At 42.5% G+C, this 70471-nt stretch overlaps 3 protein-coding genes, 1 long non-coding RNA gene and 1 pseudogene across 7 annotated transcripts; 3 read left to right on the plus strand and 2 right to left on the minus strand.

The window, feature by feature from the left end:
- The first annotated feature begins 1469 nt into the window (after positions 1 to 1469).
- On the plus strand, positions 1470 to 2887 carry GJA8 (gap junction protein alpha 8). The gene has a single exon (XM_051626393.1). It carries the CDS (start codon positions 1470 to 1472, stop codon positions 2667 to 2669), a length of 1200 nt encoding a protein of 399 aa, XP_051482353.1. The 3' UTR covers positions 2670 to 2887.
- An 8532-nt stretch (positions 2888 to 11419) lies between these two features.
- On the plus strand, positions 11420 to 29309 carry GPR89B (G protein-coupled receptor 89B). 4 transcript variants are annotated; one of them, XM_051634677.1, is made up of 14 exons: positions 11420 to 11529; positions 13536 to 13595; positions 14459 to 14562; positions 16036 to 16142; positions 17025 to 17126; positions 20166 to 20286; positions 20523 to 20603; positions 23845 to 23954; positions 25258 to 25346; positions 25740 to 25832; positions 26147 to 26242; positions 26791 to 26880; positions 27511 to 27576; positions 27738 to 29309. In XM_051634677.1, exons 1-14 carry the CDS (start codon positions 11488 to 11490, stop codon positions 27942 to 27944), a joined length of 1368 nt encoding a protein of 455 aa, XP_051490637.1. In that variant the 5' UTR covers positions 11420 to 11487; the 3' UTR covers positions 27945 to 29309. The 4 variants fall into 4 exon arrangements, with proteins under 4 accessions (XP_051490637.1, XP_051490647.1, XP_051490656.1 ...); XM_051634696.1 differs by having other exon boundaries at positions 11501 to 11529; positions 14459 to 14479; XM_051634687.1 differs by lacking the exon at positions 25740 to 25832.
- Positions 29310 to 36350: 7041 nt separating this feature from the next.
- On the minus strand, positions 36351 to 38174 carry LOC127382171 (cAMP-dependent protein kinase type II-alpha regulatory subunit-like; annotated as a pseudogene).
- PDZK1 (PDZ domain containing 1) lies at positions 36884 to 51764 on the minus strand. Its single transcript, XM_051607981.1, has 9 exons — positions 51685 to 51764; positions 46426 to 46637; positions 45864 to 46116; positions 44769 to 44905; positions 42108 to 42303; positions 41674 to 41870; positions 40981 to 41175; positions 40247 to 40546; positions 36884 to 39263 (listed from the first exon to the last, which is right to left on the minus strand). The coding sequence occupies exons 2-9, from the start codon at positions 46633 to 46635 to the stop codon at positions 39186 to 39188; spliced, it is 1566 nt and encodes a 521-aa protein (XP_051463941.1). The 5' UTR covers positions 46636 to 46637; positions 51685 to 51764; the 3' UTR covers positions 36884 to 39185.
- Positions 51765 to 57641: 5877 nt separating this feature from the next.
- On the plus strand, positions 57642 to 60577 carry LOC127387900 (uncharacterized). Its single transcript, XR_007890238.1, has 2 exons — positions 57642 to 57795; positions 59806 to 60577. It is a non-coding gene; the product is annotated as an uncharacterized LOC127387900 (long non-coding RNA).
- Positions 60578 to 70471: the final 9894 nt, after the last annotated feature.

Below are 70471 nucleotides of genomic sequence, written 5' to 3' on the forward strand. Positions count from 1 at the left end.
GAAGAATGACATCTGAAAGATTTTTTTTGGTTGAGAATTTGTGAAATTCCCCAGAGTCATAGAACTCCCAATATTTTGTGTGTTTGTCTATGAACAGGTACACACAGTAGCTGAAACAGACTGGTATGCCTTGGTGTGTCACAACATATGGAATCACAAATACATCCCAGGGGTATCTGAAGGAGGGAACTTTAGATACTCAGATTTCTGTGCTGTTGACTGTATCTTCTTTTTCACAGCACTTGTGTATGTGTGTCTGCATTTAGGAAACCATAGATGGAGGTAGTATCTAAAAGATGAACTTCTAGGTCCTTGTTATTTTATGAATAATGTTCCCTGTTTCACGTGTCATGGTCTGCAAGTTGGTCTTCTTGATCACTGTAATATTCTGCATTCCTCAGAGATTTCAGGCTGCTGTGATGTGTTAAACCAGCCCATCCCAAACAAGTTTCCTCCTTATTTCCCTCATTGATAGATTTTTCTTTGCCTAAAATTATATAGTGAAAAGTTTAGGATACTCAGAATGAAGTCCTGGGCTAGGAACAATTTCTTATCACATTAAAAAAAATTACAGATGTAATGTTTGACTTGCATGACTTGAAAATGAACTACTTTCTTAGCTTTCCAATAACATACTCTAAGTGGCTTCCAGCTCTGTTAGCCTGAGATAGCACCACTGACATTTTAGAGGGAGAAAACAGTATTTTAGGTCCCAGTTAGAGACCCGTCTGTTTCTCTTCAGTTTGATCAATGTGGCAATTTACTTCAGAAGAGGATACAAAGAATAACCCAAGTAACAGTGAATAATTATATTGTATATAATGCATATTATACAGCAAAACTAGCATCTATGGTCGTTATTAAACTTATACAGTATTACTAACATAGTAATGATGTTGTTATTACTATTCTTACATAACAGAGTGATTTCTAATGTAGAATCAACATGTGCAACCTACAGAGAATTCATGTTTGTGTAGGTGCAAGATGGGCACCAATTTGAGGTCTGTTTGACCTGTTTGTCGTTCTGCTGCAGAAGAGCTTGGCTGCTTGAAAGCTTCCCTCTCTTTTCTAACCTCTGCAGCTGCATGCTGATAAATCTCTTCCACTGTACTGCTGGTTAGAGTTTGTACGTGTACAAAATCTAAGCAGGCTCACACAATGGAGCCTACAAGGCACCACAGAGGATTCTTACCTGGAAAATATGCTCCCCTGCTCAAAACTAATTGTCCATTTAGAGTCAGGGAAGAAAAAATTTAGCAAGCAGTTTGCTCTGGCTTCCCAGCCCTTCTGCTTCAAGTAAATCATTGTGATCAGGTAAAAAAGAAAACTTCTTTCTGTTCTCAGTGTGTGTTAGGGAAATACTAGTTGAAAGCAACAAAAGACATCAGTGGGAAAACCTGAAATCTTATAAATTTAGCATAATTTGTGGTATTCTCTTTCTTTTTTCTTTCCTTAGACAGTAAGAAATGGGTGACTGGAGTTTCTTGGGGAACATTTTAGAGCAGGTGAATGAGCAGTCCACTGTCATCGGGAGAGTTTGGCTCACAGTGCTCTTCATTTTCCGCATCCTGATCCTGGGAACAGCTGCCGAGCTAGTGTGGGGAGACGAACAGTCAGACTTTGTGTGCAACACCCAGCAACCTGGTTGCGAGAACGTCTGCTATGATGAGGCCTTCCCCATCTCCCACATCCGGCTCTGGGTCCTCCAGATCATTTTTGTATCTACACCTTCGCTAATGTACTTCGGGCATGCAGTGCACCACGTCCGCATGGAGGAGAAGCGACGGGAGAGAGAGGAAGCTGAGAGGCGTCAGCAAGCGGAGGTGGATGAAGAGAAGCTGCCCCTGACTCCAAATCAGAACAAAGGCAACAACCCTGATGGGACCAAGAAGTTTCGCCTGGAGGGCACCCTCCTGAGAACCTACATCTTCCACATCATTTTCAAAACCCTCTTTGAGGTGGGATTCATAGTAGGTCAATATTTCCTGTATGGCTTCCGAATTCTTCCCCTTTACCGCTGTGGGCGGTGGCCCTGTCCCAATCTTGTGGACTGTTTTGTCTCCAGGCCCACAGAAAAGACCATCTTTATTATGTTTATGCTGGTGGTGGCCTGTGTGTCCCTGTTCCTCAACCTGGCTGAGATCAGTCACTTGATCCTGAAAAGGATCCGGAGGGCTCTGAAAAGACCAGCAGAGGAACAGCTGGGAGAGGTCCCAGAGAAGCCCCTGCATGCCATCACAGTCCCCTCCATCCCAAAGGCCAAAGGCTACAAGCTGCTGGAAGAAGAGAAGCCGGTGTCCCACTATTTCCCTCTCACGGAAGTAGGGGTTGAGCCCAGTCCCCTTCCATCAGCCTTCAATGAGTTTGAGGAGAAGATTGGGATGGGGCCATTGGAAGATCTCTCCAGGGCATTCGATGAGAGATTACCATCGTATGCACAAGCAAAGGAACCAGAAGATGAGAAGGTAAGAGCAGAAGAGGAGGAGGAACAAGAAGATGAGCAGAGGGGACGTCATGGAGAGTCAGGGGTGAAGAAAGTAGAGGAGGTGGTGAGCGATGAAGTGGAAGGGCCTTCAGCACCTGCTGAACTTGCCACTGATATGAGACCCCTCAGCAGGCTAAGTAAAGCCAGCAGCCGGGCTAGGTCAGATGATTTGACTGTATGAAGGTGAAGAATACAGGGAGCACACGAAAAAGAAAAAGTTGAAGAGAAAAGGAGAGATAGAGAAAGAATCTAAAGCTATTTTTAAGCAAAGTGATAAAATGGCCATTTGAATATTATTTCCTCTTGAGATTCTCAACTGGAAAGGTACTATCATGGTAACTGTGCCTTATTTGCCCTGTATGTCCATTTGATAAGGAACATTTTCCCTGTTTCCACATGCCAGCTTACTCCTTATGGTAATATCTACACTGTACAAATAACTGATGTCTTTCAAATCCTAACGTGGCAGTGAAAACCCAATTGTCACCACTGTGATCGTATTTACTGGAAGCTTTGTGTTCCACCTTTCTCTAGGAAAGCGGGGAGGATCTGTCCTTTCAGCCAGCAAGGACGAAGACTGATCAACAACTGTATCTAATATTTCTTTTTCTTTTTCCACCTGTGGCATGCTGAGCAGATCTCCCCTTCACTGTTGGCATGGAATTGCAGTTATTGCAAATTCACAAAGTGAATGCTGTGCTTAGCATCACCCTACTAAAATAGCAAGCACTATTTCCCCTCTCTATTCAGAACATAAAGGCCAAAATGTCCCAGATTTCCTGTGAATGCAAATCAGAGTTAGGTAAAAAAATATTTTCCCTTTGTCAAAAATATTTCTGCTCTTCAAGTGACATTGACAGTGGGCATGGCTAACAGTAGCTCTTTCCTAAGATTTAGCAGATACCCACAGATGGATTATTTGTTCCCAAGAGGGTCATCCAGCCCGAAACCTATTTCAGAGCCCTGGAAAGAATAAATTCAAGTGATATTTTTTACTTGTAGTCTTGTGACTTAAAGATCTGAAACTCAATTTAGCAAAGCAAGTGTGGGAAGTCTTCTGTGAAAGGAGGAAACAGCTACAGACCCTAGGGCATGAAACCAAATATAAGCCTTCCACGGCATGATTCTGACATGTGCCCAGTTCCTGGAGCTCCCAGACTTACAGGTGCTCAGCAAATCTGGGGTAGAGAGTCCTGAAGGTACCTGTGAATCTAAACCAGGCATCTGGGTAACTATGTGACTACTTAAACTTTGAAATACAAAAGTGTTTGTTTAGGTTTTGAAAAGTCTGATATGATAATAGTCTTCTGATATTTTGTTTTTAATTTGACAGATGGAGCCCATCCAATGGTCTACTTCTCTATTAAATGCCAAAGTCTCAAGTAAAACAAGGCCTTTCAAAAGGTGACTTAGACCTTTTGTGCCAACAGGTCTGTACAGAGCTCTCAGAACTTCAGCAAAATCTTTTTTTGTTCCAAAAGGCAGAACAGCATGTGCTTGCAAATGTTTCAATGTCTGTGGATTTCTAATTTTAGGACTACAACAGCACCTTTTGGCTAGGCTAGTGCAGCAATGTGTTCAAAAGCTTCAGGTTAACAGCTATGTCCCTCCAAAACTGAGCCTCATGCCAGAAAAGTGCAGGTATGCATTCTCATCTGCTCTGCTCTGCAAACCTCAGACCCTGCCAGCTCAGCAAATTCTTCCTGCTGGGCAGCGGCCCATCCCATTGTTCCCAGGACAGGCTCTAATCCAGGTCAGGAAAAAAAGGTCTTTGGCATAATGCATAAAATTCATCCTGCCATTAGCTAGAAAAGACCTCCTGTGTTCTCCCATTGTAGCAGGGCTGACTCCAAGCCCATTGAAGTCAAATGGGTAACCAAGAGAGCTCTGGGTAGGCTTGGGCTCACACCTCCAGTCCTGCTGCCCTGTGTCCCAGCCCAGGCAGCCACCAGTACAGTCAGTTCTGTCACTTGCTGCTCTAACCTGTTTGGTTGAGTTCCTGTGCCTTGTTAGGCAGCTGCCCTAAACAAGCACAATGGTGGCTGGACTTCACTGCTGAGTGAAGTAAGCTGTACATATGTAGAAAGTTTGTAGGGTGTATTTGGGTTCTTCAGCAGCAAAGGGGTGCCACTCCTTTTCTTTTCTTTTCTTTTTTTTTTTTTTTTTTTTTTACACTAGTAATCCTTTTGCTCCTCTTAGGCCTGTGTATTTTCCCAAGGTTTGCAGCCTGAGGTCAAAATCTTTGCTCCCCAGAAAAAGGCTGTTAAGTTGTCCTTCCTTATGAAGGAAGACTGGAAGGCACCTCCTCAGTTCTGGGAAGGAATATGACACAGCAACATATGTGAAGGAACATGCAGAGAGAGAATCTGGAAGCTACCATTTATCCACTCTCTTAATACAGGAACAGGAGAACCGTTAACACCAATGAAAAGCAACTGAAGAAAGAGAGTGTTTTCCAGCAGGAAGAGTCCACAGTGCCCAATTAAAAATACCAGAATTCAAGCAAGGGCGAAGATTTAGATGACCAGCAAAATCAGCACACTTATACTAGACAAGATCTATTACTTTTTCCTTTCTGCACAGAAAGATAATAGAGAGTTTTAATGGTTCTTAGCATAAACCAGCCCACTTGTTGAAGAGGGGTGAAAACACACTTTCCTGTAGGTAAAAAACCGAAACTCTGCAATGGTTCAGTATGAGGTATCTTCTGCCTTCTTCAGAGCATCTGACACTTCCAGATATCAATGTACTGGACTCGATGACTCAATCTCACCCCTGTTTATTTCTAATTACATGACAAGACCTTTTAAATACCAGGTATTTTAATAACCATCCCTATTCCTGACCTCTGATACGCATACCTTCATTAGATCACTGGCCTACTTGAAGATGAGTACTTATTCATCAGAGGTATGTTGTTCACCATATGGCTGTCAGGCAGTCCAGTCTTTAATCATCAGGTGTTGAGTATGTCACACTTTTCCCCTGGAGTGCCTCAGCTAAATGCACTGCATGCAATGTATTCAATGGACACTGTAGCTCTTCCACAGCTGCTGCAGGAAAGCTCCTTTCTTCCTCCAGGTCATGACAGCACAATGAAACAAGTCAATGTTTTCCTCCTGCATCCAGTCAACTGCTTGTTGGGGTTTTTTTTCAAGCCAGTTTTCAAGGACCCTGCCAGGCTGAAAGTGAATCTGTAGCCACCAACTGTGAGCCACAGCATCAAGACAGAGCTTCACAGCAAACTGGGCAGGGAATTAACAGTCCGTTCTTCTGGCATTCAGCCTCATCTCTGCAATGAAATCACTGTGGGACTGTCATCAAACCATTCTTCCCTCTTGTACAGTTTGGAATACTTTTATACCTCACAAAGATTATGTGAGGCTCAATATATTGTGTTATTAATAGAGTGGGAGGTCCTTGGATGGAAGGCTCTACAGATGAGCAAAGGATTATTGCAATTTCTGGATGTGATAGCATATAAATGTGTTTTATTCCCTCTCAATGAGACAAATTTAATAACTTATTCAAGAATTTCCCAATGAAGTTGCAGAACAGCCTCAGAGCTGTGAGTTTACTGTATAATTCTACTTGAAAAATAATTAAGCAAAGCATAGATACATATTTAAAGAACAGAGAAAAGTATCTTCTTGGGAAGGGGGAAGTCACTGGACAATTAGAGCCATGGCTGGATCATTTAAAGGTGTGTGTACCCCCTTGGCTCCCTGTGCAAATTAATTACTAATGGATCACTTGGCTCTCTGCAAGGAGCATAAGATGCAAGTGTCAAAATCACCAAAGGAGGTAAAAGTATAAGAGAAAGATAGTGTCTTAGTTTACAATAGCATGTGGGAGTTGGTGTTCTCTAGTGTCTAGAGCAGTGGACCTAGGATAATAATCTTAGATTTATTTCCAGCTCTGCTTCTGACTTGCTGTGATAATCACTTTACCTCTCAGTGCCTGTTTTCTCCACCTGTAAAATGGGTGTAAGAATTTCTACCTACCTCACAGGGATGTTGTGAGGCTTCCTTAATTCTGTTTGTAAAGAAAGTAGGAATGATCTGATGAAAAGCACTGCTGAAATGCATGGTATCCTTGTTATTTCCTGGCAGAACTGCTAACTTAGTTAATATATGGCTCCTTGATAAGAAGGGTGGTAGTTTGAAAATGTGAATGCTGCATTGCACTGACAACATCAACACAGATGTGGATTTGCCATGAGTTAAAAACACTCCATTGATCCCTCACCCCATTCTCCCACCTTAACCTTGGCCCGGCCATATGAAGCAGTGGTGACAGTGTGGTTACATGCACCCCTCTTCTCCATCCATTCTGGGCCAGCATTTATGCTTAATTAAGAGAGTTCCTTCAGGGGGTGCTGGTTGGTGGAGCTCTAACAATTTTAAGGTCTTTGCAAGGCATGTGGGAGAGGGTTGTTTAATGCACAATATTGCTGAACACTCAATGCAAACTGCAAGTAAATTTTCCAGAGTCTTCCCGGAAAAGTTTACAATTGCTTGTGGCACACATGAAAAAAAAGCCACCCTTCATGAATGCAAACCCACAAATTATCATGTTATACTGATTCTTTCCTCTAAGTGAGATAGATGCCAACAATCTCTTAGAGCTGAAACACGAGGTACAGGTTCCTCCTTCTGTAGGAGGGGAGAGATTTGGGGGGGATCTTTGCTCTCTAGGACTGTGTGGGCACGAAATCTACTTACTGAGGGAGGAAAGTCCAGTCTCTCCTGCCATTCAGTAATTCACTGACTGTGCAGTTCTACATTTAAAGAACAGCTGTGTCACACAATGCTGAAAAAAGTGGCAGTTTGCTGTTTTGTATAGAACACAGCTTTTCGGGGTGACAACTGAAGGTAATCCTAGCCTAGGCATTGTTTTGTTTAGTAAAGACAGGAACATCCATGAGAACTAGACTAAAGCCTTCCTATAAGCCCAAGGCTATTGCAATAAAACAGTACATGGTCCCAGGCTTCCTGAGGGCCAGGGTTGGGTAAGCGTACCAAAATCAGGTGACTTGTCTAAGCACAGGAATAATTGTTTTGTTTTGTTTTTTTTTCCCCAATAGAACAACACTACAATTTCTTAGGCTCTGTGTGTGCTATACTTTTTAATAGGGCTCAGGAAAGGCTTTTTGCCAACAACAAATGTGCTTAGACAGTTAGAGTTGTAACCATGGCAAATAAATGTGTGTTGACTTGCCAAGACGTAGCCTGGCACACAATCCTTTCCTTGCAACTAGCTTGGCATGCACCTATTTCAGAAGAACACGCACGACTCACGTTTGTGCCAACAATTAAAGTTTTTCTCTCAGCAGTGTGATATACAAAGAGACACTGAAGATGTGTTCAGCCTAGAGAGGAGAGGGCCTTAGAGAGTATGGGGAGCCCTAATGGGGAGTTACAGGGAAGATGGAGACAGACTCTCAACAGAGGTGCACAGCAAAAGATCAAAGATCACAGGGAGCAGCAAGGAAAACTTGGACTAAAAAATTCTGATAAGGACAAACATTGTTCAAATGGAGAGCGGTTCAGCCCAGAGACATGGTGGGATCTTCATCTTTGGGGAAGGAAGCCTGACTGGGAAAAACATTGAGCACCCTGGTGTGATGCTGCATTGAGCTGAAGGTTGGACCAGCTAGTCCCTTCCAGCCTGAACTATCTATCTCATGGGAGGCTGAAAGCTCAGTGCAGCCAGTGGGTGGTGGAACAAGAGGTGCAGGGCACTTTCTGCCTCCCTGGGGTGTTCTGGTAGAGCTTGCTTAGACTGCCCCAGCAGGCAACACCAACTAACTGGGCACTCCAGCAGAGGCTGATGCACAAATACAGTCAGCTGATGTTTGGTAGCTGGAATCACAGAAAAGCTGCTAGAGGGCAGAACCATGTGTTGTGTGACTGGTTTGGAAAGAACATTACAAATAAAATTAAAAAGAAAGAAAGAAAGAAAAAAGAATATGCTTGCCAACTGAGAAAATAATGGACATATAAGGGGCTTAGGTCTTTCCAGCTCCCTTTAATTTGAGCGTCAAACGCGCCTTTAAATCCATCTGAAAGTGCAGAGAGCTGCATTTTAATTTTCTGTCAACAAAAAAATGGTGTATTTTAAAGCTTGCTGATCTGGGATGAAGCAGAACTGAATAGAAATGGTGATTACAGAGCTACTAACAGAACATTTGGAAAAAAAACGACAAAGACTGTTGTCCTTTGCCTTGCTAGATCCAGCCTGGCACAGTAAAAGCAAAACAAGCCATTTATTGCTTTCCAAGGAGGAAAGGCTATATTGCCTGGAAAAATCATGGAGTAGCCTACCAAAAAACTTTTCATCAACACAGCAAGGAATTTATGATGAAACATTAAACAGAAATGTTGGTTCCTATGGTGTTTCTCTGAAGCCCAGGGAACAGTTGGATTGAAAGACGATGGGGCTTTTGAAACCCAGTTACAAATGAGCATACCAAAAAATCCTGGGTTACAGGCAGCTGCAGGGCAGAGGCCGTGCAGGAGGGCAGCAGGGAGTCCCAGGGACTGGCACAGCACCCCTGCTGAGGAGCAGCTGCAGGCAGAGGCTGAAGAGAAGGAATCTGTAAGTGCATTTGGCGAGTATGTCCTTGTAAAGATAAGGCAAGACAACCTGCAACAAAAGTGAAACCCAGCCTGTTACCCAATCTGATATTTTTGGATTTTAAGAAGGTCAGCAACTTTAAAATCATTTAACTGAACTTTTATGTACTGGTTCCTCTGTTTATCTGGTAGAATTTAAAAAAAAAACAGAACTGGCATGGGCAAAGCTTGATCTTCTGCCTAAGAATTACTGGGACAAAAATGTTCAGCTAAGTTTCTCAATACATCTCTGTTAGTTCAAAGAAAAGTCAGAGAAGTCTATAAAGGAATTAATCTATTGCCAGTGAATATCATCCTCCCGAATTCACCACAAATAAATTAAAAGTAAATTCAGAATCAGAATGTTGTTGGATTACCCCCAGCTTCAGAGCTCCTATTTATGAAAACCTCTGGAGAGAATAGAAAAGAAAATGGATGGCCAGCTGCCAGCTAAGCCTATCTGTCATGAATATGCCCTGCAGCACCTTCTGGAAACCAAAGCTATGTCTAAATACAATTTTGGCCAACAAACTGATTTAATTCAATATGCTCCGCCTTCCTGCGTTACTTGAAAGACTGGAATTCAGTTCTCTCTAAGGACTGAACATGAAATAGCTACATTCACACTTCAATGTGTGGAAGAATAAAATAAGGAACTGAGTGGAAACCTGCCAATGTACTGACCAGCCCTTCTTCCTCGTGCACTGCCTCTGCTCTGTGGTCACCTTCGTCTATCTTCAGTTTAATGAGATGATCAGCCTCCCACAACCGAGAAGCTGTCCTTGTAGCCGCGGAGTGTTGTGCACCTTTCTTCCCGCACACGCACATCAGTGGCTATCTAAGAAGGAACAACACAGAATAAATTTCCCGTTTTCTTTTTACACTTTTTGTCTTCCCTCAAGGAGAAGTGATTTTATTTTATTTTTTTTTTTCCAGCAGGAATCATCTTCTTCCCTGTGCGTTTCTCCCAGGGCTCAGGGATCAGTAATTTACAGCTAAGTAGAAGCATGTTTCAAACCTATTTATAAACACATGCAAAGAAGAGAGTTTAAAGGCTTGCGACCAAACTCTGCCTTGTTGTTTAACCTTGTTTGGAAGTGAGTGGAGTTGCGAAGGTGTAAATAAGAGAAGAATTTGGCTTTGCATAATTTATTTTTAAAGGATTTCCTGTTAACTTCTGTCTTTAAAAAACAACCAGCAACTAACCTTGCCTCACAACCTACCAATACAGAACAAAACACCCACAAATCCCTCCAAACTCAGGAATCACATAACTTTAGGAAAGATCAGTTTCTAAGCAGCAGATAACAGAAAGGAGGAACAGGGAAGCCCTGATCTCAGCTCTGCATTAACTGGCAGTGACATCAGAAGCTGTAAAAAAAACCCGAAAAAGGCCTCAGATCAGACACAATAATTTGCTCCTTTAATTAATTTCCTGATGAAAGCTGAACTTTTTTTTCCTCTCTTTGCAATGCTGTAGACAAAGAGTCAAATATCAAGACAACTGACAGCGAGGCAGAAAGCCAAACAGAGACTGTGGGACTAAGCCGGTGACTCGGCACAACCACATGTAGATTTGTTTTTCTAGTGAAGTGAGTTGCAATGAATAAAAGTTCCTGATTTTCAATCAGCAGGGGCTCCATGCTTTGTTAAAGCTCCCAACTCAACCCACTCGATTTTTTCCCCCGTATGATTTGTTATTCCAAGCAGAGAGCTTTGAGTGCCAAAGGTTAGGTGTGTTTTTCAGAGGAAAAAAAGATAGACACAGTGAAGTTCAGGCTGGGACATGAGTGTGACATGAAGGATTGGATGTCACACCGACAGGCATCAGGAAATTCCCTGTTCGAACTCCTACTTCCCTTCCGGCCCCATTGTTTGCCGCATTGTAATTGCAAGGATGAGTGGCACCCCCAGCCTAGTTCCTGGCACAGGGAGAGGATGGAAGGGGAGATCCATCTCCCCTCGGATGCGGAGATGGGTCCGGAGCAGTGTGGGGTGCCCTTCTCCCCCGCCTCAAACCCCGCAGAGCGGTCACAGCGCCGGCGAAACGCCAGAGCGGTGTCCGCACCTCCCGCCTTCCACAGCAGCCGGGAAGAGCCGCCAGGCTTCCTGGCGGGACCCGGGACCCGGGACCCATCCCCGCTCCCACTCCCCGCGCAGCGGGAACGGACGCCCCCACCGGCGCGCGCTGCCCAGCGGGAGGGGCGGGGCTACCCCCAAGACCCCGCCTCTCCGGGGGGGCGGAGCTTCCCGGCCGGCCCCGCCCCCGCGGCGGGAGGGCGGAGCGCGGCGCCCAGGAAGGCGCCCGGGCGCCTGCGCAGGGGAGCGGCCGGTGGCGGCGCCGGGTCGGGCGCGGGGCGAGAGGCGCCGGAGGGGGCCGCCATGAGCTTCCTGATCGACTCCAGCATCATGGTCACCTCCCAGGTAGCCCCGCTGCTGCGTGGCGCCGGTTCCCCCGCCCGGGGAGGGCGGAGGTTGGGGGGGGGGGGGGGGGTTGGGAGGAGGCGGGTCTCGCCGCGGCCTGGCCCGCTCGCCTCCCCGCTCGCCAACCGTCACCGGGAGCGGCCGTTGGGCGCGCGCGCCCCTGCCGGCGGGGGGGGCCCTTCCCGCGGCGCCCGGGCGCGCTCCTTCGGGAGGGTGGGCGTGCAGCCTCCCCCGCCCCTCGCCCGCCGGCTGAGCGGCTGTTGCAGCAGCGGATGAGGTGTAGGCGTCCTTGGGCTGCTTCCTGACGTGTCACCATCGTCTTCAAATGTATCAAGTTAGATATTTAAATTGCTGCATGTAATTGTCAAACGCTCAAGAATTTTCAGACTTAACGTGTCACAGTCACCTGTCGTGTCTTGGTGTGTGGACTCTGAAGAAAGTGTCTTGGTGTTTTTGTACGGTCCCTAACACAAGGGGAATCTAATCTTAATATATTAACTTTCTATGTTACTATTGTGCTTGATTATCTCCCTATCCCTTTCTTTATTTGCATTTTTCTTTTCAAAGTGTTTGTCTCTACCTTTTTCCTCCTTTACACTATTAAACGTGGAATTACTCTGTGTAAATATCACTTGCTTATCATACTTTGACTTATGACTTATAGATAGGAGGCTTGTGGAATATCTTACCTTTTTCTTTTTGCTATCAATTACTTCAAAGTCTGAAGTCCTCCTCAAACAAGTTTTGCCAGCTGTTAACAATCACCAGACCTCATTTGTATTTCAGTTCTTCTTTCAAGACAAATATGTCTGATCTTCCTAGCCCAGCTTTCCAGGTGTTCTTTGTCTGTAAATCATGTTTAAATGACAATTCTGGGATCTAGTTGCTCCTGATGCCCAGTGGAATAATCCACAATGATTAATGTATTTTTGTCTTTGAAAGTTTTTTGTCTTCACAGGGGCCCAGAATGCTCTGGCCTTTTCCATGTGTTCTTGAGAAGAAGTGCTGGCTTTGTCCCATGCTTTCTGACATACACTGATTTTACTCTTTACTTTGGTCAAAACTACCTTTATAAAAAAACTTTTAGTATCTTCTGAAGCCTCTTTTTGCTGGGGTTCTTTTAGATCCTTACACTTATTTGCAGTGTTCTGAGGAACAGATGATGCTACCCATGGAAGGCCTGACAACCCTGTCTCTTTTTTCAGGCTAACAATATGTAATTATAGTTTTGACCACATTGCTCAATTTGTATTTATTTCATTTAACTGATCTGCAGAATAGCTGTGATATTAAGTCCATCATCTCAGGTGTGTGTTGAAACTTAACTGAGTTTTGTGAAGTGCTCTGAGAGCCATGGAAATGAAAAGCATTATTGGCTTGTCCTGCCTTACCTACCTTTTCTCTGTGGCTTTCTGCAACTCTATATTGTGGTCTGAGTCATTTGTCACTGCCTTTTCCCTGCTTTAGACATGCTTTTAACACCTTTCTCCCACATGTCTCGGTGTGTAATCAAATCTAGTATTAGGACCTCTCCAGAAAAATGAAATGCACCTCTAGTTGTAAAGAAACGAGATATTTTAATAAAATTTGCTTATCCCTAGAAGTTGTGTACATTGTCGATGTCAAGGTGTTTACTTTGTCTCTGTTACTGTGTTTCCTGTAAAAACTATAAGCTTTAATTCTCTAGCTCAGAAGAGTGAAACAAGAAACTAAGTGTCAAGGATTCTGGCATGCCAGGAACTGAGGAATTCTGAAAACTTAGGAATACAGAAATGGGCTGACTTGACTGGATCTTCCGTAAGGTCATAGCCTTCTGTGTTTGCTACATGTGAATATTCAGAATATTCTCTCTCTGGTACCATAGCAAGTTTTATTCTTCAGTGGATCTTGGGTACCTTCGCCCAGTTATTTTCCTTTGATTTCTTTCATCTCCAGTCAGAAATTAAGTAACTTTATATTCTGCAAGCTGCTGGATACAAGCATTAAGTGGTTCATCTCTTTTGCAGGTGCTGTTCTTTGGATTTGGGTGGCTGTTCTTCATGCGCAAGCTCTTCAAGGATTATGAGGTGAGGAGGAGCCTTTCATTACAATTCTATATCTTAAATATTACTTCCAATTACAGAAATATTTTTGAAACTGCATTTGGCCTTTTTTCTCTCTTTAAGCCCTCTTATTTTTAATTGTCTCTACAGTTACTTTATTTTTAATTTCTTTTTGTGCTTCTTCTTGAAAGAATCCTAGTTACCTGAGGAAATGGGTTCTTCTGAGGCCAGTGAAAGTTTCTGTATTGGTTACTGTTAAATGAGGAAAAAAAATTGAAGGATGTGCAGGGAAAATAGGAAACTGTTTTGTCTTATGCTTAAGTAAGACTGCCTTATGTAATTGCAAAGTTTTGGTGACAAAATAAAATTCAGTGATTAACTTTAAACTCAGTGAGTTGTGTTCATTGTGGCTCAGTTGTTGGTGAGGATCAGATGGAATAAAACTGTTGCATTCTCTTATCCCTAGAGGAGCATGAGAGAATATCACCTAGGTCAGAGATGCCTTAAGTGTAAGCCAAATCCAGACCCATCTGGATCTGATGTGGATCTTACTTATAAATCTAAAGTTAAGAACAAAGAGCTCTTTTAGCAAGGGTCTATCACTAGTCAGGTTAACATAGGGCACTGCATGCTTGACATCCCTTCTGTGTAAGGTGTTCCTGTTAAATGTGTCAATGGCTGCAATCAGTGTAATTCTGAGCAATGTATGAGTTGCTCTCTGCTTTCTAACAGGCAGTTGGTTTCTTCCTACTTAGATAAAGGGAAGCAAGAAACCCAGTTGTGTGCCACTGTACCTTGTGATTAGTTTTTTTTTACAACAGGGATAGCAGGATGCTGTTCTAGGAATGGAAATGCCTGATGTCTCTGGCTTGTTTTCTCCATTGCAGGTGCGACAGTATGTGGTCCAGGTGATCTTTTCTGTTACATTTGCCTTCTCTTGTACCATGTTTGAACTCATCATCTTTGAGATTCTGGGAGTGCTGAACAGCAGGTGGGTTTAAGAGCTCACTGAAGGACTAGTCTGCCTTGTGTTCAGCAGCTTCAGTCCAAATTCTAAATCAGTGGGGTAGTCTTGACTTAGGGGAAATTGCATGAGCAAATTATCAACAGCTCAACAAAGGTGTTTGAGCAGCAGGATTTTTTTGAAACAACATGAGACTAGAAGCCCTAAGCTTCTGATTTTCCATGCAATTGCTGTTAGTGTGGTCTTGGTCCTTAGGGCAAGGCGTTAGTCTTTGACTTTTTCCTTTTGAGAATTTACAAGAAACTGTTTCTTTAATAGGAGAGTTGTGAAGTTTCAGATCATGCTGAAGAGCACTTCTCAGGTGTTAAGAACTATAGAAACTATAAGCACTAGTTTTTCTGTGGTGATCAGAACAGTGAATAAGATGTGAAGCTAATTGTGGAGTGAAATCTACTTCTGTAACAATATGGTATTTGTGAATCAAAGGCACATCCTCCCTAGACGTAGGGTGAGGACTTCTACTTAAAGGGAATGTTAAAAACTGTCTCCTTCAGAAGTCAGTAGGAAAGAGAAGCTAGAACAGTAACATGTAGAGTCTAGCTAGGTTTCCTATTTATTCTCTCTCATCATACTAGTAAAAGAGAGCAGTCAAAGGAGTTGAAAGGCAGGAAGTACAAAACTGATGAAAGGTAGTGTTAGTTCGGACTATGTTATTAATCTGCAGAGCTTGCAGCTGGAGACATCACTGAGGAGAATGCTTTTATAAGCTTCAGTAAAGGGCTGGACATCTATATAGATGAAAATGTTTGCCTTTGAATTAGCTAAGAAAAAGTGACAAGGATCCTCATAATTTCTCCTTCCCTGAGGCATAAAGAGAATACAAGTTAATATTGGGAAAACAGGACATGTATTTTTCCATTCAAGCTGAGTGAAAAGTCAGCTCAGCCAGGATGAATCTCATCTGCATTTGACTAATATCTTTTGGTCAGAGGAGTATTGATCATTTTGGTATACGTGTATATTTTTAAATTCTTGCTTTGCAATGTCTTTCATATGAGACAACTCACTTTGAAACTTGTGGAATTATTATGAACATTAAATATTTTTCATCTTTTTAATTTGAATTAGCCTTTTTTTTTTGGCTCAGCCATTCATTACAAAATTAATTATTGCTTATGCTTAGTTTTGATTTACTGCTCAACTAGATGTACAGTAAATGAAATGAATCTTGCTGCAACTGGAATTAGTCACCAAAGAAAATACAGTTTTTCTGGATAGTTGTTAATTTTGAAATACACGTTCATGAGCTCTGCATTAAAATCCAAAACAAACAACCCCAACTCCAACACAAACAACAATAAAATCCAGAATATTCTATATGCTGGGCAGGTATTATCCAATGTTTGATGTTGTGGAAAGGGTTGCATTGGCATGTGATTGTCTTTGAAAAATTTGTTGTAATATGATAGCACACTAATCAGTATTTTGGCTTTATTTTAGCTCTCGATATTTTCACTGGAAGCTGAACCTGTGTGTTATTTTGCTGATCCTAGTCTTCATGGTACCCTTCTACATTGGTTACTTTGTTGTGAGCAATATCAGATTATGTGAGTACTTTGTTTATGGAACTGGGGCTTGTAACATGAGACTATGTGTACAAATGAGAAATAACTTTTCTGAGAGAGAGATGAGTTGGTCACTGTACCCATAGTTCCATAGTTCTGAACCCATAGTTCCCTCCTTCCTCCAACTACCTTCTGACGAGGTAACTTCAATTTGGAACTTAATTCTTTACCATGAACTGTTTATCGGGCAGTTAGGAGATACTTTACATGACCCCAACAAATGTAGCTTTTCCTTATGGGTTTCAACAAAGTTGAACACTTTAAAGTAATATAACTGGAATTCGTTCCTTTAGAATTTTACACTTGCAGCCAAACCCTGTAACCCTTGGCAGGGCTATGTGGTTCTGCTAGGGGATAGGAGAAATGAGGCAGAGAAGCTCAATGAATTACTTCTGCTTTCTTTGCTTACTGTTGTCTGGATGAGGCCTCTTCCATGTGCTAATGGACATTTACCCTTGAGCTATTGGTATTAATCATTCTTTTGCATTAAGCTTAAGCATGTAGGTTGTGAGTATTACATGTGTAGTGTTGGCATGAAGATGGAGTTTCCAACTTCCCTGTTCAGGGTCACACAAGAAAGGCACAGCTAAGTGATCCCCTGTTGACAGTGCAGCCTTCTTCATGCATCTGTGGGGAAGAGCCGGAGTGGTGTGTTGTTGCATTAGCTTTTGGACAGTGGTGTCTCAAATAGCTGGTTCTGCAGAAAAGGAAGGGGAGCATACTCCTAGCTGTAGCTCTGTCAGTTGACACCTGTTTTGCCCACCTGTGCTCAAAGCAGCCTTTGGACTGATGTAGCAATTTTGCAAGCTTGAAAAAGCCCTAGAGGAAGGCCTTTAAAATACTATTATTTTTTCTCTCCATTAGTACACAGACAGAAACTGCTTTTTGCATGTGTTCTGTGGTTGACATTCATGTATTTCTTCTGGAAGCTGGGGGATCCATTTCCTATCCTCAGCCCCAAACATGGTGAGTTTCATGTTCTTGCTCATTCATTCTCTCCTGAAAATAGGCTGTTATATCTCACTTTTATCTTGGAGCCATTATTATACTATTTCAGCTCTATAGCTGGGACTGTAGAAAGTAGTTAGTGCAATTGAGGGTCTGTTCTTTGAAATCTGCAATTTGAAGTGCATGGATATACACTGAATTATTTGCATTAGTTTTCTTCCAATACCACAGGAAAACTTTAGGGAAGTGAATGTATCCTAACTGAACCTAAGGACACAGTATACGTTTTGAGAGCTTTCCTTCATCTCCACAAAACATTGATCACAATTTTTATTCACTTGTTTCTTTTCATGTGGAGACTAAAACTAATTTATATAAGAAGAGAATTGACAAATAATCCTTCATCTGACTTTTTGCAGACAGATTGTTGTTTCTGGTGGCTAAAATGAGATTGGTTTAATATAGACAGCTGTCCAGTTGACAAAAGATGGCAAGGTGCCTAACCACCAGAGCTATATCAGCTGTAGTCAGCAACATGTTGGGCAGTGCATGCTAGTGCTGGTACAGCTTCATACACTGCCTGAGCCTGCAGACAGTGCAGTTGCATGGTACTAGAGTGTGAGTTGGTAAGTTTTGCTGGACACTAAAGCTGTTTATGTGCAAAATTAGCTTGGGTATCTCTGCGTTACAGTCACGGAACCAAGTTCAAAGATACTGTGTGCACTTGAGTTAGGGTCTGACAGAACTCGTTAAGATGTACGCAACTACTGAATCCTTTGGGCACCTAACTGTGTTGTATAATACTAAGAACAGGACTGCTTGTCACCTGGGTTTCCTGTGTAACTTACGTTGCCGTTGCCTGCTGTGCTGAAAAATTGTTTGTATGTTGTTCTCAACAGGTGAAGTTCAGTCAGTTTCACTCTAATTGGTGACTATGTCTGCCTACATAGACAGCTGTCAGCTAAATCTTTCTGTTCTTTAGGAGGCTACTTAACTCTGCACTGATTCTTAAGAGAAAAATTGATGGACACCTACTACTGTAGGGTCTCTTCACCTTTTAATCTGTGATCCTAAAACTTTCCTGAGAGGAAGTCTGTGTGTTTGCAACTGTGTCATTTGCCACTGAAACAGAATAGCTAATATATAGTGCAGATCCCTCTGCCCAGTGTTTCATTGCCAAGATAAATGTTTATCTGCTTTGAGGTGCAGAAGGTGCTTGAGCTGGCAGAGTATAGCCTGGAGTTCTAGGTAACCTTCTTCGGATCACTGAGAAGGTTCTGTGAAGCTGCGTAACAACTGCAGATTTCCAGAACCTGTAGTGGAATGCTTTCTATTTTTAGCTTCTATTTTACAGGAATACCTTCACTTCACAGTTGGACAGTGCCTTATCCTACCAGGTGTAGACACAGGGTTAGAGAAAAGGATTCTAGTTTGTGTTTTTTTTTTTCCCTGCCATCCTGCATGTACGGACAAGGCTGCTGCAGGCCTTTATCACATGGTGGTGGCTCAGTTCAGACAGGTGGGGTGCTCTTGTGGAGGGAGACGTGACAGAAGGCCATGCTTAATGGGCCCCTCACGCTGCAGTACCTTACCTGTAGTGTCTTTTTTAGTGTGCCCTACCCTGCTCACCTGCATGCACGAAGTTGTGCTGACTACAGGGGCCCTTTCAAGTACCTGCACTGACATTGAATGCCAGGGGGAGCCTTGCCTGTGGATGGTAGTGGCAGTGTGCTGCCCCTGCGAAATGTACCATGAATCAAGGGCTCAAAGTCAGGAGCCCTGTTTGGTCTGCAACTTGTTTTAATAGTCCTGAGTTTGGGAACTCATAGTAGAAGGAAGGTTATGCTTTACTCAGTTATGTACTAATATTTTAATAAAACTATCATAGTTGATAAGACATTCATTTTATCTGACCTGATCACAAGAGTAGGGTTTCTGTGAGTGTTATGGGGAAGCATTGCTTTAACCAGTGGCATGTCATTTTGAAGGCACCCCTGTTTTAACTGCTGCTGTCTGAAAGTGTGTGGGGCAAAAGGCCAGTGTATTGTAGCACATTCTGTAGCTTGTGTAAATCTCTGTGCAGCTGCACATGACTGAGTGTCTCGGTCTCCCTTTGTGAAGTCTTTTTGCCATGTTTTCATCATTTATTCCCCTTCTCTGAAGCATGAAATGTGACTTGGCGCTTGGCCATCTCAGCTTTGCAATCATGTAAGCTCCAAATGTGCTGTGTGTGGCAGCTGCTTTATAACTAGCTCCCTAAATAAGTGAGTGATGTTTGGTAGCACATAGCACTGTATCCTGAGAAGACAGGTTGAGGTCTGTGTTTAATGACCGAGAAGAATAAATACAACTTCAGTGTGGGTGTTGGTTACAGCACAGGCTTGACATTCATGCCGTATTGCATGAAGACATGTTTTAGAGTCCACTTGGTGCTCATGTGGAGTGCCTTAGTGATGGGTGATCTCAACAGATCTCATGTGTGTCCACAAGATGAATACTGAACAGCCAGGAGCAGCATAAGCTTCCCATGCTGTCCTACTAACACAAATTATATCTGATCTGGAGCGGTCACTTCTAATTATAATTGTCAGGATAGAGGTTCCTCTCTGTGGTTCAGACATTTTGGGACAGTTTGCTAGGACTAACTTGTTTGGCAACTCTAAAACTGGTTATTACAGAAGTGGCTTTGTGGAAGATGCCTCCTTTGTATTGTCTGGTGGATTGTCTGTGTTCCCACCTCAGCAAGGTGCGATCACTAATGTTTTATTAATTTGGAACCAAAATACTGACTGTTACTCCTCTCCAGATCTGTCTTAAGCTTCTTCATAGCTAGAGCTTCCCATCCTTGTTTCTAAGCATGGTAATGTGCTTTCTGAGGGACATTTTCTACCTCTTTTCATAGTCCATGTCTGTACTTAATATTACCTCTGGTCATAGGAGCGGGAAGGCAGTCAGAATTGTTAAGCAGCTCTGTATAAGCATTATGTTGTGAAGGCACCAGGTGTGGAGCAGGGCTAAGACAGCAAGATTACTAATGCTGTGTTTCTCCTCTCTCAGGAATCCTGTCTATAGAACAGCTCATCAGCCGTGTGGGTGTGATTGGGGTGACACTCATGGCTTTGCTTTCAGGATTTGGGGCTGTCAACTGTCCATACACTTACATGTCCTACTTTCTCAGGTAAATGCAGCCTTGTGAAATATTTTGTCCACTTTTTGGAGATGATTCTTCTGCTTTTTCTGTGGCATTGATTCCAGTTTTTTAATATTTTTTTTTTTAATCTAGCTATTGCTGTGTTTACATGCTAGAACCATTTCCATTGCTGAAGCATATTCTCCTTATACAGGTTTATCTCTTTGTTATTTTGTCCCTCTGAAATGGGATAGCAGGCGTAATTGGGTGTCTTTGTTTTGCAGGAATGTGACAGATGCAGATATTCTAGCTTTGGAGCGAAGACTCCTTCAGACAATGGACATGATTGTTAGCAAGAAAAAAAGGTGAGTAGGCAGTAGTAGTGTGAATTTATTTTTCAGGTATTTTCAATCAGTCTGGTATAAGATGGCTCTTGAAATTACCACAATTATTAGTCCCGTCAGGGCTATATGTTCTAGTGAAACAGGTGGCCGAATTGGGTTGAGGTATGTAGATGTTTCATTCTGTCCTGATACACAGTTTTGTCTTTTTCCCAGACATGTGTACTACACAGTACCCTTTCTTACTGCAGTGGTACGGATTAGGCTTCAAAGACAAATAATAACTCTCTGATGGCACCTTGACTAGTCTGTAAGATAGTCACCTTTCTTTCCTGATGAGTAAGTGACCCTTAAGTCACTGCAGCTGGTTCTTACTGGTGGCTTTAGTACAGAAATTAGTTCATGCATTGAACTCTCTTCTGCTCTGCAAATGTGGTGTTTCCTGGTCAAAGCCGAAGCAGGCTAGTGAGCTGGTGTGGCCACAGCTATATATTTGCAAATGTCAAGGTTTACATTAGTTAAGTTTTGCAGAATTGCAAAACATTGTTGATATGAGCACAGTGTAGTGCACAAGCATGCTGTCAGAGCTCTGCTTTTGTTGGCTTAGCTTATTCCATGTACCCCAAGTGAAAAAGCTACTTTTGGAACCAGTGTAATTTTATTTACACTTAAAATATTTTTGTCTGCTGTTACATATTGCATGCCATACCAGTTGTGCAGAATAAGTACAATTACCATAGTCACTTCAAAGGTTTGACTGTCTTAATTCTCACAGCAGTGCCCCAAACTACTTTTAGGGCACTAATGTTTTAATGGAACCTTTTTATGTATGACAGGAGCTTTTAGGTAGTCTAACCTTGCTGAATTAATCACCAGTGTGCATATCTGCTGATTGGTATTAGCATATCAAAATCTAGTAAAAGCATAACTTTTTTATTCCCCTTTGAAAATGTTAAGTGGTCAATGAGTGTTAACTCAGTATTTGTGGTCATGTGTGAGATGGTAAGTAGTGGGAGAATTTAGTTACTAATTCATAATTGATTTAATAGATTAGGAGCATACTAAAATATTGGCTTAGTCATTAAAAGGTACTGTGTGGTGCTGCTTCTGACTCTGCTCTTTTGTTTCGTACAGTGTTTTTGGACCTCTGGTTCAGGGAGAGTGGTGGTGGGCTAAAAGCAAGGATATCTAAGACTTGTAACTGACTAGCACTTTCTTGTATTCCTATGGCCAGGAGATCTTCTCAATAGAGAATCTTTCTAACCATTTTGAATTGCTATGTAAAATGTGTTAACTGCTTGGGTATTATAGTGAAGTTCATGTATTTGTGTTCAAAACAAAACAAACCCTAAAACTCTGTAGTCTCAGAAATGTGCAATAAGTAGGAGAAGCTCCAGTTCTGTAGACTTCTTTTGCTTTTTGCTTTGACGTGGAGCAGTGGCTTGCCCATAATTGGGCTATTTGCTAATGTAAAGTAGAGCTTTAAAAGTTAATTTTCTTTCAGTCCAAGTACAATCCAAATAATTTAGCAGAACAAGTGGGAATAGCAGTATTTTACAGTGTGAATGTTGTAATTCTATAAAATCTCAGTTACTTGATGGCCACCTTTTCAGTACTTCTGGTAAGTCAGAACTTCTCAATGCACGCAAGGATTATAAGGCAATGGAACATAAAGCTTTTTTTTTTTTTCTTTGCTGGTCTTGAGGTTTCTTCTCATACCAACCTTTACTCATACTGGCTTACTTGCCTGTGGGAGATAGTTGTTGAAAGTGGTTTTCCGTGACAGTTTTTGCACAGGAATTACTGTTTTCTCCTGCCTGAATGTAATCAAGTAAAGCCTTATGGAAACTTCTCTAAGGTTGGCAGGTTCTTTATACTCATCCTTGCAGCTATGACATAGCTAAGCCTCAGGTTTGAGATGCCTAGATTCTGTGACACCATTTCATGTTAGATTCAAGTCAGTTTATCTGCAGTAGATACATAACATATCTACACAAGCAAAGTGTGTGGTTTTTGCCTGTGGATCCTTTCTGTGAGGTCTTCAGAACTCGTAACTACTGTCTGGGTACAGAGACCCCTGTCACCTCTCGAAATTTTGTATACTTAGAGCCTTGCACTTCACCTTGACATGGTTGCGTTTTTGCTGCAATGCTGTGGGTCATTTGGGATGGAACGTGTGAAGCTGGTAACAGGAAGGAAGTGAGGATTAAAAATTGAATTCTTATATTTGGTAGCTATTAGGATGAATTGAATCCTTCTAAGATCTCTGTTATTTGTAGTCTGTGGCCATATGTGCTTTTATGTCTGTTGTGTGGGGTGCCCCAAGGTTATTTCTTTTTCTGGATATGAAGGAGTGATTTTTTTTTTTTTTCTTTTATTACACTGCTTATCAACAACCTTGAAGAGGGCTCAGTGCCAAATGTAGCAATACTGGCTGCAACTACAAGAAAGGACCTAAACACTGTTGAATCATGGATTGCCTTCACAATCCTATGAATAGTTTTCAGCTTAGGAGTGGATAACTGGCTCACAAAATTCAATGGGGAGAAATGTGAGGGAATGAGGCCAGAAGCCAGCACTGCTCATGGGGATTATGCTGCGGTGCACACGAGAGTGTGAGGGACAATATGCAGCTGCTGCTGTAGTGTTGAAATTAGCTTCAGGAGTCACGTTCAGGTCGCCTGAAGCTTCCAGTGGTTCAGTCCAATAAAAGATTTATGTGTTTCTGCTTAATAACAGCTTGTCATGCAGCTCAGTAGTGAGTGACAGCATATCAGAGAGTGCTGCTGCATACCATCCAGTTCTCACAATTTTGTAAAGGAGGTGGATGTGCAGTGATAAAGAAGTGTTCAAGGGGAGAGGAGAGCATGAGAAGTCTTCCAGTTCCTGAACTTGAGATAGCACAGTCATGTGTTTGAGGGAAGGAAAGTGACTAATCATATGACTGAGAAATCTATTTGAATTTTTATTTTTAATTGGGTTTAAATCCCTGTAAGAATTGAAGCAGGATCCAGAATAGAAATCTTGGGAAGTGTCTCATTGAATCTTGCTTGATTACATCTGGGCTCTACTCCAGAGCCAATCAAGATAATGTTATGAAGCAAGATTGGTGCTTAGGGGGGATAAAAAAAAGGAGGCATCTGTTTGCTGTGAATTTAGTTCAACAGTGTCTTCTAAGGAACTGCTTCTTGGTTTTTTTTTTTTTAAATTTTGATGTTTTATAAAATACTTTATTCCTAAGGACTTGTATTTTCTGTTCTTTCAGGATAGCAGTGGCTCATAGAACAATGTTCCAGAGAGGAGAAGTGCACAACAAACCCACTGGCTTCTGGGGAATGATAAAAAGCGTTACGACATCTGCTCCAGGCAGTGAAAGTATCCTTCATCTGCATGTTGGCACTTACCTTGGGCGATGGGTCCAGCTTTTTTCTGTTTTGATAGAAAGCGTGTTGGTTGGCCCAGTTACAAAGCATTTGTATTTCAACACATTTCAGCAGTCTGAGTGAAAGGCTTAATGTCACCTGGGAAGTTTGCTCTCTAGCACTCTGCTGTCTGACCTTTTGCCCTGGGATTGAATACGTAATTTTATTGTGACGTAGTTGGGAGTTGTATGCTGCTGCCCTGCACTATGAATGTGTTGTTGCATCTCCATTGTTGAGGTGTACAGTACGGCACAGGAGAGATATGCACTCTTACGGTGTCACATTGCAGATGTCTACCCCATCCCATCAGAGATGTGGGAGGCAACTTTCTATTCTGATGTATCCTCTGCTCATATGACTGACCTGCATGTCTGTTTTTCTCATAACTTGAAATACACTCTTCCAGGATGGAGAAACTTGTGATGTACTTGAGCAAAACAACAGGGTAGGCTGAGGTGCTGAAACAATATCCCTAACCCATAGCTGGCTTTCTGGCCGCATTGGAAAGCTATGAGAAAAAGAAAGGCACGAAGCAACTTGTTGACCAATTACATTGTTCTCATGATATAGCCTGACCACTGGTGCTACAGCAATGTGATCAAAAAGTGGATAAGAGCAGCTGAAGGGAAGTTTTTCTGTCCACATGAAAGGTGTAGAAGGAATCTGTTGGGAATTACAACGGCCTGTATTTCTCTAACTTACTGTTGGCTAACAACAATTTCTGCCAGACCACCTAAAGTTTGCAATTTGTATATTTAACGCTGAGGGCAATTCTTCCTCTCCTTTCCCACTAGCTGTTAAAATAAGAATTTGGCTATTTGACTAGACTGTTCATAGTAATCTCTAATCTATTGGAGAAGTCAGCAGTTTTGTATATGTAGATGATATGAGTGACATATAATGATGCACTTCAGTGACCAGGGACACTAATCAAAGTGGAGCAGCAGCCTTTGAGAGCTCTGTTTCTGTTCTGCAATGTGTTTGCCAGGCAGAGGATTAAAGAGCTTGTTGCATGACTACCTAAATACTGTGTACTGCCCACCTTCTTAAAATGGAGTAGTGTGCAATAGATATATCCTTGAGATTTCTTTGGCTGCAGAATTAACAAGGAACATTAAGACTGAAGCAAAAAATTGGTCTGAATCAAAAAAGTGGTCAAGCCGTGAGATGTGGCCCTCGGGTTGAAGGTGGGGAATGCTTTGTTTTTAATGTAGAATTTGTGCCCTATTCTAGCCTTGACTGTGCTGGTTTGCCAGATCTGTCCCTTATCCAGCAAGAAGTGGATGCCCTAGAAGAGCTGAGTCGGCAGCTTTTTCTGGAAACTGCTGACCTGCATGCAACAAAGGTACATAGCAAAGTAACTGCCCAGATGGGCAGTTGTTGGGACGCCACAGTAGTTTGAAAGAGAATGTATGTCACAAGAAATTGAAAGCTGTTCAGCAGGTAAATGTTGAAGTGTTGTGATGTGTGGGAGTGAGAATCTGTTTCTTTAATTTGGGGGCTAGATGGTGGTTTCCTTCCAGTTCAGATGCATAGCAGTACATGTCTCTTAAGGCCATTCGTAGACTTTGGAATGATGATTTTTTTGTGAGTTCAGAAACATTTGACTTAAAAGGGTTGTGGAAGGATAAAGGTGTGTTTGCTACTATTGCTGCTCCATTTAAATTTTGTGTTGTGGATGATTGTGGAAATTATTATTTTTTTATTCTGTTTCCTCTCCCCCTTCTTCTGTTTTCAGGAGAGAATAGAGTACTCAAAAACTTTCCAGGGAAAATACTTTAATTTTTTGGGTTATTTTTTCTCCATATATTGTGTCTGGAAAATCTTCATGGTACGTAAATGTTTTATGTGAACATAAGCAAGCGTTACACCCTGCATAGGTTATGCTGTGCCTACAGCTCAAGTAATGCCCTAGTTGCCTTAAAATCCTGCTTCTGGAAATTCTGAAATAAACTGAATCTCTGTTTTTGTATAGAGCCTCAAACAAGCAATTCTTACATGTGTGCATTTATCACCTTCGACAGTCTTTATTGCTACCTGTCCCTTTCCTTTGTTATACAAAGTAGGAGTCATACGTGTCTCATGTAAGAGTGAGGTATGCTTTTTGTTTTCTTGTTTGAATATAAATCCATTCATTTTTTGCAGGCAACCATCAATATTGTATTTGACCGTGTGGGGAAGACTGATCCAGTCACAAGAGGAATTGAGATCACTGTAAACTATCTGGGAATTCAGTTTGATGTGAGACTTTATAAATTCTTACAGTCTTTTCAGGAATTCCTGCCTTATCTAAATAATAATGCTGCTGACAGGGAGAGACTGATAGAGCTCTGAGAATGTGCCTTTGACTTCTGACTGTTTAAGGAGGAAGGGAAAATACATCATGAACTTTGCTTTCACACTGATTTTATGCTGGGATGGTAATGTAATCATTGCCAGAGAGGCAATGATTTGCTTTTTAGTTTTGGGCAAATGGAAATGTGCTAGTCACCTTTCTTAGGTTAATACATTTATCTACAGAGTAATCATGTCTGCCTGTACACATCGGTGTTCTGTCATTTACACCTTTTAAATAGATCCCTGTGAATATTTGTGATCGGTGTGAACTAAACCTGTTTTCTCTTGTTTGGAGTAAACAGTTGCTAATATGTTTGTGAAAATGTCTGTTATATAAACCTGTCTGCAATGGATATCGGTACAATTAGGACCCTGAAAAATTGGCAGCTGTACAACGTCATGTAAATGGGGTTAGCATTAGAGTTTTAACTGTATTCTTCTTGTTTATACAGGTGAAATTCTGGTCCCAGCACATTTCCTTTATTCTTGTTGGAATAATCATTGTTACCTCTATCAGAGGATTGTTAATCACACTTACAAAGGTAAGAGCCTTTTGGACCAGGAAAGCTGTTAATAGACCTTTAACTTTAGCTGGGACAAATACTGTATAAACTTTCAATACACATTTATGTTTTAAATATCTTAATATAAATACTTGCAGAGAGAGGAAGGGAGGAAAAATACATTCTGCAGTATTTCACCCGCTCACTCTCTATTGTTACTACTGTTGGGAAGATGTGGATGTTAAATGAGATGTTAAATGTAAGCAAGGGTTCAAAAAGATGCTGTAGCCAGGACTCAGTAAGGTTGATGAGATGGTGATTAAAGGAATTTAGATTGCTTAATTTGAGCTGCTGGTAGGACTGGAAAGGCATTAACTCAAGAGACATGTGATTAATTGTCTTGACCTGGCTTTTGGTACCTTAGCTTAAACTTCAAGATATATTCTTATATGACTTTTACCATGTAGTGGCACTGGCTTAGGAAGATTCATGTTTAAGGCTAAGACTGCAGGTTTCTGAAAGTAGGGTACAGGCATCACTCCAGAAAGTATGCATTCAATTGTTTTATTAAATGAAAAAGCATTGAATAGTATGTAGCTTTCATGTTGTCCTAAGGCACATTAGACTTATGTGGCTGCTTATTTCCAGTACTTTGTTTCCCCCCCCTAGTTCTTCTATGCCATTTCCAGCAGCAAGTCCTCCAATGTTATTGTTCTGCTTTTAGCACAGATAATGGTGAGTATGGAGCACTGTGTGCATGCCTGTATTCATATATGCATGCATACATTTTTGTGTGTGTATGTATGCACGTAATCTTTGTGTGCTGACCCATGTCAGCATAACCACATAACCAATTACTGTGAAACAATAACTACTTTCTTTTTATTCATTTACAGGGTATGTACTTTGTGTCATCAGTGCTCCTGATCCGGATGAGTATGCCTCTAGAGTATCGTACTATTATTACAGAAGTCCTGGGAGAGCTCCAGTTCAACTTTTATCATCGTTGGTTTGATGTGATATTCCTAGTTAGTGCACTGTCCAGTATCCTCTTTCTCTATTTAGCACACAAACAAGCCCCAGAAAAGCACATGGCCCTCTAACTAAGGACTGCAGTCACACACTGCTCTCGGCCCCTTCAACTGCACTGCTGCAACTCTTGTGGACTGCAAAGCTTGAAGAAAGCCAGGACTATCCTGTTTTCCAGCAGTGTGACTGGCTCTTTGAACTTCCACACGTCAACGTCAAGCTCTGTGGCTGATTTTGTTAAGGTGCCACAGCTTGAAGGAAAGGGAATGCACATATTGAATGTGAGAGTTTATTGCAAAGGAATGAGGGCACTCCTCGGTACCTCAGTATCTAGGGGCATCGGAATTTGCATAGTAGGCTGTTGGAGGTAAGACCTCATACTGTTAGAAGAGTATCTTCATAGAAGGCACCAAGAAAATGTGATTTTTATTTTGAAAATCGACCCATAATGGGGATTCAGAGGATGGCAATTCTGGAGTTGAATGTTTGAGTCTGTGGAATTAAATAAGCTCTTATATCATCTCATGCAAGCATCACAGTTGTTTTTTGTAAGCCCCAAAGATTTGGTTGGAAGTGAGCTAATAAGTCTCTAGAATTTGCTCGCTGGCAGAAGTGGAGAGAATTTTGTTCCATTTCTATATGGAGTGTATGCTAGCGAGTATCACTAGTGGACCTGCTGTTCTTAGGAGCTGGAGATTAGCTTTCTATAGCAGAGTCTCAACTTTTGTTTTCTTTCCCTGCATAAATGGAACGGGGTTTTTTTATTCCTCTTTACTAGAGTTCAGTGTGAAGTCAAAGACCACAACTATGTGTTGTTTACCTTATGCGGTAAAATTTTCTTTACCTTGTATGCTGTACATTTGGTGTTACCCACAACCTATGTATTTTTCTACAGTAGACCATTTTCCTTTCTTGAAAGGCATAGAAGAGTCCTGGTTTGAGCCAGGATTAAGCCACTTTTCCTTTTACTGCTTTTTTTTTTTTTCAGTAAGCTTTCTTTTAGGCAGCAGCTAAGTGTTCCGGCTTGGAATGATAACAAACCCTGGAATGTTTTTTTTAACTGCTGGAACTCCAAGGTCACATCTTTGCCAGCTCACACACTATGGGGAGATCTATGACACCCACATAGGAGGATTCCCCTCCAGGGAGGACTCCATCCATCCATCCATCCATCCATCCATCCATCCATCCATCCATCCATCCATCCATCCCCGTTGACCCCTAGGCTCGAGCTCTCCTGACCCTCATAACTGTGCTCTCTCTCGGGCAGCTCCAGGACTTTTTGGGACTGTTTGCAGCTAAGGAGAGTGCTGTGGGAGTTGCTGGGGGTGGGGGAAGCAGTAGGAGTTTTGCACATCTCCTGAACACATTTGTGTATAATTGTATATATTTTCTTTTCTCATTAGTGTTTAATTAAAGCTATGTAGTTTAGTTTTCAATCCAGTAAAGTCTCTCTCTCTTATTCTCTCTTTCCTTCCCTACCTGGGTGGGAGGGGACCGAGAGCATTGTTGTCGATCCTGAGTCAAACTGTGACAGCAATTATTGGTGCCCAACATGGGGCTCGATTTTAAGCGCAGATTATAAATTTTCACAAATTGGGAATGTTCAATATTCCATCTCTGATGGGAGGAATCCCTCAGATAGCGATGGGCAACAGTTCTGCTCAATTTCATGACAGACACTTTCTGCAATGTATATGCTGGACTTTTTGCCTAACGTGCAATTGTATGTCTGGTATGCAGCCAAGAGCATACTACTCTGTATAGCTGCTCTTGATATTGTTTTATAGTTTATTGACAGAACTGTGGCCATAATCAGCCGTATAATTACCAGCCTAGTGATCCTAGGGTTTATGGTACTGATCTTTAGGGGGCACTGTATGTGTACGGTTATGATACAGATCCTAAAGTGAATGGAAAGGTCCATATTGGTAATGCCAGTAGCAGGTTCAGTTTTACCTCTCCATTTTCTTTCTAGCTGAATCTCCCAGCTCTTGATCTGAATAACATTGTTGCAGTAGGGATGCTTCTGTTGAATGTTTATAAAGTATTGTGGATACGTAGGGTGATGTGTTGTTCCCATTCAAATCAAACTAGTTAATTCTGTGACCAGGAGCAAAGCAAAGGCAAAACGCTCCTCCCTTTTTACATGCTCCCATCTTCAGGCAATTATACAGATTGAAACTGAGGAAGCAGAGGATTCTAAATCAGTTGATGGAGCAGGTACCTCTCAAAGAGATAAAAAATCAGGCCACTCTCAAGCAGATAGAACAGCAGGCCCTCCTCAATCAGGTGACGACAATGACCTTGTCCAGCCTTTCTCTGTGAAGGAACTGTGCCTCATGAGAAAGGACTTCACCTGCACTGATGGTGAGGGAATTCTTCCTTGGCTGCTCCAATGCTTTGATAGTGGTGCTGAAACCTACAACATGGATGAGAGAGAAGCCAAGCAGTTGGGATCCTTGGCCAGAGATGCTGGTGTTGACAGAGCACTTGGTAGTAAGATGGGAACTACCACCCTGTGGGACCAACTTCTTTCAGCTGTGAGGGAGAGATACCCCCACAAGGGTGACATCGAATGGCACCGAAGCAGAACACCAACTCTTGAGAAAGCCATCACATACTTGAGAGAGATAGCTGTGCGAGAGGTGATCTATGACAAAGATGGACTCACAAATCCTGATGACATTCTGTGCGACACACAAATGTTCTGGAGGTTTGCTCAGGCTGTACCAGCAGCACATGCCCATATATTCTCCTTCATGGGATGCTTTGAAGATTACGAAAGACCAACTGTGCGTGAGGTGGCTTTCAAAGCATGACAGTATGAAGACAAAATCTCTGACTCCCATCAGTTCCACACCTCAGCCATTGAACAAATGACTGACAGAACGAATAAGATGCCAAATAGATGGGGAGGTAAACTCCAGAATTTCCCTAGAGACAATTGGTCACGTGTTGCAGCCATTAAGAAGAGATGTCCTGCTATGAGACAGCAGTGAGAGAGACAGGACCCACTGCGATGCCCACCTGTGGTCTCTCTTGAAAAATTATTTTAAAGGGGGCATGAGAATCTGTGACAAGAAACCTAGTGATACTCTCCAGATACGTGTGCAGGAGATACTAAACGGAACAAAGTCAGGAGATGGTTCTTCCAAGAAGAAGGCTGTACCAGTCATCACCCAAGATGGTGCATCGAACTCTAATGCTCAACATTAGAGGTGCCCTGCCTCCAGCCAGGGGGAGGAGAGGGACAGAAACTTCTTTAGTTTTTAGAAAAAACTTCTTCACTGTGAGAGTGACAGAGCACTTGAAGAGGCTGCTCAGAGAGGTTGTGGAATCTCCTTCACTGGAAACATTCAAAACCCGCCTGGACATGTTCCTGTGTACTCTAGGTGATCCTGCTCTGGCAGGGGGATTGGACTAGATGATCTTCAGAGGTCCCTTCCAACCCCTAAGATTCTGTGATTCTGTGACAACTGAGTTTACTGGACTGTGTGAATTCGGTGGCCTGGCACATTAGAACCACAAAGATATAAAGCCCTAGTGGACACTGATGCACAGTGCACACTAATGCCATCGAATCATAAAGAGAAGAATCTGTCCCTATTGCTGGAGTGACTGGAGGATCTCAACAACTGACTGTTGTGGAGGCCAATGTGAGCGTCACTGGTAAGGAGTGGCAAATGCACCCTGTAGCGACTGGCCCAGATGCTCCACGCATCCTTGACATAGACTATCTCAAGAGAAGATACTTCCATGACCCAAAAGGGCACTTGTGGGCCTTTGGTATAGCAGCTGTAGAGACTGAGGACCCTGAACAGCTGCATGCTTTGCCTGGCCTTTCAAATGGCCCTTCTCTAGTGGGGTTGCTGAAGGTTGAAGACCAACAGGTGCCACTTGCCACTTCAGCGGTGCATAGATGACAATATTGCACCAACAGAGACTCTGTGATTCCCATTCATAAGCTGATCTGGCAATTGGAGAGCCAGGGTGTGATCAGCAGGACTCACTCACCCTTCAACAGTCCTATCTGGCCAGTGTGGAAGCCTGATGGTGAGTGGAGGCTGACAGTGGACTATCATGGCCTGAATGAGGTGACACCATGTTGCAAGCCGGTACTGGGGGGCTACCAGCTGTCAGGATGCTTTTGCCACTCCCCCACCCCCCACGATGTGGAGGGGTTTTTGAATAAGACTGAGGGTCACACGTGGCGTTCATTTCTCACAGAGGAACAGCTGCTGTGGGACTGTATCTCAGAGTGGTAGTTAGAATGCACCCCCACCACTCTCAGAAATTGCCTCTAAAACCAAGGTTTACTCCACGAATTAATCGGTTTATTAAGGGTTAACACAAACTGAGGGATGATGTTTAGGGAAAATGCAAATGTGAATGGCTACCAGGGATATATATATATATATATATATATATATATATATATGTATACATATACAGTAAGAAAGTGTCCTTTAGGGACGTAATGCAAAAGGTCCTGTGCTTTTAAGGGAGAGGGTTAAGGACCCAAGGAAGGAGGAAGGAAGCCTGACGTCAGTCCTCCTTAAGAGGTCGCGCTGTGTGTGCGAGTATGAGGAGAGGAGTGTGTGTGGTGATGTTACCTCCGGCGGCTTGTGCCCGACGGCTCTGTTCCCAGCAGCAGCGGCGGCCGGTGGCCCCTTCTCGCCAGGCAGGACGGCAGGCCCGCAGCCCGTGGTGTCGGAGGGGCGGCCTCTCGGCAGCGGGTGCAGCGGCCGCTGGTTTCCCCTCCACTGGCAGCAACATGGGGAGGGCTACGGCCCCGACCCCAGGGCACGCTCGGCGCTGAAGCCCAGGCTGGACCCGGAGCAGGCAGGCAGGCAGGGTCCCAGCACCAGTGTCCGCAGCAGGGGGGTGTTCCACACAGAAAGTGTCCGAACGGGCCTCAGGGAGGAGGGAAGGGCCCATCTGCTGCCCTCGCCGCCTTTGATACCCCCTGACCCACCTGTCCAGTCAGTGTCGCTGTCCAGAGCCAATGAGCGTCCATGAGCCCCATGTTAGGGCGGTGACTACCAGGGGCACAGGATGGTTTGTCGGCCGTCCTTTCTGTCCCGGACCACGTCTGTTGTTTTGGGTTCAGTTGTCCTTGAGAAGCAAGTCTGTTTTAGTCCGTTAGCTGGGAATAATCAGCAGAAGGCCTTCGCTGGCTTAAAAGGCATTTTGTTTAGACTTAGGTGGAGAAGAAAAGAACAGTTTACCACATCTGGCGTAGTCGGCAGGCAATGGCCCTTGGACCAGTTCAAACAGGGCCAGACATCATGAATGTGTTCTATGCTGCGGCCGGACACAACGGTCCCAACTGGAGCCTCTGGCAGAAAGCACCAGGGGAGACTCGAGGTCGACCCTTGGGATTCTGGAGCTGGAGTGATAGAGGTTCCAAGGCCAACTACACAACAACTGAGAAGGAGATACTTGCAGCTTATGAAGGAGTTAGAGCCGCTTCAGAAGTGATGGGCACTGAAGTGCAGCTCCTCATAGCGCCCAGATTACCCGTGCTGAGATTCATGTTCCAGAGGAACCTTTCACCTGTCCATCATGCCACTGATGTGGCTTGGAGTAAATGGACTGCTTTAATCACCCAGTGAGCTCGAATAGAAAGGTCTACTGGTCCAGATATTGTAGAAGCAATCACAAACTGGCCAGAAGGCACACACTTTGGAATGCCACCACAAGAAGTGGTGAGATGAGCTCAAGAAGCTCCACCATATGATCACCTACCAGAGACTGAGAAACAATTTGCTCTTCTCACTGATGGCTCCTGTCGTCTTGTAGGGAACTGCTGGAAGTGGAAAGCTGCTGTGTGGAGTCCTACACGACTGGTTGCGCAGGCAGCTGAAGGAGAAGGTAAATCGAGTCAGTTTGCAGAGGTAAAAGCCATCCAGCTGGCTTTGGATGTTTGTAAGGGTTCAACAATAGAACAAGGAAGGGCTTGAGCAGTTAACCCCTCCCCCTTACTTTATTTGGTACCTGCCAAACCCCTCCCCACCCCCCACAGGGAGTACACCCTATTGCTCAAAAAGGGAATGAGGACATGGAGTGGGGGGTTTATGTGTTGATACTTTATAAACAAAACAGAGATGTACAAATATATAACTGTAGTACAAGCCACTGATAAAGTGAAGATTGTTATGCTAAAGGGAGGTGATATAGAACACGTCACAGTTCCCCCCCCGTCGGGGTCACTGTTGTGCGTGTGAGTATGGGGAGTGAATTCTATATAGAGAGAAAAGCAGGGAAGATTCGCAGGTGGGATTCTTACGTGTTGATGGTAGGAGCAGCGACAGCTCCTGGGCTGGAGGGCAGCAGGTATGCAGCACGTGGGCAGCAGGCAGCACCATGTGGGGAGCAGACCTGCCGCATGGGTGGTGGCTCCCTCAGGGCTGTGGTCATGGCAGGGCTTGGCGCTGTGCTGTCCTCGGCTGCAGGCAGAGGTGCGGCTCTGGCTCGGCTGGCAGTGGTTCCTGGCTCCGGCTGGGCTCAGCACTGTCCTCGGCTGCAGGCAGGGGTCTCAGCTCTCTGTTCTTAAAAGAACAGTTAGATTTCAGCCTTTATTCCACCCCTGGGATCCCACGAAGATCTGGCAGGCCGCAGCACAATAGTGTCTAGTCTCCTCTTTCACAGAGCCAGAAGTCCCCTCTGTTGCTGTCCGGTGACTTCTCTTTAGGTTAGGCTGAGTTCCAGGTGCTGCAATGCATTATCTCATTTGCATGCCAGCCCTGGCCCAGCCAATCTTGAGTCCCGGGGCAGAACAGACCACCCACAGGCAGGGGCAGTAGACCCCTTCAGCAAGGAGTCAGTGTCTTGGGTCTTGACATTCCAGGTGCCAGAGGCACTGTGGAGGAGTGGTGTCCATTTAATCGTCCTTATATGTTGAAATACTTTTATGGGAGACATACCTTTTTTGTCGTTAGGGGCATAATCCTTACAACATTGCTGAGCGAGAGGACTGGCCAAGACTCTATCTCTACACTGACTCGTGGATGGCAGCAAGTGCCTTGTGGGGTTGGCTAAAGCAGTGGCAGCAGAACAATTGGCAGCGAAAAGGTAAACCTATTTGGCTTGCTGACCTGTGGAAAGACATTGCAGCTCGGAGAGAGAAACTGGTGGTAAAAGTGTGTCATGTAGATGCACACATGCCTCTGAGTTGAGCCACTGAGGAATATCAACACAGCCCATGAGCAGATGAGGCTGCTCAAGTTTTCCAAGTAGACTTAGGCTGGGAACATAAGGGTGAGCTCTTTCTGGCTCGGTGGGCCCATGACGCTTCAGGTCATCAGGGCAGAGATGCAACATACAAATGGGCTTGTGACCGCAGGGTGGACTTAACCATGGACGCTATTGTGCAGGTGATCCACGACTGTGAGACGTGCGCTGCAATTAAGCAGGTGAAACGGTTTAGCCCTTTGTGGTATGAGGGGAGGTGGTCAAAGTACAGGTTTGGGGAGGCCTGGCAAATTGACTACATCACACTGCCTTGGAGCCTCCAGGGCAAGCACTATATGCTTACAATGGTGGAAACAAGTACAGGATGGTTGGAAACATATCCTGTGCCTCATGCCACAGCCAGGAATACTATCTTGGGCCTTGAGAAGCAAATCTTGTCGAGACATGGTACTCCAGAAAGAATTGAGTCAGACAATGGGAGTCATTTAAAAAATAGTCTTGTGACTGACTGAGCTAAAGAACATGGTATTGAGTGGATATATCATATCTCATACTATGCACAAGCCCCAGGGAAAATTGAAAAGTACAGTGGTCTGTTAAAAGCTACCCTGAAGGCAATGCGTGGTGGAACTTTCAAAAACTGGGACAAAAATTTGGCAAAGGCCACCTCGCTAGTTAATACCAGGGGATCCATCAATTGGGCTGGTGTGGCTCAGTCAGATCTTCTGCAGATGGTGATAAAGTCCCTGTGGTATGTGAAAGGAACCTACTGGGTAAAAGTGTTTGGGTTTTTCCTGCTTCAGGCAAAGGTAAACCTGTCCGGGGTGTTGCTTTTGCTCAGGGACCTGGACATGCCTAGTTTGTGAAGACTGAGGATAGTGAAGTACAATGTGTACCTCAAGGTAATCTGACTCTGGGGGAGAATCCTTAATTTGACAGCTGGTAATATATAGAGCCTATATGTAATATATGGTATGGAATAAGGGGTGGAATGTCCTGGTTTGAGCCAGGATGAAGCCACTTTTGGTGATTTTTTTTTTTTTTTTTTTTTTAAGTATACACAGGGTTAGAATCATCTTTAGGATTAATAATCAAGTATCTGCAGTAAAGTGGAGGCGGGGACTGAGCAATTTGTCTGTGCTGAGACTTGTTTGTGGTTTCTAAAATGCCGCAGAAGACAGCAGCAGTAACTATTCTGTAGTGTCCGTTTTCCTTGTGACTTGTGTTGCTAACAGGAGGGTTTTCTGTGTCTTGAACTAAGAAGGCATTGAGGTACCCTGCGCCTAGTTGTCTGGATCCTTCCGGTCCATGCTAGAGCCAAATATTGACACCAGCTGCTCCTTGTAACGTGTTATGTTCCTCTTCATAGTGTCCATCCAGGGCCCAAGCAGCCTCTCAAATGCTTCACCATCCATGACTAAACATTTGACTGCCCCAACAGCATAAGCAGAGGCTGCTCTGGGTTGGTTGGTAACAAGTGCAAGTTCTCCAAAATACTGCCCTCTGCAATGCCGGGTACTCTCCACTTCTTGGTTAGTTTCTTTGCCCGTCATAGTCTTGCTTTTCATCAAAATTCTTACTTCACCAGGCACTATGATGTAACAACAATCTGCTTTGTTGCCCTGAGTAAATATTTGTTCCCCATCTTCATACACTTTCTCCTCTGTGACATGCAGTATCTTCATTGGCTCTGCTGGCTCCAAGAATTTAAGAAGGTGTCACTGTTTGACTCAGGTTTGACAACAATGCTCTCGATCCCCTCCCCCTCCCACCCAGGTAGGGAAGGAGTGAGAGAAAAGAGAGAGACTTGGCTGGATTGAAAACTAAACTACACAGCTTTAATTAAACACCAATGATAAAAGAAAATATATACAATTATATACAGATATGTTCAGGAAATGTACAAAGCCCCTATTGCCTCCCCTCACCCCCAAGCAACTCCCACAGCACTCTCCTTAGCTGCAAACAGTCCCAAAATTTCCAGACTGCTGCTGGAGAGAGAGCAGAGTGATGAGGGTCAGGAGATGCACAGCCTGGGGGTCAACGATGATGGATGGACGGAGTCCTCCCTGGATGCCGGCCATGGACAGAAGAGAAGGGAAGAAGAAGCAGGAAGGAAATTCTTTTGTGATCTCTGACCTTCCTTTGAGCTTATGTAGATATATGGAATGGAATATCTCTGGCCAGTTTTGCTGTCTGTCTAACTCAGCCGCCTATGGGGGAGTCATAGATCTCCCCGTAGTGTCTGAGCCGGCAGAGTGAAGGTGCAACCTTGAGGACCCAGCAGTTAGAAAAACATTTCACCATTACCGGTCTTAGTTGGAACACTCTGCTATGAGTTAAAAGAAAGCTTACTGAAGAAAAAAAAAAAGTCAGTAAAGGGAAAATGGGCGTCATCCTGGCTCAATCCAGGACAGAAGGGGCATGGACTCAAGAAATTATTCGTAGGTCTTCCTCTCCTTTGCATTGCTTTTCAACAGAATTCTTCTGAATGTCACTTGATCCGGTCCCCAAGGGGTTCCTTCTGTTGTGGCAACAATGGTGGCAGCTTGAGCACTATCATACATCAATGCTAGTTCCCCAAAACTGCCGTGATTATCATAGTGGCCCATACAACGTGACAGGTTGTCTTTTGCTACAACACTATCGTACAAGCCCTGCTCAATGACACAGGAGGTGTCTCCATCATCTCCTTGGTCAATCGCGTGTTCCTGAGGTTTCACCTTCTTCTCAACATGGCATCAAGGACCTGAGACAGCTGCTGCCTTTGCTCTGTGTTGTCTTCCTCTTCATCTGAATTGAAAGCTTCAGCACAAACTGATCCTCTTCTGTTGTATCAGTTAACAACAGGAGTGGAGTCTAGCAGCCCAATGTCAGCTGGATGGCTTTTACCTCTGCAAACTGACTCAATTCACCTTCTCCTTCAGCTACTTGTGCAACTAGTCATGTAGGACTCCACACTATAGCAGAGTCTCAACTTTTGTTTTCTCTCCCTGCATTAATGGAACTGAGCTTTTTGATTCCTCTTTGCTGGAGTTCAGTGTGAAGTCGAAGACCACAACTATGTGTTGTTTACCTTATGCAGTACAAATTTCTTTACCCTGCATGCTGTACATTTGGTGTTACCCACAACCTGTGTATTTTTATTTTTCTACAGTAGACCATTTCCCTTGCTTGATGTAATTCAAGCCATAAAAGTAAATTTTATTCATGGGACTTACTTGTAGCTTCCCATAGCTACTCTTCTAGGGTTTGTTTGTTTTAAAATTTTTCTGGAACTTGAATTATAGGTGGTCAGAGTAAGACTTGGGTGGGGAATAGTCATTCTAAACAGTTTATTTCTGTGTTGTCTTCAGTGTACAGCAAGCAAGCACAGTATACAGCAGCAGTATTACAGAGCCATTTATTTCACATTCAAGACAATGTGGTGTTGACTTGGAATCAGACAAACTTGCATCACTGAGTTATGTATACTAGTCTAACTACCATGATCTGCAACTGTATGCAGAGGAGAGAGAACAGTGCTTAAATACCTTGAGTTATGACTTAGAATTTAGCTTTATGTTTCAAAGAAATTTCTGCAGTGTTAGCAGGAGAAAGGTGTGTAATGCACAGAGTACATTGGCTTCTGCCATTTCACAGCAGGTGTACTGCTCTAAGTATATCATAGGAGAGTTGCCACAAAGATTGAGTTGATGAGCTTGAGTGAGGGGGAGAACTGTCTCTTCTGGGAGATGGGGATAAATCAGTTGCTCTTTATTAAGAGCTTATCCTTAAAAGGCTAAGATGCTTACGGATCTATAAAACATTTCTGCCTTCTTCTGCAGTATATTTAATTAAATACTTCTAGTTATTTAAGCCTTTACAGAAGTGACTAACTGCCTGCTTTACAAGGCAGAAAGCCAATGAAGTACAATGGCAGTGAGTTAAATGAATGCAAGTTATACTGAAGTGTTTATGTCAGGCAGCTGCATTTCTGCAAGAGATTGCAGTCCTTTGCAGGAATGGCACTCCTAGGAATAGTCAAATTCTGGGAGGTGTGGTAGCAAAGAGTGATCGGAGAAAGAGGGTTTGGGAGGTTTATTTTTTTTTTTTTGTTCTTGGTATAGTTTGTCTCCTCACAACTGTGTGTCATCATTGTTGTCTCTGTCTGCTCCCTTAGAGGCATCTGATTGTGAAGAGGAGGATGAACTTGTCTGCAGAGAAATAACAAATACATTCGGATTATTTTTAGTTTGCAAATATGTTTGATAGTCTGCAGTGTTATGAAGCACTCCTATTTTCATCTGCACTAACGTACTTGTTTAGATGGCAGAATCTGCCAACAAATGTGATATTTGCTGTTGAAATGCTTTTTGGTTAAATACATTTAGAGAGAAATTTGTTCAATACAGGTTTCCTGTTGTTTAATTCCTGTACCTGTTGAATTTGCGCACAAAAGTGGTGCCAATTTCAGTCCTGCAAAATGCAGCTTGGTGACTAAGAACATTTTGAAAAAAACTTGTGGCTGGATGTTTGCAGAGAAGGCTAATGAAAAATAAACAGAAGGCAATATTGGTAGTATTATTCTTTGTCTTGTCTCTTCTGCATAATCAGAAACAAAGCATTTAAATATTTAAGGCTCAGCACAGAGAGGGTTCAAAATTGCTTTCAGGAAGAAATACTTTCCTGCTTTTCTGACTTCTGTCATGCTTCAGATGATTGTGTAAAATTATTTCAAATCAACACCTTTCATAGAAAATGTAATCATTATCTGTTAGTTGCTCTTCCATTTCCAAATGATCTGTTTTGAAATGTTTCATCTGATTTCCCTGAAAGGGGTTTATGCCTTTTGGTGTATTTAAGCACCCTTTTCCTTGTATGTTCTGTATTACCTGTTACCCATCTTCAATTAAGGATGACTGTACTTGGATTATTTTGTTCCATAAGATCTTTTGTATGTGCACCCTTTCTGTGATACAGTCTTGTATCGAAGATACTCCACTATATTGTGTGGCAAATGGAAGATGAGTTTATGATAATCAGACTGCAGTTTCCCTTTTAATAACATAGACTGACTTGTAAAAATCCAGGCTCAAGTTAAAAATCCTAGCTCAGGAATCCATACTAGTTGAGAAAAAAGTTATTTTACTATCCCCTAGATGTTCTCTCAATGTAGACTTAATGCAGTATTACTTACCCTTTCCCTTGGTTCAGGTGAGTTTTTGCCTGGCTCTGATGGATGGTTTTCTGTATAAGCAGGAGGTTCAGAAGTGTCATACGCTGGATCTGCCATAGAGGCTGTGACGGGAATGTTCTGGCTCTGAAAGTATTTGTAAGCTTCTTTGCTGCACACCAGTAGCGTTAGTCTGTCACCACTGTCTTTGATTCTTGCCACCACTTTGTCATAGGGTTCATTGGTCACATTCACCCCGTTCACTTCCACCAAATAGTCATTATTTTCTACACCTGCTGTGTCAGCTGGCCCATGGTTTTGTACCTGCAAAGGCAAGTTCAAACTGTGATATTAGCATAAAATTTGGAAAGGTGCATTAACAACAGACATCATTTGGGACAGCAGAGGCTTGACTTTTGTCAGCTGTGGAATTCAAAGAAAGGGGGCAGAGTAGAGTGAAGGCGTCTCTCTGTTACATTTTCAATGTTCTACAGTAAAAAAAAAAACTATTTAAAATGCTGATTTTAGCATGCTGGCCTTATGAATAAAAGCAAAAATTATCCAAAAGCTGGATTCCTCTTTGCTTTTGTCAAAGTGAAATTGTTAATTGACTTTAACAATTACAACTCTTATCTGATAATGCTGGAGAAGGCACTTGTCTTTTGTGGCTTTTCTTGAATGTATTTGCAGGACTGAAGGGAGGAAGCTGTTTGACAGACTACTTCAGCTTTTCCTTATTCCTCATTCTACATTAGTACCTCATTGATGAACAGTCCAGGTTTGTTCTTGATCATGTTTAAACTGAAGCCAAATCCACTAGGCCCTTTCACCATCCTGCAGATTCTTGGTTTGTGGTTCACTTTCTGCTCAGTATGCAATTCCACTCTTTCCTCCATTTTAGCCAGAGCTGCATCTTGTGCCTTGTAGTAGTATGAGAAGGGGGAAATTTGAGCCTGAAAAAAGTGACAAATAAAACTTTGTTAACATAAAAATGTCTTGTTGTGAAATCTGTATTAGGCCTTCATGCTCAACATGTTTTGTTTGAAACCTTTTTAATAACTCAGAAATGATCTGCAGTGAAGAACTCTCTGCTGTTAATTTCTGGCTGAGTGGAAAACTAGTCCTGATCTATGTGAGAAGGGAATTTTGTTGCTTTTTTTGTTCATAAAAGATTACACAGACACATAGCTCTGAATTTGCTGTCTTAAACTTCTAACCTTTCTTATTGTGTGCTTAAATTTATAATTGTTCCAATAGTGCCTATATAAATCTGAAAGAAGACAAAAATTTGGGTGATTAGTGACAAGGACAGTTGCTGAAATATGGGTGTGTCTTAGACATTTCCTGCAAGTTGAAGAAGTGTCTGTCAGGGAAGACTGGCTGTTTCATTGCTGCATGTCTCTTCATAATGATAAATAATCAATTCTTAGTAATAATTTGCATTTTCTTACCAGTTTATACATGGTGTCAGTTTCCTTATCCACTACCAACAGGGTGGTTTTTGCCTCAGACTGCTTTATTTTTTCAACTACACTGTCATGATCCAGACCATCCACTTTCTCGCCATTGACAGCTACTAAGATATCATTGTCTTTGAGACCGGCCGTGGCTGCTGGGCTGCCAGAATCAACATCCTTGATTATGTGATCTAAGATCAGAAGGGAAAAAAGATTGAGGGCATATGTTCAGTAAGTTTAAAGGCATTAAAAGTGTGGCAAAGGCTAATTGTCAGAACTGCATTTCAAGTTGAGACCATTTCCCTGATGTAGCCCTGTTTGCAGTATGTTTAGAGTGGACTTCTAGATGACCCGTAATAAGCCAAAGAGAATGACATCTGCAAGCCTTGTAAAGGAAGAAACTGTCTCTGTGTTAACTTGGTTCTTACCGCAAGTATTTTTTTCCATCCGTAGATAAAAGCCATAGCCATTTTTTCCTTTCTGGATCTCAGTAAGTCGTGGTTTGAGAGGAAGCAGCCTTAGGTTGGCACTTTCTTTGCTCAGTACCATCTTCTGGCTTGCATAATAGCGGTCTGTTTCTTCATTTGAAAGTAGAAACATAACATGATTCTCAGACTTCTTTACCTGTGATAGTACACGTACAGTCTCAGATGTCACCCCTTCAACAACATGTGGGAATTGTTGATGCTTTGGTAACTGATGTACTGATACGTAGTTGTGTGTGGGTGCTGCTGATGAATGAACCATAAGGTGTAGGTCATGCTACTCTTAAGCTGATTTTCTGCTCCAGTCAGAAATTCAGACCGTGACAAGATTTCAGGCATATAAGATCCAGCATATGTATACGGAAATTTTCTGTATTTCATACTGTGTACTTGACCTCTAGGGAATTAGCTGTAGAGTGCCATGAGGGTGGCATACAGTGACAGCAGAATGCAGTGGGCCTCGGTAGATAGCGCATGGCTTATCTAGGTGTGGAACTCCACGATATAGAAATATCATGACATCTATACCACTGTTTTAGATTACAAGTGACAAGATTTTAGTGACGAGTAAAGTTTCTGTCACTCTTGGTCCTCTTCCATCCCCCTGTATTACTGCTTCTGAAATTTGGGTGTGGTGGTTTTTTTTGGTTTTTTTTTTTGTCTGTTCCACCTATCCAGAGTCCTTCCTTCTCTTATTCCTTTGTGGGAAACAATTCTTCTTCCCCACGTAAGTCTAAACAAAATGCCTTTAAGTCAGCAAAGGCCTTCTGTTGATTATTCCCGGCTAACAGACCAAAACCAGGCCTGCTGCTCAAGGACAAATGAAAGCAAAACAACAGGTGTGATACAAGGCAGGAAGGATGGGCAACAAGTTGTGATTGCCCCTAATAGTTACCGCCCCAACTTGGGGCTCACGGATGCCAGCTGGCTCTGGACATCAGTGTGTTCATGCACTGTGGCAGTGACACCGGTGGGACAGGGGGGCACGGGGGTATAAAAGGTGACAGGTCACTGGGGTATAAAAGAGCGGCCTGCTCGGACACCTCTTGCATGGGACATGTCCCTGCTGCTCCTCAGGCCTGCCCTGCTGCAGAGCCCAGTGCCAGAGCCCCCCAAGTTTTGCTGCCGGTTGCCAGGGAAACCAAGCTGCTGCCACTGAGGGGTAACAGCTGCCGCTGCCGAGCCGCGAGGGGCTGCCCCCTGAAACCACAGACTTGGGGACCCTGCCGTAGCTGCCTGCCAAGGAGAGGAGCTGCTGCTCCCTGCTGAGATGGGGGGGCACCCGCTGCCGCCTCTGCCACTGGGGAAGAAGCTGCCAGGGACTGCACAGGGGGCTGCACCCCCACACAAGCCAGTGCCGGAGGGGAACCGCCTGTGGTGGGAGGGTAATGACACCACAAAACCCCTCTTCATCTCCCCATATTTGCACACACATTGTCGGGCTTTCCCTCCTCCCTCCCTCTCCTTTGATCCACAACCCTCTCTCAGAGAGAACATCTTAGGGGCACAGTACTTTTTGCATTACTTCCCTGAAGAGCACAGTACTTTTGCATATATCCTTGGTAGCCATTTGCCTTTTTTACATTTTTCCTAAACGTCATGACTCAATTTGTGTTAACCCTTAACAAACCAGTTAATTCATAAACTAAACATTGGCCTCAGTAACAATTTGTGGGCGTGGTGAGGGTGGTGTTCTAATGTCTGCTCTAAAATATGGTCCCGCAGTGGCTGTTCCTCTGTGAGAGGTGAGCGCCACGTGCGAGCCCTCGGGTTCATTTAAAAATCCCTCCAAACTGGGGGGGAAGGTCATGAAAACATCCTGACAGCCGGTAGCCTCTGTGACGGCATCAGCTCGTGACACCCTTTCTAGGCTAATGGGTGTCCTGTGACATCTGAAACAATGTCACTCTGCTGCTGATGCTATAACAGCTCAACAAAACACAGGTGTTGCACAGTTCCATAGCTTGTAGTGTGCACTGAGCTGCGATGCTGGAATGCTGGAGCATGTACTGCCTGTCTCATAGCTCTCTGAAGTCTCTTCAGCTCCAGTTGCATTTTAGCATTGCCAATAGTGGAAAGCTGGGAGCTCATTAGCAGTGTTGTTGCCACTGGGGTCAGGTAGTGAGATTACTTGGACAGTAATTTTCATTAGTTTTGGACTGTTTGACAGGAGAAGGGAACTACCGTCTAAAAGAATAAATTTTCCCTGTTCCATCATAACTTCATCATCAAAGAGTTTCCCCTCTTCCTGCCCTGAAAACTACATTTTATGACTTGCCCTTTTACCACTAGAAGTATTTCCAGGACTTCTAGAAACAGAGCATGATTAATTTAATATGGTTTCTGGCAGCAGTATACTTCTGTTATTTAAAATTCTTTGGCCTCTCTTGATGACAGTGTTCATTCAGTCAGTTCAAGAGGCTGCTTGACAACAGAGCCAAAGCAGAGGAGTACTCTACTGTGTGGATGATTATACATAAAGAGTAGCTTCCAGGATTTACTGTGAAGCATTCAAGTTAGCCAGACCTACCTCCTTAGTAACTCTGATAAGGTTGCTGTGAAAGTGGGCCAGAACAGAAGTTGAATCAGTGTACAAATAAATACCTTTTCCACCACTTCCCCATGTGTGTCATTTTCCACATTTTTTCCGTTGATTTCAATCAGGCGATCGTTATTTTGGACACCAGCCTTTGCAGCTGCTCCTTGTGGTAAAAGCTCTACTATGAATAAACCCTTCTGTCCTAAAAGAAATGAAAACTCATTACATGGTAAGTCATAGAAATAGGCCTGAATTTAATAGTTAAGGAAACTCAGCATTGATCTACTTAGAGACTCTTGGTCTCTGCTTACATGCAGATTACAGTGGCACCACAAACATTTCACATAGACATACCTCTGCATCTTATTCTGGCCTGAAAGATCACTTCTGTGAGAGAGACATTTGTTAACTCTCTTCAGCTCACGCAATCTTTTGTTTCTCTATCAAGAGTGCTAAAGGGGCTGATTAAGGTGGCTGAAAGGGATTTGATTCCTGTGCCCAATTTGAAGTAAGGGGCTGCTTTTATTGTTGTCTTATACATTGCATAGTTTCTTGTGTTTGGAAGGCTTCCATGTTTGGTCTCTCAGTTATATTGCATTCCAAAATACCCTCTTTAGAGGTGATGCTTTCCAGTCTATTCTATAGACTGGCCTTGGAAAAAAGGCATATGTGGAAGAGGTTCAAAATCCCTTGCTTTCTAAGTGAAATAAATTACAAATCAGGAAAAGGCTTTATTGCAGTTGTCTAGAACCTTGTGCGCTGATTCCTAAGGTGATTTGGAGGAATGGAACAGGACTTGACATAGCACCTTGAACGTATTATCTGGTATTTGAGCAGGGGCTGTAAATTTGGTTTTGGTAAGCGGGCCTAAATGATAAGCAGAAAATAGCTTATTTTTTCTATCTTTCCCGCCCATGTCTTTCCTCCACACCATAGGAAATGTGGTCCTCGCAAAACTGCACTGCATATACTGTGCAGAAATGGACTAGAGATGGACCTGAACTCACTTCACTGCCTCTCACTTTCTGTTAGCCAGAGCAGTTTGTGTGTCCCCCACTGGCCCCTGTGTATTCACTGTGGTTGCCTCTGTCCCTGCTGCCACACGTACATATATATACACACAAATGTACACACACCATCTCTTCTCCCCAGGCTCTCACCTTCTGTGGTTTTCAGAGAGAAGCCGTAGCCTTTCTCCTCCTTCACTAGGTAGCAGAGCCGGGGTTGTGGAACTGCCGTGATTGCTCCATTGGCCATGGGCGGTGCTGACTGCTGCTCCTCCTGCTGTCCTGATGATACTTTTTGACCCAGCTCTTCAAAATTCACTCCTTCCTTTTCTGCCTTTTGATAGGATGTGCCATCCAGAACAAGAAGCACAACAGAATTCCCGCTGGTTTTGACAATCTCCACCACCTGTAGTGGACAAGGTGAAATGACAAGCAGGTGCTAGAATGATTAATGTAAAAGTTATCCGCAGGAAGAGTTGCATTGTCTACTGTTTTTGTTGTCTCATCCCTCTACTTATGCACTATGGAGGAAACTCAAAGACATTTCATGCCCATGTGTAATGAACAATGCAGGCAGATACTCAGAGCAGTTGACTCAGCTCTTGGATTTCCTACCTGAAGGTACCATAAAAACTGGAAGAGAAAGCTTCACATAGTGGCAGTGGGTCTCGGTAATGGGAGAGTGGTGTGGAACCCAGACTAAACAGAGAAGTACCTGTGAGTGCTCCTTCTTGTCTACAAACACACCATTAACCCTGAGGACTCTGTCTCCATCCTTCAAGCCAGCCTTTTCAGCTGGACTGTTCTTTTCCACATTCCGGATGAGATGCCCTGCTGTGTCTTTCTCAACACGCAGGTAGAATCCGTAGCTCTTTTGGGTGTTTTTGGTCACTTTGCATTCTCGAGGCTGGAGAACAGAAGTCATCTCTGCCATACAGAATGGAAAAGATATAAGTGAGTAAAACCAGCAAGCTTACCTAGATATGTTCCCTTTAAATATATCTTGAGACAGTTTGCTTCAGAATTCTTGCATTTCTGTTTCCCAGGAAATCCAGCTGTGCATAGCTGAAGCTAGTCAATGAGGCTAGGGAGAAGAAACCAATCCTTTTTCTCCTCTCCCTCCTCTCTTTTTCTTGTCTCCCTATCTCAAATGAAGTTAAGCAAGATGCAGAACTGAAAGAAAGTTGCCTGTGATAACATGGTGAAAATTGAGGTGAGGATTTAATACCTGAATTAATTCCTATAAAGAAAAAATAGCAGCACAAAAATACTGGAACACTATAGGAAAGTTATGTGACAAAATGAGATTTCACGGAATTGCAGACTGATCAAGGTTGGAAGGGACCTCTAGAGGTCATGTGGTCCGACCTCCCAGCTTAAGCAGGGTCACCTAGAGCCAGTTCCTAAAGACTATGTCCAGACAGCTTTTGAATGTCACCAAGGAAGGAGGCTCCGTTATCTCGCTGGGCAACCTGTGCTAGTGGTCAGACATAGCAAAACAGTGTCCTTACATTCAGATGGAGCTTCCTGTGTTTCAGTTTGTGCCCATTGCATACTGTCCTGTGATGGGTACCATTAAAGAGAAACTGGCTCCATCTTTGTGCTCAGATATTTTTTTACATTGGTAAGTTTCCCCTGAGCCTTTGGTTTTCCAGGCTCAACAGACCCAGCTTTTAGCCTTTTGAATATCTCCAAGGATGGAGAGTCTACAACCTATGAAGATGGATTAGCAGGTGGGATCAATGAAGGACTCCATTGTCCTAACCAGGCTTTCCCGTTCTTAGTTATTTTAGCTAAAGAAAATTAGTTTTCAGAAAAAGACATTGCAACAAGTGTTATTGTTAATGAGTGCAGGGTTTGCACTGGAGGGTGGAAAGCAAGGACTATACAGGAACTTGGAAGACCCTTACGTCCACTTTAAAGCTTCTTTTCTAGCTGGGTTAGATCTCTCTACATCTCAGTTTTCATACAGAATGGTGAGCTTGCGTCATTTTTATATCCTTTAGAAGTTACTGGTAGAGTAACTGATACTGGTAGACTTCTTTGAGCTGTTCATGTTTTCCTCTGCCTCTGAATCATAATTAGACACTCTTTGATTCTGTTAGGAAGAGGAGCTAACTGAGCGATTTCACTGTGGTATATCATTATATGTGAGACTTGGTTAAGATATAAATACATTATGAGGTCTAACAGAAGTGTGGAATATTCAGGCATACACCTGCTGCTGATGTGAATGTGCTATCAAGTAATCACTTGCAGGAGAGGTAATTTAATACTCCCTGGTCTGTGTAGAACAAAACAGAGGAATGGAGATAGTATGCTTATCTTGCACTTCTCACATGAATCCTGAAATGACCATAAAGCCTCTGTTTGCTGCCTGGCTAAACTTTATCTCCAATCCTGATGACTTTAACAGTGACATGAGATGTAATCAATATAAAAATGTGACATGGTGTGAGAAAGGAAGGAGATGAAATTTGGTTTTGAAATGACAGGCTGCTGAAGGAACTTGCAGTAGGTTGATTCAAATGATTTCTCAATGAATTTGTGACAACTGGAGCAGAATTGCCAGTCAGTGTCTCCAGGGTGCTGTGTTACTTCACCAGAACACTTGAGGCTGACTGGTTAAAGAGTGTACTTGATGCTGAGGATTGCTAACAGATTGCTATTAGGCAGTGACCTTTGTTCTCTGGAGGTTTTGGAGCAAATCCTAGAAGCTGTGTCAAGGACAGGAAGGTGTTTGGGATCAGACTGTATGGATTTACTGATTTTTATGATACCTGATGAACCCGATAACATTACATGATGAGTGGACTGGCTCTGTGATGGGCAGAGAGCAAGGGATACTGTTCATCTTGCCTTTTGCAATGACTGATTCAATCTCTAGTACAGTCAGTGTAGCCAATTTGGTGACATATGTACTGGATAAGCAGACTACTAGATGATGCAGAAAATTGGCTGGGCCACTAGATTTAGATTGGATATTAGGAAAAATTTCTTTACTGAAAGAGCGGTCAAGAAGTGGAACAGGCTGCCCAGGGAAGTGGTAGAGTCACCATCCCTGGATGTGTTAAAAAAAAAGTGTAGATATGGCACTTCAGGATGCCATTTAGTGGGTGTGGTGGTGTCGGGTTGACAGTCGGACTTGATGATCTTAGAGGTTTTTTCCAACATTAATGATTCTGTGACCGGGGAGTTGATCAGTGGAATATAATTCAGCTGTTGGCTGGTTATTAGTGGCATTCTTTAGAGCTGGTACTGGAGCTGATGCTGTTTAATATATTTATTTATGACATGGATAGTGAGACAAAGTACATGCTCAACAAGCTCATAGGTGATACCAAATTGAGGGGAAGCAGTCAGTAGGCTAGATGCTATTTAGAGAAACCTCATCAGGCTGGAAAAATGGGCTGACAGGAAACTAATGAAGTTCAACAAAGAAAAGTGAAGAAAAAAAATCTGGAGCATGCACAACAATACAGGCTAACTGCTGACTGGCCAGGAGGCGGTGTTGCCAGACAGCACTCAAATGCCCAAGTTGAACATGAGTCAGTGGTGTACCTTTGCAGTGAAGAATCCTAGAATCGTAGAATACTGGTTTGGAAGAGACCTCAAGGATCACCTGGTCCAACTTTTCTTGGCAAAATCTCCATCTAGAAAAGATGGCCCAGCACCCTGTCCAGCTGAATCTTTAAAGCGTCCAGTATTGGGACCTGGGAAGACATAACCCAGGAGTGCAGCACAAACTGGGATCCACCTGGCTAGAAAGAAACTCTGTGGAAAGAGACCTGGGGGTCCCGGTGGACAACAAGCTCAACGCAAGTGAACAGGATGCTGCTGTGTCTAAGAAAGACAATGGGATGCTGCATTGCATCAACAAGGGCATCACCAGTAGAGATAAAGAAGTCATCCCACTCTATTCAGCACTTGTCAGACCACACCTGGAACACTGTGTTCAGTTCTGGTCCCCACTATACAAAAAAGATGTGGATGGGCTAGAGAGGGTCCAGAGAAGGGCCACAAAGATGATCAAAGGACTGGGAAGCCTGCCATATGAGGAAGGGCTGAGAGAACTGGGTTTGTTAAGGCAGGAGAAGAGAAGGCTTAGGGGAGACCTCATCACCATGTTCCAGTACTTAAAGGGTGGCTAGAAGAAGGTGGAGACATCCTTTTAACAAGGAGTCACATGGAAAAGGTGAGGGGTAATGAGTGCAAGTTACTCCTGGGGAATTTCCAATTGGACATGAGGAAGATTTTTCACAATGAGAACAATCAGCCATTGGATTAATTTCCCCAGGGAAGTGCTGGATTCAAAGACTAACTATATACTGAGTGGTACTGGAATGTAGCCAGTAGGTCAATGGAAAGGATTGTTCCCTTTCCTTTGGCACTTGTGAGACCACATGTGAGTCTCCATATGAGATATGTCAAATATGAGGTATCTCCAACTTTGAGCTCCCCAAGTAATTGACATATTTGAGCTAATCCACTAAGGTGATTTAGGTCTTGGAGCATATAATACTTAAGGAGGTTGAAAGAGCTGAGTTTGTTCAGTCATGGGAAGCAAAAGTAAAGGGAAGATCTTACTAATGTTTTTAGCTGCCTAAATGGATTGCGTAGAGAACACAGAGCCAAACGCTTCCTGGAAGTTAACAGTGGTAGGATGAGAGGCAACAGACAAAAGCTGAAGCAAGAGACATTCCAATTAGACAGCCATAAGGACAGTTTTCACCTTGGGGGCTGTCAGACACTGTAACAGGTATCCAGAGAGGATGTGGAATCTGTCCTTGAACATACTTACCTGGATGGGGCCCTGAGCAATGCAACTTCCATTGGCCCTGTTCTGTATGGGACATTGGAAGGGAAGGGACTCCAGAAGTCCCTTCCAACCTAAATTCTTCTATGCTGTGATGATCTAATGAAACTCTTGATTTGGGTGATAGATATCACTAGCAGGAATACTACGTACTGAAAGCAAGCAGTAGTTCAGGGAGCAGCTCCAAGATAGTCTTAGGAACTCCTGCCACTGATGTATGATGATACAGGAATAAGACGAACAAAGACAACTTCCTCCAGTTGGAAAGTCCAGGTAATTAACAAACTTGATTTGTATTTTATTGCAAAGATTTTTTTCTCTGCCTTTCTACTGACAGAAGTCTGTTAAAAGACCAAAGTTGTATTGCAGAGATTAGCCATTAATCACAGCCTAATAAATATGAAGAAAATGAATCAGTTTGCATGTTAAGATTTATTTGCAGCTCCATGGTATTTCTTCTCTTTATATCACCTGTGTGGCCAGTGTCTGTGGGAACTGGCCTTTTTTTCTTCTCCTTTTTCTTAGAAGCAGCAGGCAGCCAAATCCTTCCATGATCACAGCCTACTGCAGAACCACCTCTGTGGCTACCTGTGCTACTGACTGTTTGCTACCGGAGCTGAAAGTGCATTGTTAAGAGTAGCTGGGCAGCATATAGAGCAGTATGAATGTGTGGGGTGGGGTTTTGGCCCAGGCATTATTGAAGCTGGAGGAGATGGGGAATTCCAGCATACAGGGATAGGAACCCTGCAGATCATGATTCACTTGTTCCCCTTGGTCAGGTGCTTTGTGCTTTTTTGAGCCTCTGTGTAGTTGCACTGGGGCTAACTCCATACAGCAATGGACTGCCCTATTATTTAGATGTTGTTTGGAAAGCATCAGACTGTGTTGATCACAACTACAATTCATAGCACTTTTTCTTGACAACCCTAGGAATCTCTTCTAATTCCTGAAGTTAACATGCAAATCCAGTAGTACACAAAGCTGAATAAACAATAGGCTTTTAAGGGAAAAATAATTTGTTCTTATTTAGAAATGGAGGGAAGGTTACAATGCACTGCATCCTACATTAAATCTGTTAAAGCTTTACATACAGAATTACTGAATCATAAAAAGGAGCTTTCTAAGGGAAGAGGAATTAGCAAAAAAGGCATTTCTTACCTGTGTTTCTGTGTGGAGCAGCCTCCACAGGAATTCTCTTTTGCTGTCTCTCCTGTGGCTATAAGTAAGACCGGACTTTGGTTGGGCAAAGGTTGATTTAAAAGATGATTAATTTAACCAAGTTTTACTGAATGTGCTCAACATCTTGATAAGCTGCATTGTCCTTGCCTGCAGAAGTGCTAATCACATGCATTTCTAAGCAGCTTTGGATTCTGTTCTACTGATAATTATACTAAAAAACTCAGTCAAGGAAGTCATCTGAGGCAAGCCTGATCTTTGCTCTGGGGCTTCTCCAGCTATAAGAAATGTCTTAAAGGAAACAGGTTTGGCTTGTGGTGGATTGACCTGGGCCAGCAGCATTTTACTGCAAATCAAGAGGTTATTGATTCAAATCTGCATATCCCATGTTCATAGAATCATAGAATCAGAATGGTTTGGGTAGGAAGGGACCTTAAAGATCGTCTAGTTCCAGTCCCCCTGCATGGGCAGGGACACCTCCCACTAGATCAGGTTGCTCAAAGCCCCATTCAACCTAGTCTGGAACACTTCCAGGGATGGGGCATCCACAACTTCCTTGGGCAACCTGTTCCAGTGTCCCACCACCATTATAGTGAAGAATTTATTCCTAATGTCTAACTTAAATCTGCCCTCTTCCAGTTTAAAGCCTCTAGTACATATACGTAAGTGGCTGGGAAAGGCAGTGTGGGTTGCTCTCCCTTAGGACAAGGAAAGCCCATTTGTGGGATTGTGTTTGCTCAAGTACCCAGGTGTAGTTGGTGAGTAGTGCAGAGGAAGTGGAAATCTGGAGTGTACCTCAAAGAGATTTATCCCTGTGGGAAAATAGTACATTATTTTATTTGTATGGTATAAGAAGTAATACAGCAGGAACCACCTGAACCAATGGAGAATGAACCTCACAAGGAACCATGTGAGTGCAGTGCTGACCCAACCCAAGCAGTCTTGGTGCTTGGTGCTCAACAATCCAACACACTGCTTCTCTTGTCTTGAATGATCTCCTTAACAGATAGAAACAAAGTCATCAAGTGTTCTTCTGGGCATTTAGGGGAGGGGGAGCATGGAATGGAGAAATACTATCTGTATATGTGTCAAGGGACAAGGTATAGTGGTTAATGAGGATGTATAAAACACAACTATTGGATGTAAAGATGGTGTAAGTATGTAGTATAAATTTTAAGTGTTGGTGAGAGGAATTTCAGGAATGAGAAACAGAATGAAAAGGTTTGAGTAGGATTTAGAGATTAAACACTGTATGAATGGGACAGAGGATACTTAGATATATCAGATAATGTGTGACCCGAGCATGATGTGAATGATACAGAATAAGGGGTTGAGATTATACTAGATCTGGCTAGGAAGGAGTTTACTTTCTTTAAGGTTGCCTGCATGGGGCTGTGCTTTGCATTTGTGGCTAAGACAGTGTTGGTAACACACCACTGTTTTGGCTGTTGTTGAACAGTGTTTACTTTTCTCTCCCCATGTCCTCCCAAGTGAGTAGGCTGGGGATGAGCAAGAGGTTGGGAAGAGACAGAGCTGAGACAACTGCTGTGAGCTGACCAAAGGGATATTCCATACTATGAGATGACATGCTCAGCATTAAAAGCTCAGGAAAAGGAGGAGGAAGGGCAGATATTAGTGCTTAAGGCAATCTTCCCAAGCAACTGCTGTGCATGTTGCAGTGCTCCTTCCCATGAAGTAGCTAAAGATCCTCTTGCTGAGGGGAAGCAGTGAAGGAATTCCTGTTTTTCTTCGCTGGCATGTGCAGCTTTCCTTTTCTTATCAAACTGTCATCATTTCAATCCACGAGTCTTCTTGTCTTCCTTTTATTTTTTCCCCATCCTGCAGGAGAGGAGGGAGAGGGAGTCAACGTGGGGTTTTGGGTGTTGTTTGGGGTCAACCTATCACAAGGACAGCTCCTATCCACTGGGCATAAGCATGTGAAGGATACACTTACAGACATGGACCGAACTGACAGTGTTTCTAATGAGGGGGGAAGCCCTCAAATTGAGATCTTGATATGCTGAGATACTTAATGAATTGACCATGTGAAGTTCCTGTTGTGAGGGTCCGTACCCCTGCCCTCTTTGAAGCAACTGACTGCCTCATAGAGCTCAAAATGGCTGCTGCTCGTGCTCCCTGCCTTTCCCTTCTTCATGGGCTAAACATCAACTACGCTGCCATGCTGAAGAAACAGACTCCAAGGCGGGAACCCTGTGGCGGGAAAACCACAACATTGTTGCTGTTCCGCCCAGAGACTGCAGCGAGGTTTGGACTCTTAATTGGATAATAGCTCGGAGGAGACAGCAAAGAACCAATTGGAGACGGGGAAAGACCGCCAGCCGCCTTTTTCTTCTTTTGCCCTGGGCTGCTTGCTTGCTGCTTCTCCTGTTGGGGTTGCTGCTGACTGCTGAGGGCCTGCTGCTTCTGGGCGTGTGGATGGACTGAGACTTATGCTGCTCTGCGCTGCTGCCAAAGAGCAGGGGAAGGAGAAAATAAGAGGACGCTCCTTCCAAGGTCACACCCTACATCCCCTTATAGACAGAGGATGAATCAGGACCTCCTCCATCACAGCCCACCCTGTCCTTACTGCACATGGTCCTGCTACTGTGCAGGTGAGACAGAGTGGCTGTGAAAACCAGTCATTCAGCAGACCGTGTCTGGAGTGTGGTAAAGGTTTTACCTTATAAACCTTGATGAGGAAGGACATAGAGAAGTGGAATCACAGTGACTCATAGTTTTGCAGCTAAAAACAGAGCAGGTGGGAGCACATACAAGGATCTCGGATCAGCACACAAGGAAACAACACAGCATTAGAAGCAATGTTTTTTTATTTTAATTTATTTTTTTTAATTGTAGTGCCACTGTGATAGTCACTTGAGGTCACTTTGCATCCAGACAAGATTTTTCAAGAATTAGGCGCTAAACAGATGTAAAGTGTTAGCAATACACAGGAACATTGTGTTTTCTAGAAAGGAAAGTATGGTCGTGTTCCAAATGGGAAGGAGGTAGAGGCTGTGCAGCAGTTTCAAAAGGCTTTGAAAAGAAAGTTTAGCAGGAAACATCTAGTTGTCAGCAGACTGCTTAGGCTTCTGGTGTGGTAAAATATGAAACATAAGTGAATACAAATGGCAAGGGGAAGGTTATTTTGAGTTGAAGCTGATGGTTAGCTCTGGGGCCATGACAGGAGGTTGAATGAGCTGCTGGTGTCTAAGTATAAGGAGAATGTATCTCCATGTGTGCTTGAGAATAGGACCCTGCATGTCTTAGAGCTGAGATTGGCATCTGTGGGGCTGAGGTGTAAATTGCGTGAAAGGGGAACTAATTCATCCAATGCTGACAAGCCATTGAGGCCAAAAATTCTCCTATCCCTCCACCAGTAGTATGAGAATTATTTAAGAATGTATCAGAGTAAAGGCAGCTTGCAATATCTCTTCTTCTCGCTCTTGAGCCTTTTGAAAGAGTGTTTGTTGATATATCTACAAAAATGAGCAACCTAACTGAAAAAAAATAGAAGTACCCTTTTGATATGTTGGGGAAAGTGCTAAGTCCTGGGAAAACCTCTGAATTCACAGTATTCTTGTATTGTAGGAGCTGGCCACAGTGACTTGTGCGGTATGGTTCTGTTAGCCCAGGGACTAGACTTAGCAGGGGGTCTTCTTTCTCCAAGGTATGTCCCTTTTCATCTGTAGTCTGGTTGTAGTAATATAAGGACCTTTGTTCCTATCCTTGTTGCATTCTTCTTCCATTTATGAAGTATTTTCAATTATTCTTTTTGCCAAAGCTTTTCTGGTATTTGGTTAGGAGAAATTCTGTAATACTTACCTGCGTTACTAAAAAATATAGCAAATAAGCATTTTCCAGTAGCTGTATGTGATCATGTGGTTTCCTCATCATGTTGGTAAATGGAGAGACACACCTGTGTTCTTAACTTTGATACTTGCTACAATCTCTGGCATTTGGAAATGCACACTTTTTGGTAAGTCCTAGTGTCCTTTCCCCATAGCAAAAGCTTCTCAGTTTCCAGTGCTTTCAGCAGGCCACCTGGAATACTAGCATGAACTGTAGAGGTATTTTCATATTGTCTGTTGGAGGCACCTTATTTTGATCCTCTGGCTTTTGAAGGAATTTACTTGAGCATGTAGCAGTAGCAGAAAGTGCCTCCTTGTCCACACGTTCTTCATAATGACCTGAAGAGCTGCCTAACTTCAAGGCAGGTGAATGTGTCTTGCTTGCAAATAGGCAGCGGTGACAGTAACTACTTAGTATTTGAAATAAGATGAGAGCTGTGCTGCAAACATTCTAGTAGCCTGACACTGTGGGTACATGTGGCTTGTTGCAGAGCCTCACAGTGCTGGCAGAGTGTTGCAGAGTGGAGCGAGACAGACCTGCTGCAGTTGGTATTGTGCCAGGGCATAGTTAACTAACTGCTCTTTACCGAACTCTCACGCTTTGTAAGGAATTATGTGGCCCAGGTCACTTTCTGGCCCTCTTTTGGACACAGGTGTGTGGAGACTGTGTGCCCATTGCTGCCAGAATGATGGCTCTTATTTAACTTACTTATTCACATCTGAAGAGTTTATACAGATTTAGGTCTGAGTTTAAGAGAAAAAAAAAGAGAGAAAAAATGTAGCTAGCCTCTGGATCACTTCTAATTTTTTTTTATGAGCAGTTTTGTTTTGTTTCTTTAAATAGTGACTCACAGTAGTTGTATTAAGAGATGGTGAAGAATCTGTTTTCCTGGCAGTTCCAGTGGATGTGAGGAGTAGAAAACAGAGCTGTTAATGAACGATTGTTGAAGTAGATCTTTAATGTTTATAATACGAGAGTAAAGTTACAAAGGTCAGTCATCTAAACAGTGCCTTTTCTTATTAACATAGTTGTACAAAGAGTCCAACCATGAATACGAATAAATATGGTTTATATGTTTGGTTATGAAAATAAAGTTGTGCTCAAATGATACGAATCACTGCCAGGATTGTGCTGTTGACAAAAGGTTGATGTGGATATTTTGCTGGTGTCTATACTGATCACAGCCAAACTTTCTTGTCTGGGAACATGTACATCCCTTAAAAACTGATGTAATGAGGATTGCTAAATAGTGCTTGTTCACCTATGTTGCTTACTGTGTACTTGCTGACCACAAGCCCACCAGTCACCTTGCTCTGCCATCCTTTTCTTGGATTCAAAACAAACTAGTTAATGAAAATTCATTTTCAAATGCAGCATGTTGGGAGAATACAGGCTTATTCATGTCCTCTGCTGACTCCAGCTGGGACACAGCTGTCCCTTAGTCCCTGCAGAAGATGATGTCCCTTGTAGCTGAATCCCAAAATGTGGTATGCCTGGTCTAAGCCTCCGCAACCCAATGAATTAACAAGAGGCAGCATCACTTACAATTTACATTAATATGCAGGGCTGTGAACTGCAATGGCTGAAGTCTGTGATTTGCAGACTCTGTCAGGTGGAGGAGGTATGCTCCCTGCAGAGGTTGCTGCTCCCATTCAAGGGGGCAGTGGCCTCCTCAGCTACATCTTTCCTTCCACAGCTAAGTCTGACATAAGCCTTGAACTGTTTTAAGGTCTCCTTCAGCAGAGTAATACAAAGACATATTTTATTTGTTCTTTTTATTTAAGCTGTTCAAACTCAGTACAGCCCTTTCCCTTTGCCCCTTATTTTTCCACTCTAGTTTGGCAAGTACTATATAAAAACCATGTGATTTGGCAACAGGGATATTTGGTTCACTGAAGTCGTCCTTAATCATGAAGCAAAGTCCATTTGAGCTACCAAATGAATATTCATCAGCCATCCTGCATATAGCCAAGTGGTAATTAATTCTGTCTCTTCTGATGACCACATGCTCCTGATACAGTAAAGAGAACCGGGGGGGGGGGGGGGGGGGGGGGGGTGTGGGCGGGCGCAGAGGGGTGCTGGGAAAGGAAGTAAACAGGAATGACATTGCAATCCTGCTGGAATACAGGCTTGCAGAGGAAGGGGAGAATACCCCTCCTTCTAGTATTTTTGGCTTATGTCTTTCTAAGAAGGGGGAGGAAGACAAAAAATCATTTACTGTCCCTGTGTTTGCAGCAAATAAAGGTATTCTGTTATCCTCTGGACCTGTCAGTAAAGAATTATAGTGGTAGTCCTCTTCCCCCAGGCTTTGCTTGTTTGTGCTTTAAATATTGAATTTTCTTCCCTGGTGACCTTTATACTTGAGAATATAAACCATGAATAATGTTTTTGTCTTTAGCTATTCAACAAATATTCTGTGTTGATTGTGAATTTGGGCTTTTAGATGCAGAATTTTTTATGGACTTAACTGTGGGGTGAGTCTGTGCAGCTTCTTTTGCTGTCATGTCAGGATGAAATCCATGTTGCAAACTGGAAATTTCTGTTGAAGCAAAAAATCAAAAGGTCTTAAAAACAAGGAATTATGTGTGCTAAATAGACTTTCTGGTGGAGATATGTGGTTGTTCAAGGATGTATGCATGTATGTAAATTCATGTGCATGGACAGCAATCAGGCTGTCTGCAAGACTGTTTGAATAACAGCAACCAAAGTTGATTTGATTAATGCTGCTCAAATGGCAATGACTTTGGAATTCTTGGCTTCTCTCTGGCACTCATAACATGTGGGAAGAGTTTTCTTTCGAGCTCCTTCTGTTGGCCATTTTCTGGACATGTCTTTCTTTGGTTCTGCCTTTAAATTGCTGTATCATTTGGTAGTCTTTGTACATACAAGATGCTGAGACATAGAAGATAACATTATAAAGCTTCTGGCTTTTTCTATTCAGCACATTTAGCTTTGTTTTTCCTAGAGTATGTACCCATATAAAACTTTTTTTTGTTTATTCTGTGATAGAGCAGTGCAAGTTACTTAGATGTCAATTGCATGTGCATTTCTTGCCCTTTGGAGATTGATTTCTGAATTTGACAGTAGACTCTTGTTCTTTTTCCTTTAAGCTTTTGAAATGTATAAATATTAAGTACTTCACTACTTCACTACTTTCTTCAAGGAGCATGAGGAAGATATGCTTATACAATCCTGAAAAAAAGCATGTAGTCTTCCCTAAAAAATACAGCTCTGGGAGACAGGAGTTATCCAGGCTGAAAGCTTTGAGAGCAGCAAGTCTCTCCTCATCTTCCATTCCCCTTTCTGCTGCTTGTGTCCCACCTTGACCTGTTCATCTTTGCCTTGTCCTCCCATCAAAGTCTGTAATGCACCCAGGAAACGTTCCTAATTTCTGTATCAACCTCTATATTATTGAGTATTTAGTTCCACTTAGTCAGTAAAGATATTATTATGACATTTCATTACCCTAAGCTCAGACTGAACTGATATCTGGAGGGGCAAGGTGCATCAGCCTCAGCAAACATATCATGGAATCTAGAAGAATTATTTTGACTCTTCCATATGCCAACGACCTAACTTTTTCTTCAGATTTCTTGCTGGGTGCATCCACTCTGGCTACAAGAAGGATTTCAATTGGAATAGCGTTCATTTACCTCTCTTTCTGAGATCAGGGATCACAATGGAAAGCTTGAAAGTAGCCTTAAAGGCAAAGAGAAATACAAACTTCCTATAGAAGATTCCATCTTCTCAGTCACTCTGTGATTGCTTTTGTGTTGGGGGAAATACTGTGTTCTGCTCTGATGACGCTTATGTGATGCTTATAGAACTGTTAATAGAAATGAGGGGGTGGATAATGCCTGCTCTTTATTAGTTCTCATCACTTTGTGGCTTTGAAAGACTTGTTGTGTGTTATAACTACAAGGAAATGGGTAATACTCTTCCTTGGCACTGCAGAAATGCAGAATACAGCCTTTTCCTGCATAACTATTGAAAACTGTTATTATAAGCTTTGGGAAGAATATAGACACAGTATAAAAATAAATTATTTTAATAATTAAAAACCAGTAGAGTTCGTTATGAGCTTGTATTTATTTGTTTAAAATCCTCTCCAAACAAGCAACAGATCCTACCAGAAATCCATGCTTCAGTGCTAAGGACAGAATAAACCTCCATGAAAGGCATACATGGAGATTGTCTTGATCGTAAGAATAAAACTGGTTTCGGTCACAGCAGAGCTTGTTTTCCTGATTTCAGCTGGAAGATGACTCTTAAACTTTCTAGGAAGTAGCCACCAACATCTTAGCTTGTTGCCTGTCTTGAAGATGACCCTGTGGGATGTGACTATATGTGGGCCTACAAAACTATGTGATCCTGAAATGCTGAAGTGGATTCGGAGTTGGAGCAAGCGGGACATGCCTTCTCAAGAAGTAAAGACCAGAGAAGGAAAAAAACTTAAAATTATTTTACCCACAGACATAACTGAAGTTATATTAAGCTGTTTTCTTGGGCAGGTCATCCAGAGAAGGGAGAATTAAAAGATTTTTGTCAATCTTGTGTTAATGGTTGTATTTTAAGGTGTTGCTATGTAATTTAACTGTCATATCTTCTTTAAAGCCCACTGTGTCCTTTTGAAGAAGAGGATGATGGAAAATTAATCCTCTGTGATTGTGTTTAGTGACAATAAGGTGTAAGGAAAAAGTAGCTAATGGACACTTAAATCAGGTAGGTATTTATGTTAAGCAAGGGAATTGAAATGGAAAGATATTGTATTTGTTTTCAGTTTTTCCCTAGGGTTAACTTTGTCAGTGGTGACAATCTGTTATATTAGTCCAAAGGTTTGATTGCTTGACTATATTAGTTTGTTGCATCAGTGTAATACTGTGAGTTATGTATTTAATCAGCATAGATAACAGTGGAGCTTTGCTTTCTCAAGGTTTGCTTGTCTTTGTGTTACTTGATTGACATTATTGATTTTATTATTTTAATTTTTAAAAAACAAAGAATAAAATCTTTTTGATAACTGGTACTTGGACCCATTCTCTTTACAGTTACAGAATACATATGTCTTGATGTACAAAGTTTGTAAGATCTTTGTGTTCTCTTCAAAATTAGTTATAAACTGCTTCATGGCATGATTAATAAGATAGTGATCACTATGGAAAAAATACCTTATTTTTTAATTCATTATAGAACTCTTGGCTTTTTATGTTGTTTATTTTATTTTGGATATGAGAAAGTTAAAAATTACCCATTTGTCATTTATAGAAGTCAATGTATAAGATTTATAATGATGAAGTAGTATTCTACAAAAGCAAACCCAGCAAACTAGGTCTTAAGCTGAGGTAAGGCAGGAGAGTAAAAAGATGGCTTTTGGTCATCGAGTTGTATACCAATGCATCCAAAACACAGTTTTGCCACATGATCAGGCCACACACAAGTGTCTAGTACAGATTACAAGTAGGACTATTAAAAATCCCAATCATTGGGTGCACAGCTGTGTCTTGTCTATTCCTGATGCCCTTGTGCCCAAAGTGATGAAGAAGCAGTTCCAGACCACCTAGGCGATATGTCCTTCTTCATGGATTTGATGAGGACCAGGCTTTCCCACCATCTCATGTATAGAGCTGAGAGCTGGAGCTGTCAGGATCTGGTTCTAGGAAAACTTGGCAGGTTCTCTGGAATGCATTTTTGGAACCTCTGTTACAAATACAGAATATGGTGCTATCTAGTTATAGATCAGTTGCTGTGAACTGCTTAATGTGACTTGGTTATCTTCTGTATGGTTTTCCTTGTAACTATACTGTTTTTCCTTTGTAACAGATAATTTAGGTGAAACTACTTTCTCTCTTTCTGTCTGAATATGATTTGCATACGGTTGTGACAAATCCTGGAATTTGCCATATTTGAAATTTTTCTTTCATTACAATGGGTATGTATATGTGAAGGTGACAGCAGCCTCGGCACACATTTTTTCATGGTATGTATTTCTCCCATGTTGCCTTTTTTGTTGTTATTGTTGTTGTTGTTGTTTTTTTTAGTTAAACAAAGTAGGATGAAAATATCAGGATTTCAATAGCTAAAATCACTGGTTTTGTATTTTGATTTCATACAAACACCTAAAGAGCTGAAAGCATTTTAGGATACATGAGGACACTTGGGAATATATTTTCTGATCTTGTGATCTATGGTTTTCCTAGCCCTGATATATCCTTGCCTTGCAATCTTGTAATGAAAATTTGTTAAATGTTATATTGAATCCGATGAATTTACTAATTCTGAGACATCCAAGATCTCCCTTGCCTTAAAACACATAGGTACCTATTCAGATTTACTCAACAAGTAGAACTTTGCTACTTTTTTTTTTTTTTTGGTATGGTTGAAATGGGTGATTTTTTTTCCTCTTTTAAGCCTTTCTTGAAGTACCACAGTAGATGATCTATGGGATGTTCCCATATTTGCACCCCCAGTATTTTCCTGTGTTACTCAGCTCAGATACCTGTTGAGAACATAGGCACAGCTTACAGTGCTGGCTTAAAGCCTCCTTTGGCCTTTCTCAAATAAAAGGCTGTTCAAGGCTGAGGGAGCTGGGTCTCTTTAGTTTGGAGAAAAGGAGACTGAGGGGTGACCTCATCAATGTTTACAAATACGTAAAGGGTGAGTGTCAAGAAGATGGAGTTAAGCTTTTTTCAGTGATGACCAGTGATAGGACAAGGAGTAATGGATACAAATTGGAGCATAGGAGGTTTAAGGTGAATATCAGAAAAAAATTTTTTACTGTGAGAGTGACAGAGCCCTGGAACAGGCTGCCCAGAGAGGTTGTGGAGTCTCCTTCTCTGGAAACATTCAAAACCCACCTGGATGCGTTCCTGTGTGATGTGCTCTAGATGACCCTGCTCTGGCAGGGGGGGTTGGACTAGATGATCTTTCGAGGTCCCTTCCAACCCCTATGATTCTATGATTCTATGATTCTATTTCTGTGGAGAAACCTCAAAGGCACATTCAGTCTTGTTTGCTTGTAAATATGTATCCACTAGGCTGCACTGTGAAGGCTGAGTAACTGGGATTAAGCTTTGCTGACAGACCTGATACTAAATGGACTTCAAAGAACATGTTGCTTGCTCTGCAGGAGAAGTGATTGCTTTGGGATTGGCTTGAGATAGGAGAGCAAGTGTAAGAAGAAATAAATAAAATATGGCTTTGCTCTCTGGATTTTGAATGCTTTGTGAATGGCTGATGTTTGTGTCTGAGCTCTCAAGTCAGCACCTGTCATGGATGCAGAGTCTTCTTAAGGAGGTTTGGAAGCAACTCTGGAAACCAATGGCTTTGCTGCACAGGGAGTGTACATTTTCAGTAAACGTGCCTGGGACACTGAACTACTTTCTGCTAATGGCAATAATTTGGATTGCTGTAATGAATTGCAGAGGCTGTGAACTGGGAGCTCTGATTATTCCCCTTACATTAACCAGTATGCTCTATGCATCTCAAAAGCGGTTAAAAGAGCAACTGAACTCACGCTTCTTGTCTGCATCCTGAAAATGAAGCCTCTTCTGAGTCTTTTAAGTGTCTGAAAATTACTGGGTCATCAAAGAGGAAATGTTAGCTAAGCTGGCCTTACTTGGTAAAAAGGCAGTAAAATCTTCTGGTCCTGGGTAGCTGACCCATAACTGAAAGCTTGACACTAGAAAGTGTATGGGGACCCTTTTAGAAAGCAAATTAAGAGCTAATAGATAATAAATGCAGAATAGATATTGTAGTTAAAATAATACAGAAATCAACCTGACATTCAACTTGCCAGTATTGCCTACACGGGAGTTTCTTTGCAGAAGGCATTTTCACTCTCAGCTGTCCTTCCCTATCAACAAGAAGATCAGAGGAACCTGAAAGAATTGATTGAAATCACACAAATACACAGATTAAAAGCAGTGGATAATGTTGGAACAAGCAGAATTCCTGTGGCTTTCTTCCATGTCTTGGTCTAAAGTGGTAAGTGAGAGGGGAAAAAACCACAAACCCCAAGTAAATGAAGCCAAGTATTTTGATTTTTTGTTACTTATTTAACCTCAGAATCTTTCAAGGCACCTACCCATTTGGAAAATGGAGGCCAAGTAAACCACTCTTACTTTTCTCCTTCCCAGCAGTCTGCCACACTTCACTTGTGGTCTGGCACTTAAAGACATTTCTAAAAGACAGCTTCGTTTTTCTAAAGAAGATGAAAATCTATATTCTGAGATAAAGAAAGAAACTCTCCTGCCTCTTAACACTAGTCTGAAACATGAGGATGTTGTGATAAGAGTTTTTTTAAAAAATTTTTTCAGGATCTCTGTTTTTTCCTGATGCCTAAACATTCTCCTACTCAGAGTACAAATACAGTAAAGTTAGTAATGAGAATTGATTTTTTTTTGTTCCATCATTGAAAAAGAGATGCCAGTATCCTTTGTTCCATACATTCATTTTAATGTCCTGAGACAGCCTGCTGGGAGGCAGGCTCTTGCCTGTGCTAGCCAAATAATTTGATGCAGGTGCCCTCTTGAGGAGGAGAAACTGTTACAAAGGAATTTTGCTAGCTTTTAGGCATTTGTTGACAAGTTGTTCAATTCACTCTAGACTGCAGCAATAATTTTGTGCTTGCAGCCTAAGTCGTGACCTTCAGCTGTTTTAGCTAGTGCCCCCTGAGCCTTGATATAAGCCTGTTGCCTGCAACTTGAGTTTACAGATAGTGGGTGTTGGTGTTCTTGTTTCTGGCATCTGTTGTCTTGTTTATTTGTCTGCTTGTTTGTTGTTGGTTTTTTGTTTGTTTGTTTGTTTTTTAAGGAGATCTGTGCTTTTGTGTTTGTGTCTTACTTAAATGCAGGGGCTTACATTGTTTTTTACAAGCTCACCACTTCAGAGGAAGGTCTGTGCACTTTTGACTGCTCTGTAAGTTCTAGGGCAGGCTTGCAGTACCAAGCAAAGTGATACTAGCTCTCCTCTGTACCATGAGAAGAACTGCCTATGATTTTTTTTCTTCTCTTTTTTAGTGCAGAAGATGACTCTGATCACAAGGTTCCTCACTAGGGATGGAGGCAGCAGCCTCATCCTGGTGTTCCAAATGGCAGCTCTGGAAATGCTGGCATCAGGTATGGAGAAACCTTGGCGAGGAAAAGCATGCTGTTGGCATTTTTTAAAATCCTGTTTAGCAGTTACTTGGTGTAGCTGAGAAATGCTGCTTGGGTTATGGGCAAGAAAGAATATGTATTGCAGTAAGTTTCCAGAGTTGCATGATCTGCATGATGTTTTTCAGCCTTTTGTTTTCTCCATGCTGGATTTTGACCAGGGAGCTAGGAGATGCAGTCTGATCCCAAAAGATCAGTATTTTGAACCAATCAATACTTTTATGTTGTAATTCCAGGGAATAGTTCAGTATTTGATGAAAGCAAAAACCTTCAAGTTAAAGAGAAAAAAAAAACAAACCTCCTACAAATATCTGTCTCCCCTGATGTTTTTGCTTTCTTTTTTGAAGAAAAAATGTGCTTCATCTTCCATTTTTTATGAAAGCAGCAAAGCTTATAGAGAATATTCTGTTTGCATGATGCCTTTGCTTAAAGATCTATGACAGGAAACAGATTTTTCTTCCCCTCACGTGAGGGAAAAAGTATTGTTTTTACTGTGGTACCTGTTGTCCTGACATCTCTGTGCACATCTGGAGCATAAGATAGCCCCTGCTTTCACAGTGCATCAACAAATGGAGAAGTGTGGTGAGAAACGGGGAGTTGGCCTGGCACAAAGGTCAGTTCAGTTAATGTCTGCTGTCTTCCACCATAGAACACAGTATGCTGGAAATAAATTCTGCATCTACCACAAAATACCTGGCAAAAGGAGAGACTGAATTTGAATTGCTTCATCAGTCATCAACAGGATCAGTCATCACAAATCGAGGCTCACTGCTGTAAAAAAAGCAAAATGGGAAAAGAGATGGAAGATGGAAAGGAGATAGAAAGCTTTGCACCTCTCACAAAACTCAATATCCCAGGGTGAAAGTCATGTCCTCTCTGCTGCTGAAAATTCAGAAAGTCAACCAGTCAGACAGTAGCCACTATCAATGCAGAGCCAAAATAAAGAATACTGTCGTAACTGCTATGGGCCTCTTTATTAGACTGAATGTAACAGGTAAGCACCTTGTCACTGTGTATCCTGGAGCTTTCTTGCAAAGGGACTTGGAGACCACATGGTTGTCTCTGAAGCAAAATTTCTGCATGATAAAAACTGTGTGTGAGGATGTGTCCTCTCCTCCTAGGGTGTGAAACTAAAAATTATAGTTGCCACATTGTGATACGTGAAAGAAGTTACTCCCCTGGCTCTTGGTCTCTGTGTGCTAAATGCAAGACTTGACATGAGAAAAATGTTGGGGTTTCATTTTAGATTGGCTGTGGATTTCTCTGAGCTAATGTTTCCCGTGGGATTTCTTCTCCAAGCACCATTACCAGAGCTGAAAGGAATCGAGTGGAGAAAGCGGCATGGGAAAATGTTAGTTTTGGGTTAGCTGCACAGCTGCCCCCATTCACCTAGCATCTGTTCTGGGTTTATAGCCACAGCTACATTCACAGGCACTAAAGTTATTTTCCCTGAAATGGAAGCCTATGTATTTTCTTATATGGAGACATTTGTGTATGCTCACAGTCTAACCTTGTTGCCTCTTGAATTCATTGTAGTGTATGGAGACCTCTGGGAGGACTGGTGCTTAGAGGGAGTGGGACTTCAGATACAGCAGCCAGCACTGTAAGTTATTTTGTTCTTATTGAAGTGGTGGGTTTTTTTTCTCTTGTTTCATTACTTAGAAGAGGAAAAAATATTGTGCAGTATGACCAGGAGGGGTGAAACATACAGTAGTAGTGCCCCTGTACAACCACTGCTATGCAAGTCTTAACTGGTTGTGTGGTATGGTGTCTTCTACTTGTGATAAGTGACTTCAGCTCCAAGCCTTCAGCTTTAAGGCAGTATCTATTTGGCCTAATTAGCCGAGGTTCATATCTGGTGGTTGTGGTCGTGGTGGGTTTTGTCGGCTGGTTCTGATCAGTGATAAGCTGAGAAACGAGTTCATTTTCTTACCAAGCTGTTTTCCCTGCTTTCTTAAGAAAGCAAATTGAAGAGCACAGAGGATAGAGTAGAAATATGTCAGAAGATGTTTCAGAGGAGAGAAGAACCCAGGAAATCCTTCTTTGCATTGAGAGGTGTAGCAGAAAGGGAAACCTCCCTGCACAGGGAGGTTAATCCCATGAGTATAATCCCATACACAGGGACTATACTCTTCTTTTGGCTACTTAAAGCTTTCTGCAACATATTTTGACTAAAAATAAATAAAAATTACACCTTCAGTCACCTTTTGGCCACTAAGTTTTAGGTAAGGAAAGCTGTAGTTCAGCAGACTTCTATTTGGTCATTGTAATATCAGATGTGAGCATTTTCAGTACAACAGAGAGGACAGAATAAAGCCTGGAACAGAGTAAAGCTCTGAAGGCAGATTCTGAGCTGGAGCACATGTATGCTGTGGTCATGATCTCTTGGATAATTGTCTATATTAAAGGTAAGAAAAAAAATAAATTAAAAAAATACTTTCTGAAGAAAGAGTTTATGATTGATTTTATAAAATCACAAGTCTCTCAGGTGGATTTCTGACATGGCCCTTATGTTTACTGATTCCCCTTTCCTATTGTAATAATTCCATAGAGGTTAGCGAGCTAAAACTCCCCATGCAAGAAGGGAAAATGATCCCAATTATCTTGCATTGGGTTTGATTTTGAGCGATTTTTCATAAGGTGCAGCAAGCTGGATTCCAGCCAACATCCACAGAAATCATCTGGCTCAGTGTCCAGTTCCTGGTTGTGCCAAAAGAGAGTGCACTGAACAAGCACAGGACCATTGTTTTATAGACTTCAGATGCCTCCTGTATGGCCTTTCGGGAGTATGTGGTTGTGCTAATGTGATACAAGGTATTTTGCTGATTAAATACTGAGCCTGGTCTTAGGCTGTTGATTTAGATGTGCAAAATTGCACATCTCTGAAGTGTGGTCTTGCACTAGTCACTTTAAAAATAATCTTGTGTTTTATTAATTTGGATTGGTACATTTTGCTCCTAAACACCAGTATAATTATTTTTATTATTATTTTTGTGTGTGTGTGTGTAAGTATTAATCTCCTTTTCTGCCCAAGGACTTGTCCCATGAAGACACTGTGAAGTCTGAGCTGCTTTGCTTAAGCAAGCAAACATCCTGAGGTGCTGTAAGAACAACTTAATTTTATTGCCCATGATGAATGCCTGGGATTCACTTTGTGTTTCATGGCACAAATCAAGGTTTTGAGGGACTTATTTCTGGACTTCCTGCTGCTGGTTCATTGTGATTATTCACTTTGCCTGTTAACCCCATCTACCTTCTAGGTAGCGAAGAATTTCTTCATGCCTTTTCTAGTCCTAGAATTAAATTTCTCTTGCATCTAGTGTCAGATTTTCCAGATTTCGCCTTTCTTGAAGCAACAAATTTCTCAGTGTTGTGCTCTTTGAAATGAAGAACTGTGTTCTTTCCAGATGTGCTTTCTGGGATCTGCCGCCCACGCAGGGAGGTTTTCCCTTTGTCCTACAGCTCTCAATGCAAAGAAGGATTTCCTGGGTTCTTCCCTTCTCTGAAATGTCTTCTGACATGATTCTTCTCTATCCTCTGTGCTCTTCAATTTGCTCTGAGAAAGCTTGAGGCCCTTATTCAGCTCTGAAGCAGTATGAGCGCAAGTGGGGGGACGCACAGGAAGCATAAAGGAAGTCAGTGTCAAACTCACTGTTCTGCTAACAGGAACCAAAAAACAGGTGCAATGTTTTACCCTCACTGTTGTGAAAGGCTATTCTGTCTACTGTCTTTTAACAATGTTGTGTTCCTCTCCCTTTCTTCAAGTATTTATGTGAATTTTCCTTTTGTGTTAAGGGCTACTCTCTCAGGACTTAAAATTTGGTACCCAATGACAAAGGGAAGATGGTTACATCTGTATCTGTTTCTGTGGTTAGTAAAGCTTGTCTGATGAGTGTATCTGACCTTCCCATGTTTTTCGTACTTGGGTGTGTGTGTAATGTTTTTGACTGTCAAAGCAGACATGCATCTTCTAAATAAATGAGGGAAAGTTATAATTTATATCCTCATCTCTTTGCCAGGTATCTGATTGCTTATCATCTCTGAAGTGCTGCAATTGCTGCTGTTTTGTGAGCCTTTCCATCAAAGGCAGCCTGATTTTGGATTCTTGTTGAAATAAAAGTGTATGTCACATCTGACTGAACCAGCTGCTTAAAGGGCATGCTTGATGCTCAGAAGCAGTAACAAGCAGTATAGATGGTGGAAGGGGGGGATGGGAGGGGACATGAAAAGCTTTGTATGATCCTATGTTTTGGGGTCCACTGAGCCAATTCAGACTGCAGATATTTTTAGCAGAATTCTTCAGCAGGCAGCATGCTGTACAATTACACACCAACACGATGCTTCTCTTGTAGGTTGGCGTAGCTATGTTTCCACCTCCTGGCAACTATGAGGAATAGCTGAAAAGACACTAAAGAGAATTATATTGTTTTTGCGAGGCAATAGAAGATGAAGTAGGAATTTTAAAGAGGAACTTCTCTTCAGCTCAAAGACTTTTTTAACTCTTCGAAGTTCAGTATGCTATGCTATGTGTGTAAGCATTGAAGCTGTCTCCACTGTAAGTAATAAGACACCAGACATTTTACATTGAGGGAGAGAGCATGAGTATATATGTATGGTAACTGGGCACACGAACCCAGTGAAACTCCAGTCTCTAAAATACCTGTACATTCTATTAAGAACAGCACTTTTTATAGAGGTACTACTGTTACAGAGGATATGTAGTCAAGGCTGTAGGCATTCTGTGAAATAAGTGCCCTTCAGTAATAAGAAAATGTTAATTTCCCCAAATGGAAATCCCTTTCACAAGTCAGGGTGACCTTTCCCTGTCTTTGGCAACAGTGTAGTCAGAGCTGGGTTTTCCTTCAGGAGCTGATCAGAAAGCTATAGTGCCTGTTTCTTGTTCTTCGCCAGGTCAATGCCATCTGCCCATTTCATGTGAAAGACCAAAGGTCCTTTTGGTAGACATCTCAGATCTGCCCTGTATGAACAGGAAAAAAAAACAAGTCTGAGTAGACAGGAAAAAAAAACAAGTCTGAGTAGACAGCAAAATATGTATTTCTAGATCCTATAAAGAAATATATAGACTGCTAGTCTAAAGCTTCCAGATTCTTGTAGTGAAAACTGATTTTCAAGCTTACTGTCCAAGTATGCATTCAGCCAGGATTTCTTATGGGCACAGTGAGATCACTGTTCCTCATGCCCTTGTTAATTGCATTTGAGCTGGTTTGGAGAAGTTTTGTAGCACACGTACCTAAGCCTGGTTGAATAGAGCTGCTGGACTCCAAAGTATTGAATCTGGACTTGGAGTGAGGTTGCTTTGTTTGCTGTTCAGTTGAAGGGACTCCTATGTAAGCTGCAGCCAGTGTCCACAATTTACCTTATTTTACATGACCCACTGCCTGACTTGGGAAAATCATCTCATTCAAAGGGATTTGTTGGAAGCCTGTATAGTTCAAAGGTGCCTCCGGTGTGTCCCTTTGGATGTATTTTTTAATTCCTGTAGTCAGAGGCTATTTATCATTACAGAAGTTATAAACTAGCTCTGACAATAAACCACGTGGAAGCAATATGCAACCCAGATTTCTAATGATGAAGACTTTGCAAACAGGCCAAATAACTTTTCCTGCTGTGTAGGAGCTCTGTGAGGTATGCAGCTCTTGGTTCTCCAAGCACAGAGCTGAGAAGGAAAAAAGCTGAAGAAAACTGAGGACGCAGGACTGCCGGCACCATTTTGCTCTCCTATCTCCATTTTGAAGACAGCTGCTTGA

This window comes from Apus apus, chromosome 1, assembly GCF_020740795.1.
Source record: "Apus apus isolate bApuApu2 chromosome 1, bApuApu2.pri.cur, whole genome shotgun sequence".
NCBI lineage: Eukaryota > Metazoa > Chordata > Aves > Apodiformes > Apodidae > Apus > Apus apus.

Coding starts and splice junctions, on each gene's coding strand:
- GPR89B (XM_051634677.1), top strand. CDS start 11,488: ATGAGCTTCCTGATCGACTCCAGCATCATGGTCACCTCCCAG. Junction 11,530..13,535: donor GCATCATGGTCACCTCCCAG/GTAGCCCCGCTG, acceptor TCTCTTTTGCAG/GTGCTGTTCTTTGGATTTGG. Junction 14,563..16,035: donor CTGGGAGTGCTGAACAGCAG/GTGGGTTTAAGA, acceptor GCTTTATTTTAG/CTCTCGATATTTTCACTGGA.
- GJA8 (XM_051626393.1), top strand. CDS start 1,470: ATGGGTGACTGGAGTTTCTTGGGGAACATTTTAGAGCAGGTGAATGAG.
- PDZK1 (XM_051607981.1), bottom strand. CDS start 46,635: ATGACTTCTGTTCTCCAGCCTCGAGAATGCAAAGTGACCAAAAACACC. Junction 42,304..44,768: donor ATGGGGAAGTGGTGGAAAAG/GTATTTATTTGT, acceptor GTACTATCACAG/GTAAAGAAGTCTGAGAATCA. Junction 41,871..42,107: donor GATGGAAAAAAATACTTGCG/GTAAGAACCAAG, acceptor TTCTGATCTTAG/ATCACATAATCAAGGATGTT.